This window comes from Miscanthus floridulus, chromosome 4, assembly GCF_019320115.1.
Source record: "Miscanthus floridulus cultivar M001 chromosome 4, ASM1932011v1, whole genome shotgun sequence".
Taxonomy (NCBI): Eukaryota; Viridiplantae; Streptophyta; class Magnoliopsida; order Poales; family Poaceae; genus Miscanthus; species Miscanthus floridulus.
Genome location: NC_089583.1, coordinates 17,030,865 through 17,102,953, shown reverse-complemented (window position 1 = coordinate 17,102,953; position 72,089 = coordinate 17,030,865). Strand labels below are relative to the sequence as shown.

The following is a 72,089-nucleotide window of genomic DNA, read 5'->3' as shown; positions in this document are numbered from 1 at the left end:
AAGTGATCGATCTTAAGTGATCACAACTATTTGTATCATGCATTCAAAATTTATAAAATGAACATAATCATTTGCCGCGCCGTAGCCCGGGTTTAGTTGCCACATAGGATGGTTCTACCGCGCCATAGGCCACGACGGTCTGTGCCGCGCCATAGTACATGGGTGACGCGCCATCGCACATGGCGCGTCGGTGAGGCGGTCAGCCAACGGCCAGCCAGCAACAATTTAGTTGTTGTCGGTGTTGTGCTAAACTACAAGTGCTGTACAAAACGAATATTAAGCTAATAAATGGACGACGAGTTGGCACATAATATTTTCATTTGTTTATGAGTACAAGTTTTCAACGATAATATTCGTTCGACATAAGTTCGACGTAATGAACTAAGTCCCACGAATGTAAGGATCCCTTGAACGCCTCTTGGAAACCTCGTCATCCAGTAGAAGAAGGGGGTCGTCGTACTCCACATCAAGAAGGGGGTACAGCTGGTGCGGCGTGGGAGGGGCCATCCTGTTACAAAATGATAAACAAAGGGTTATAGTATTCAAATTAATATTTTTCAGATAAACATTATGTACCATAGCACAATTTGAACTACTTGTTATGTAATACGAATACAATATAAAATCACATGTTGTCTTCTATGTCGGCTAGCCTTGTGGCTAGATTGCTTGCAAACGGAGCAAAGATTCCTGCCACGGGTCTCGTTGAAATCTCCCCCGCCGTACATGTCTTCGCTGTACCCTCTCATAGCATCCATGTCCCCCTTCAGTCGCTTCTTCTTCCTTCTACCCTTCCCTACCTTCATTAGATCCAGATGCGGCACGTAGTCATAACCATTATAAGGTGGCCACTGTGTTGGGTCTAGGTATGGCTCGAAGCTCATCTCCCAAATACTAACGGTGTTCGAACGGAGATACAAGGTTGACATATATGGTAGATCCTCATAGTTGTACCCGCGAACCCTGTAGGCCGTGATCATATGAGAGCAAGGGGCATGCATGATCTGAGGGACGTTGCAACTGCACTCTACCTTCTCAAGATCAACTCGGTAGTTTCGTCCACCATAACGTTCGCCACCCAAGCTTGTGCCACCCTTGCCCCATACACTAAAGATATGGCGGCGGGGTCCATACGGCTCGGCGGTGTGCTGCTTGGCCAATTCCTCGGCCTCCTTCAAATGTTTAGCTCCGGCCTTTCCAAAACGCCCCTGCTCAGCTATATTCCTCATTGCAAGTTCCCACCTCTTCACAAAATATTCGTTGCACTTATGAAAGGAGAACTCAACAATTCCAGACACAGGCAACGATCGAACTCTGCTGAATACACGGTTGAAGGACTCTGAGGAGTTAGTAGTCATGATGCCATACCTGAAACCCCCTCATCATATGCTAACGCCCACTGAGCCTTTTGTTCCATCTGCGCCTCTAACTAGGCCTTTCCCGCTGCATTTACCATCTTGTCTACTTCTCTCTTTGTCTCCTTGAACTCGTGCTCTGTACATACACAACATAGAGCCTTTACTTTGTCACATACCTCCTTCTTCCGCTGACGCCGCCAGAAATTTGCGGCAAAGTGTCTCATGCACCATCTATGTACTAGAGGCGGGAACCCATCTATTTGCTCACCTGCAGAATTAAGAAGCCCTGCGTGACGGCCGGAGATCAAACATATCGTGCGAGTTGGGCCAAGCACTTGGACACGTAGTAGCCGCATGAACCAAGACCACGATTCATTGTTCTCTCCCTCTGCCAAAGCAAAAGCCACGGGTACTATCTGGTCCTCAGGATCAATAGCAGCAGCCATCATCAAGGTGCCCATGTACTTTCCTATCAGGAAAGTGCCATCAAGTACAACTGGCCGACAAAACTGGAATGCATGTTCTGTTTGCGCGAACGACCAGAACACACGATAGAGGACATGCCTCAATGGGTCCCGAAAAAATATCCCTCTGGTGTCCACAAACCATTTCAAGCTAGGGTTGTAATAATGCATTGCACATAAGATGTGGGGCACCCTGTTGTATGCTTTCTCCCAAGTACCCCATCGAATCGTGAGAGCGATTTGCTTAGCACGCCAAGCCTTTCCGTACGACACATCGTACCTAACGAATCCAGATATGGACTGTTGTAAAGAAGACACCGAAATGTCGTTATTGTCATCAATGAGGCCCAATATACGATGAGCAAGGTAACGTGCAGTGAGCTGCTGATGATTTTCCTTCCTCCTATTGTCTAGGCAAGTGTGGGGTTCAACAACTTTAGTTATCCTCCACTTGCCATCACTCTATCTCCTTCGTGCATTTAACCTCCATAGACAACCGTTTTTGCATATCAAGTGGTACCTCAACTCCTGGTCCGAATGAGTTACGGTGTACAGTCTATGGTGGTACACAGCATAGTCCTGAAGGAAGAGTTTTATCTCTGACATTGTGTTGAATATCATCCCCTTCCTAAGGGGTTCTTTCTCATGGTTATACAATGAATTCCAACACAGCTGGAGACCGGTATCACAAACTACCATATCCGTCATGCTGACATCCCTATAGTTCGGAACACCCCTGAAAGGTACGTTCTTGGACCTTAGTTGCTCAAGCTCAGTCGCTGTGTAAGGTGGTGGTGGAACATACTGTTGCGCTTCGCTAATTCTGATCCATGAATCATAAGGGTTATCATCTGCAGCCAAATCTGTGACTAGTCTACCCTGAACATGGACACCATGTAAAACCTTGGTTCATACTGGTAATGGCATAGTATGAACCGGTACTGGCATGGCATCAGCCGGTGTTGCCACAGCATCTGTACCTCCTTGGTCATCATCAGAATCATCTGAATCACTGCTAACTACATCACCGATCATGTCCTCCTCCTCCTGCTCCTCCTGCTCCTGTTTGAACTCATTCACATCGAAGTCGTTGCTTATACAGCCTACTGCAGTTGAATGAAACTACTCCTGCGTCAATTGACCATCCAAATCCATGTTATCCTGGCTTGCTTCCCCTTCGACACCTAATTCTTGTTCATTGTCTCTAAAACCATCAATGGACGGGCCGTCCTGCAGACCATGCATCCTATACCCATTCTCCACCACCACCTCAGCCATGGGCACATTGGAACCTTAGAGAACCCTTGTGTAGCGGGACCAGTGAGCAGGGTCGCGCAAGGGCATGAGAACATAGTGTGCCATAGTCTTCCCAGTATCAAACCTCCCCTTGAGTGTGAAATCACCCCCAAACTTTGTATTCAAACGGACACAAAGGTCGTTGAAGCTAGGAGGTTCATCAAACCATTTCAATTCTTCTTCCATATCCTCAAACATACCATCTTCTCTCCTATCACTTCATCCGAACAAAACTCTAATACAACAATCCATCTGCAAAAGCATTTCAAGAAACTTCATGAAGTCGTCGAAATCATCGTATGTAATGTCTATACTAACATTATTACATTTTCTAACTATAACTATACTAACTAATCAAATATTAACATCTATACAAGGCTAACTACAACAACTTATTAGACTAAATCCAATGTACAACTAGAGTAAATAATTGTACTAACTAAACTACCTTACTTTACTACATATACTAACTTATTAAATTACGTATACTAACTAACTTTACTAACTATATTAGCTATACTTTGATAATTTTACTAATTTTATTAACTATGCTAACTATATTAGTGGAGTACCTCGCTGCAGCACCTAGGCGGGCAGCCGCCGTGCATGACCGGAGGTTCTAGCCGGAGGGGGAGGAGCGCCTGTGTGCGGGCGCGGTGGCTGCACCGGGCGGCCGGCGGCCTGGCAGGCGCGGCTCGCTTACTGCCTCGGCTGGCTTGCTGGCGCGGGCAGGATAGTTGGCATGGGCGGACATGGCCGCGGCGGACGGCGTCCTCGGCCGCAGGCAGGCGTGGGCGAAGGCGGGCGCGGCGGCACTGCCTTGCTCTGTTTCTCGCGGAACGTCGATTGCTCGGGCAAAAGGCAGCGGCGACGTTTATACCGGGCTCTGCCGCGCCATGGATCAGGGCGCGGCACTGCCGCGCCAAGATCGGTGGTGTGGCAGAGCCTTGCCGCGTCAGCGGTGATGGTCACCGCCACGTAAGGCCACTGCCGCGCCGCCATACATGGCGCGGCACAGGCATTTGGCCGCGCCATGGCAATAGGCGCGGCCAAAAGTGTTAGTTTTAAAAAAAAACTGACAGTGTTAGATTTAAAATTATATTAAAAAAGGGTTAAAATTAAAAAAAATCACCATGCCTAGTTTACAAAAGCCCCAGCGGTAGGCTCTGCCTCTTGCTCGGCACCACCCAGCTGGGCATCGCTCACTCCAGGAGGCTTACCCGCCCCACCAATTCCATGACTCGAGCGTTTGGGAGCAACACGCGAAGGAGTCCCAGGATCTGCGTAAGGGCAGCCTCAACAGTTAAGCTAGCTAACTAGCTCATAGTTTGCCACATCAGATAAGAGACAGCACATAACCTGTTCAATAATCAACTCTTCGTGGGCCCCATGCCTTCTTTTCCCTATGCACTTTCCCTCATGCGGTGTATGCTTTTCAAGAGCCAGAACCAAACGGAGAAGGAGAGAGAGGACGAGTGGTCCACGCATGGCCTCGGGGCTCGGGCTCTGAGTGAGACTAGCGTGAGACAGGCGTTTTGATTTATTGCTTTCTCTCTCTTCCACATGAGCAAAATGATGACGTGGATTTCTATAAGCTAGCTGAGGTGGCACTGTTAGGGACGCCCTAACGCAGCTCTTTGCCATCTCCTTCACGTACGCCTTGATGCGCCCAGGGACTTCCTTCACCAGCTCCAGCAGCGGCCGCTCGTTGTCACCTTCAGTAGCGAACAGCGCGACAACGGGCGTGACGGCCTCCCGGAGCTCCTTCAACTCGCGCATGCTCAGCTCGATCTTGGTGCTCGACAAGTCCTGCACCTAGGCATTGATGGTGCCCATCGCCTGCACAAGGTCACGGTCAGCATCTTCACGGATCCGCCTAGCTTTTTCAAGCTTGCGCCGGGCCCTCTTCATCTGGCTATCAAGAGTGGCCCCGAATTTTGTTACCTCTCCAAGCCGCTGGGGCACGCGATTGTGCTGATTCTTCCGGTCGGTGAGATCCGACTGCAACTTTTGAGCTTCGGCTGTCTTAGCTGCACAAATCAAAGTGGAGCAGCAGAAGACTAAGAAAGCCCGACTACAAACGGCAAGATTAATAAGGAAAAATTGAAGGACGGAGTAGCTCACTCTTCCGCTTCTCATTCAGGGTCTTGGTGCGACCCTTGGCGGCTTCAACCTCCGTCTTGAGGGCTCCTTCTCGCCCCTTGACAGTATTGATTTCACCATTCAACGCCGCCTTTTGTTTCTCCAGCTCCGCAATTTGAGCGCGGAGTTCGGCCGCCCGCCATTGCTTCTCCTTGTCGGCGTACTCCGCCTTGACTTTGTCGACGTTGGCGGGCATCTCTTTGTAGATGTGCTCGGCCTGTCTTGAGGCTTTCAGTGCCAGATCCTGCACACAAGACTATAAAAAAGATCAAGATATCTACTCGGACGGTACTCAGTACGAAAGAAGATTACAGCAGCCAGCACTTACCTTGACAATTCTTTTTCTCGACCGTACCACGAGGTACGTATTTCGTTAATAGTAAGAAGAGTTGTTAAAATACAAAGCTAGCCGAAATCCAAGGAAATCCAAGGATTACCGCACCCAAACAAAGAACCCTAAAAACACGCACACAGGAACTAAGAAAATACAAAGCTTGGCGACAAAGGAAGCAACTGACGTGAGGAGACACCTCCTGCAATTGCGGCTGATAAGCCGCCTGGTAACATGACTGATAAGCTAGACTGATAACTTCAAGCGAACAGGGTATACGCGAAGGCCAGACCTTATCGGCGAACACCTCCACGTTCAGTAGATCAGTGGAGAGAAGAGCCTCCAGCGTGTCATGCTTGGATTGAGAGATAGGCTTGGCGAAAACACGTTCGAAGGCGTCGACAGCCTCCTGGTCAAGCTGCTGCTACGTGATCAACAATCCCCATCGTCTCATCATCACATTATGTGCCTCCACCGTTGGGTTAGCAGCACGGGCCTTAGGGCGCGTTTAGTTCCCAAATTTTTTTTTGGGTTTGGCTACTGTTTGGCTAGTGTAGCATTTCGTTTGTATTTGGTAATTAGTATCTAATTATAGACTAATTAGGTTCAAAAGTTTCGTCTCGCGATTTCTCACCTAACTGTGCAATTAGTTTTGTTTTTTGTCTACATTTAGTACTACATGCATGTGCCGCAAGATTCGATATGACACTTTGGGTTGAAAATTTTTGGAATCTAAACAGGGCCTTACTCTTTTTGGCTAGTCGTGCACTACGGCGTGGCAACCACAAGGCGGGCGTCCTTGACTTGCACAGCCCTGGCGGGGCCTTCAAAACAAGGGAGTCCAATGGAACACAAACGAGCGCCCTGAAGGGGAGGAAGGTTGTTGTGCTTGCCTGGTCAGTTGAACAGGCTCTACCGTTTCGTCCTGGACCACGACGCCATGGTCGGGCAAGGCCGGTGTCTCGTCCTCCACGAACGCTGGCGCCTCCTGAGAAAAGGCTTCCTGCAGGGAGAGCGGCCCAGCGTCACCCGGTCCAACAGGGTCCAACTCGCCTACGACCACGGCGCGTGCTCGCGGAGAATAGCCTCTCGCGGGCGACGCGGCATGGCGAGGGTCGCACCCTCTAGCGCAACCAGCTGCTGATGGGGGGACGCTAGGCCGCGACAGAGGGTCCAACTCGAGGACCATGGGTCCCAACGGGTGTTCACCAACGATGTCTACGATTGCCGGAGTAGACGGACACCCAGACGCTGGTGCGCCCGTAGGCCGGCTCACGATGAGGGAGACAGCGAGCCCGTCCAGCATCAGGTCGACCGAGAAGACCCATACGGGAGGCCTAGCTCTCTCGCACAGCGCCACTGCTAGCGGATCAGGCTCGGGGAAGCAGCGTGCCGCAGTAGAAGTAGCAGCGTTATCGGTGTAGTCGGCAGTCGCGCTGATGCTGATGTCCCCCACCAGCTTACTCAGGCGCCGCCGGTGTCGTCGACGATGCCACAGGTGCCCCCCACGGCACTCTACACGGCCCCATCCAAGGTCATCGGTGGACCGCTTGGGGGCGCGTGCTGGGAGGCCGGTGGGTTGTCGCCACGAGCAGTGGCAGGTGATCGGCATTCGCCGTCATCGCCGTAGCCAACCTAGGCCACTTGCAGTCCCTAGCGAGGTGGTGGGACCCATAACAGCATAGGCAATGCCATGGCATCCAGCAAGTCGCTACTCGGTGCGAGTAGGAAAAGCAGTTGAAACATCTGCTGTGAAGCACTGCGGCGATCTTCTAGGTCTACGGTAGCTGCACAAGTCCGTGGAGAGGCTCCATGGCAGCCGTAGGCCAAGGAAGAATCTCCCTCCACCCATCAACGTTGGGGGCGGAGACCCGTCCACAGCAGACGAGGCATTGGCGAGTAGGGACGCGACCTTCCATTAGCCAAGCAGGCAAGCCATACACAAGTTGTGGGTGCGGCCGGCTACGCTTCCTCCGCCTTCGACCTGGCCTTTGCCGCCCAGCGTCCGCTCCGCCATGACCTAGAGGTACGACAGAATGAATCTGGGCGCGTGGCGGGGGGACGCAACCACTGGCTTCATCGAGCAATGATCGACATCTAGGTAGGTTGTGGGGTGGTCGTCGTCGGACTCCTTGCTGTCATCGTCTGCCTATTGGCGGTGCTTCGTGCGCCCTCCTACGGAGCAATCCGGGGAGAACGGAGCCGCATTTGGTGAGAGGGGGCGATTCGGGGGTCCCCAGCTAAAAGGTCCTAATGGCTAGAGGGGGTTGAATAGCCTATTAAAAATTCTACAACAACACTAAGCCAAGTGGTTAGATAATTATGAGACGAAGCGAATGTTGCGCTAGCCTACTAAAAAATGCAAGCCACCTATCCATAATTCTCTTTGCTATGATCTCTATTTCATACAAGGTCTAAGTCACTACTCTCTAAATTAGTGAGCTCTCAAAGACTAACTAAAGAGCCTCACTAACCAAACTAACAAGACACAACATAGCTCTCAAAACTAGTTACACTAAAGAGATTAGCTACACTAGGAAAGTAAATACAAGAGAGGTAGTGGAGTTTGTACCGCCGTGACAAGAGATAATCAATCAATCACGATGAATACCAAATGAATTCCTCGGAGACAAGATGACACAATAATTTTTCACTAAGGTTCACTTGCTTGTCGACAAGCTACATCCTCATTGTAGCGATTCACCCACTTAGAGGTTCACGCGCTAATAGGCATCACACGCCTAACCCAGAACCGAGTGCCGCATAACCAACACAAGATGGTGATCCACAAGCTACGAGCAATCCACTAGAGTACCTTTTATCTCTCCGCCAGGAAAAGGTCAAGAACCCCTCACAATCACAATGATCGGAGTCTGAGATAAGCACCTTCCTCCGCTCGACGATCCTCGCTGCACCAAGCCATCTAGGTGCCGGCAACCACCAAGAGAAACAAGCGAATCCCGCAGCGAAACACAATCACCAAATACCTCTAGATGCAATCACACAAAGCAATGCACTTGGATGCTCTCAAGTCTCACCAAATGATGAATCAAGCAAGCAAGGTGAGTTAGAGAGGATTGGCTAGGCTGACTAGGGTGTATTCTCAATAGAAATGGCCGAGGGGGGTGTGCCATGGCCGGTTACCACGTTTATATTGGGGGGCAAACGAAATAGAGCCGTTGCCCCTTCACTTCACAGAAATTCAGGGTGACTGGACGCGCCGGTCCACGTGACCGGATGCATGCCACCTGGTGTCTGGTCGCTGATCACCGTCCACGTGTCCCACACTTCAAACTTCTGTCGCACGATCCCAACAGTCAAAACGATCGTGCCAACGCCTTAAGTCGTGACCGAACGCAATAGACGCCAATCGGACGTGCTAGTGCGGAGTCTAGTCACGCGCGCCCACGCAGCTAGTCAACCGAGACCGGACTCACCGCCGATCGAACTGACGCTCAACCTCTCTACGTCTAGTCACTTCTAGTAAGCATCCAGAGAGGATTTTTCGTGACCGGACGCGTCCATTCAAGCATGATCGGACGCGTCCGACCCTCTCTGGCACAACAGCTGAGCCTCGCGCGCCACCACGTCAGTGTACGTCAGCACTGACCGGACGTAGGCCCTATGCATCTAGTCTTTCACCTCCTCAACGTTTGGTTGAAGACCAAGAGCTCGTCCTTCTCTGCACGCCACTGACCGTATCAAGGCAGAGTCCGGTCGCTACCCGAGGCAGAGTCTGGTCACTACACAACTTCACCTTTTCAACTCCAACTTCGCCACCCTTGATCAAATATACTAACCACCAAGTGTATCACATTGTGCACGTGTGTTAGCAACTTTTCACAAACATTTTCAAGGGTGTTAGCACTCACTAGAATCTAAATGCATATGCAACGAGTTAGAACATCTAGTGGTACTTTGATAACCGCATTTCACAATGAGTTTCACCCCTCTTAATAGTACGGCTATCTATTCTAAACACTCACACCCACTATGCGTCTTGAGTGCTAAAACAAAAAGCTCATATCAATTATACCTTTGCCTTGAGCCTTTTTATTTTTCACTTTCTTCTTTTCCAAACTTTGAGCACTTGGTCATCACCATGGCCATCACCACCATCATGATCTCCATTCACTTGCTCCTCCACTTGGTGTGTACCAATCTTATCTCATATTCACTTAGAGCAATGATTAGTACACATAAGGTTTCATCAATTATCAAAACCAAACTAGGGCTTTCACCAACGGCGTCATGACGACCTGGCTTGGTCGACAGGCGCAAGATCCATGCTTGGGCCCAGTAGGCGTGGATAGGTCGGCAGCGGCGGCAAAGGCAGAGCTCTCTACGCTGGCCAATAGAATCAGCGTGTGGCGGGGCGCCCTGGACCCACGTATAGTGGGGGGCAGGGGCGTGCCAAAACTAGCCCCCCGCGAGGACCCACGGAGGGCCCATCATCCGGGCCACCTGTGCCTGCGCGGGGGCCACCCGCTAGCGGTGGGCGAAGTTGAGGGTGGCTGCGGGATCCAGCGGTAGCTCATCAGGGCTGTTAGTGTCGGCGTCGGTGGTGGTGTCCGGCACTGCCGGCGTCGGGGAGGCGATCGCCAATGGTGGCTACGAGGCCTACGCAGGTGGCGACGACGCCAGGGCGTCAGGGCTGCGTGCGTCTGGGGAGGTGGGGGAGGAGAGGTGCGGGTGGTAGATCTAGGGGAGGGAGCGTAGGGTCGAGATGGTGGACTAGAGGGGGTGTGAATAGTCCTTTCTAAAATTAATTACGCCGGCTAATCAAAATAAGTGCGGAATTAAAACTATTGATCTAGCCAAGACTATACCCCTCTATCTAAGATCTCAAACACCTTACAAAGATCCTAATTAGGCAACAAAGGTACCGGTCTAGATAGAGCTCACCTAAACAATTATAATAGCAAGGTCACACAAACCTATGCAACTAGTACTTTGGCAACCGAAGAAGCTCCTACACAAACTAGTAAACAAAAGCACAAAGCTCCTAGGCAAATTAGCAATGCTCAATAACAGGGCTACACAAGCGAAATTAGAGAGCTCAAGTTACCTAGCTACATAAACTAAGCAATGTGACTAACAAGGCTACTCAAGACAATTAGTCACGTAAGGGAGCTACTTGTATGCTATAGAAGCAAGAAGGTAAGTAGCAACCTACATAAGCCAACTAATTACTAGAGCAACTACACAAGCACAATATATGAATAAGTAAACACAAGCTTGTGTAAGAGAAATACAAATCAACGGGATGAACAAGGTTGATATGATGATTATTTATCCTAAGGTTCACTTGGTTGCCACCAAGCTAGTCACCGTTGTGTCGACCGCTCACTTGGTGGTTCAACGGCTAATAGGTGTTTTACAAACCTAGCCCACACGTTGGGCACCGTAAGAACCTGCCCACAAGTGAGGGTAGCTCAATAACACATTCTACTAGTGTTGCTCTTCATGGCTCCCACGGGATGAGCACGGTACCCCTCATAAATTCTTCTCCGGAGCACCGCACAATTTTCTTACGTGCTTCACGATGGAGAACTCGCCACTAAGCCATCTTGGAGGTGACAATCTCCAAGAGTAACAAGAAATCCCCAATGACAAATATTACCTAGTGCCACCAAATGCAAATCCCGAATACACATAGGTCTCTCAATCTCTCATTCAAATTAGCACTAAGCTTGAGAGAGAGAGGAGGTGGATCTTCAATCTCTCATCCACAATCACAAAGGCACTCAACTCTCTCTAGAAATTTCAGCTCAAATCATGGGAGAGAGAAGAGGAGGGGAGGAACCTTAGCTCTTCTCCTTTCTGGTTCTCGGATGCAAGATGGGGAATCGTCTAGAGCCAGGGAAAAGAAGGGGAGGGGCTCTGCCTTATCCCCAGCCGGCCAGACCCAGCACCGCTCGCACAGCCTGGCCCAGCTGCACTCTCCAACGGGTGGAAACAGAGAAGCAACGGCGGCCTCCTCTTTCTCACTGCATGCACACACATGGGCCCCACATGCAATAAATAGGCAACGACGCTTCCAAGTTTTCACATGCGCCGCTCCTAGCAGAAATGGTCGGCTGCATGCGCTCCTTGCCTCTCTGCCTATTCCTGGCACGTGGTCCCAAACTGCATGCAAAAGAATGGAGAAGGGAACTAGCACCCGCATGCACCTTCCACGAAGCTTCCTTCTCCCACAATGCAGAGCACCGCGCTCCTAGCGCACTCTCCCGCTCGGTCAACGCGACACGGCGCTCACAGCCTCGTGAACCCGCGCTGGCCCAGCCAGCCCCTTCAATTGGACAGCAGTGCATCTTCTATTAAATTCCAGCACCTTTTTTCAAGCCTTTTCAAATGCTAATTTTATCAAAATATTCCAAAATAAATTAGACACTTAGGCCTTATTTAGATCACCTCCAAATTCCAAGTTTTTTCACTCTCTCTCCATCACATCAATTTTTAGCCGCTTGCATGGAGTATTAAATGTAGGTAAAAAAAATAACTAATTACATAGTTTAGTTGGAAATCACGAGATGAATCTTTTGAGCCTAGTTGGTCCACGATTGGACAATATTTGCCAAATAAGACAAAAGTGGTACTATTCATCAGGTTCAAAAAAAACTTTCAATCTAAACAAGGCCTTAAGTTACCTTTTCACAAATATTTTTCACAGGCTTTCTCATGCATCTCACCACGTCACTAAGCGCAAAGATATATGCAAATGAAACTCACATTTAATGGCACTAGATAACCGTTGCAATTAAACATTTTTCCTCTTTATAGTATGGCTCTCTATTCTAAACCCGGTCTATTTCTTCTCTACTCAACCTTAGACCAGTGAGATGAAAAATACCCTACAAATATATCTTTGCCTTGTGCATTTCACTCCATCTCCTCCGACGTTGATGCAACACATGCACCAACCATATCACAAATAATATGATCCACTTCATATCATCACGTGACCTTATTGGTTCATCGATCTTGACCACACTTGTTTTTCACCGTTGCCTTCGTCTATTGGCGTCAAGTCTTGCTCAAACTTTAGTGTCACGCGGTCCATTGCTCCAAAGCCTCTAACTTACCCTTCACGCTTGCAACCAGTTCATCAAGACAAGTCTTGTCTTAATCTTCTCCACCTTAGTCTCATGACTCATGCAATGAGCTCCTTTATCACATCTGTGAGCCTTGCAACATATCAAGCAATTTACATCTCCATGGCATGTATTGCTCACACAAGTGTTTCTGTGGACTAATCACCTGTGTATTTCACTTAAACACTTATGAGTCCACCTAGGTTGTCACTCAATTACCAAAAATCAAAAAAGGATCTTTCAATTTCACCATTTTTGGTAATTGATGACAACTCTATAAAGGTATGGAAATTAAGCTCTTTTGGATTCATGTTGCTTGCCCAAACAATTTTACCATATGTAAATGAATTTGGACAAGTACCACAAACCTGAATTGATAGTATTAGCTCCCCCTACATATATGCTAGAGTGTTTGGTTTAAAGCTTGCACATATATAAAGATTGGAGTTGTGGGAGAGTAACTACTACCAATTAATGCTAATGTGTATAGAATAAACCTTTAAAGCGTGATACCAATCGGAGTTGCACCTTTAAGTTCATCCTTAGCACCATGGTTAACTAGATACATCAAAAACACTAGATACCTCATGAGATCAACATTATAAGCAAGGTTCTAGTACTACTTGTAAAACCAAAGATATCTAGCTACCATCCTATACATGCTAGTATTCAAATCATCACTCAAGTTCTATAACTAACATACACCACACAAGCATACGTATCAAATTTAAAACTTACGCAAATGCAAGCAAGCACATGACTATGCACATATCAAATACAAACAATTAAGTTCATGAGCTTGCACCCCCTACTTATGTGCTTCTCTTGTCTAAGAATTTTGATCCCCTTGCATTCTCCAATCTTGCTCCCTCTTTGTCCATGTCCATGTCCAAATCCATTCCTTTGTCATATTCTTCTTTGTACCAACTTCCCAAAGCAAAGGTATTTCATATCTTTGTAACACTTCTTCCCCTTTGTCATCAGTTTTCATAAAAGGTATGTATCTTTTGATACAAAAGGGTTGCTCTAGAGATAGATGGTTGACGCTTGAATCTTGTTTTTTTATGGACACTACTAAATATGTTGGAATAACACCACTTGTAGCTCTTGATATACCTCACGTAGGATCTTTTACCTTGATACTAATTGGTGGGACTCCTCTCCCTATGTCATAGCATGGGTTATTCACTTGACAATCAATTGGTGGGACTCCTCTCCCTATGTCATAGCATGGGTTATTCACCTGATAATCTTGAGCTCTCGTAAATGAGGGATGCAATGTTCACTTGATGATCACTTAAAGTTGAGGATCACTTGTGGAACCACCATTTGATGTGCTAGATACCACTTGTATGAATACCACTTGTAACAAGGTGATAATCTAGATATACCACGTGTAAGAACAATCATGGAACCACTTGTAGCATTGGTCAATTATAACCATTTCTTGAACACTTGTCATCTTTATGAGCTTCTATTATTGACTTGAACTAGATTGATTTGCCTAAGTTTTCAAGTCCGGTTTGAACCCTCTCTAAGGTTCTTCATACACATTAAGCGGTTATCTTATCGAAGTTGTACTTGTCACTTGTTGGTAATCAAAATTAGATTAAGTTCATGGGTTCACTAGCTCATGAACAAACTCATACACTACCACTAGATTCATGTAATCATTCAAGCAATAGTGATAGGCTATGAATTTTTAAAATTTCATTTGTAATGCATGATCCTATAAAGCATGTACTATATGCACTAACCGCATACTAGTAAGGGATAAAAATATTCATGCACATTACAATGATACCTTTACTATCTTGGAGTAGAGGATAGTCATTAGATTCCAATTAATCTCCATAATAGCAATGTGAAGTCCAATTTTATAGCTTGGTGAAGACCAATATTAGCATTTTAATTACATTCTTCATCCATATGAAGTGAGAACCACTTATAATCAAGTGCACTTTTTTGTTGTGGTTGGCTTGCTTCATCATTTACCATTGCTTGCTTGAGAGCATCAAATGTAAGAATGCCACTTGAATTTCAATAATTAGTTCTCTTTTGCGTGTTGCTTGCTTTCTAGATCAACCCTTTTGATTTTCTTCAACTAAGCATCTCAAATATTTCTTAGATCACCACTTCTATTTTAGCCATCCAAGCCCCACGCTCGGTTTACCTACAAAAGGCGGCAAGTCCATACAATAGGGAGAAGTGACCTCCCTTCAAAGAACCATTCTTGACACTCACTTGAAATGAACTTGTTTGATTGATCCATATGATGGACTTAACTTGATGAGTAACCTTGAATCCTTCTTCTTTAAGTCTTTTTCTTTCTACTTGTTTAATTCTTTTTCTTTATACCAAATGATCTCTAGTTGTTACTAGAACTTAAACACCATCTTTATCTTGAGTTTGATCTTGATCTTCAACTTGAGTACCAAATGTGTGCCAAATACACTTCACAATCAAATGGCCTTGTACTCATCATGCTTCTAGATCAATCCAAATTCAAACTTAGGTCCCTCAACCACTTATAAACATGTTTCCCACTTGAAGACCTTTCAGTCAAAGTGACTCTTGATTAATCCAATATTTGTCACTTTTCTGACAGATTCTGTATCCTTCAAAGAAATATTCATATCTTCCAATGTACATATTCAAATACCACGAAATTTTGTGAAGCTGTGCTTTACTAAGTCATCTAGTAACTCTAAAAATTTGAGCTTCATTTGGCTTATAGATTGCTACCGGATTTTATATCTTTTCACACTGTTACATGCTGAAAACTGTTGCACTATAGCTGACAAGATCTACTCTAAAACCGAAGCAATTCTTATCCAATTATCATGAAATTTATACAGCAACTTATACCATAAGTCTAGAGCATTCATACCAAATTTCAAGCCAATCCAATAAGATTTGATCACTTGAATTCGGACTTGATCACAGCTCACTCAGATTTTCAATAAAGAACAGATTTTAATCATTTGAGCTACTCTTCATCAAATGTGAATCAAACTTGAAATCAACTTGTTTGAATACTTTCACAAGATATAAATCCATTCAATCCACTTACTAAAAGTCATCTCATGAATTTATTCAACTCAAATCAATCCAAACTTGATTACTAATCAATTAATCCATTCAATCATTTCATAGCAAGCAACATAGGCATATATATCCAATTCTCATTGCTTCTGTCCTAGTAATAACGGAAACTTCTTTTTCTTTTTAAATTTAAGTTCAAATTCTCATTGCTTGATGAGTTGATTGCTGATTCAAAGTACTGTTCCCATCATGAGATGGAAAAAATGCTTGGATTCCTTAGGCTACTAAGAAATATATCTATGCCGAGGTGCAAGTTGTGGTGGGTATTGTCGTACTTTGCTTCGATTGATGTTTGGCATGCTTAGATACATCCTATTCTGGAGTTTAATGAAATGCATATTCCTTGTCTGCCTTGGTCTGTAGCAAGAGCACTTTGCATTTTAATTTTTTTTTATTTGTCATGTTCATCACATTAATCCATCAGCACTGAATTTGCTGTGTTTGACAGGGAAGTTACCGTTGCAGAAAGCCCCTCCAAAAAAAAACTTGCCACACCTTAAGTTGTACCCCCTCTTCCGCACCTAGCCCTGAATTTGCTGTGTTTGACAAGGAAGTTGCTGTTGTAGAAAGCGCCTCCAAAAAAATCTGCCACGCCTTAAGCTCTACCCCCTCTTCCGCACCTAGCCCTGATGTTTGGGCAGATCTCCTGGACAGCCTGCTTCTCCAAATAATTGTCCTCGTTAGCTCATTCCATGACCTCCTTGCTTTCATTGGTTGGCACCTGCCGCTCTTGGCGCGCTGTGCTCTCTTCTCTCCCACCTGCATTTACCTTCAATATCCCACCTCTCCACCTTCGACCATATGGTTATGATTCTCATCCCCATTGCAGGTACGTCAAGCAAAACCTTTTATCCAATATCAGTTGGCAGCTCGTTGATCCTGCGAAGCAAACCTCCTCCCTTAGCTGTTCAGCATCCCAAAACCTTCAGGTCCACATGCAGTATTTGGGTTGCTCATATAGTTAGCTTATCTTCTCCAAATTGGAGCAATGCCTCCTTGTCGATGTGTACAGTGGTGCTACCGTGAGGCCTCCCTAACTCAAATTCACTGACAACCGTAGTGTCTACTATGGAGCCCTTGTAGCTCCAATCAATTTATCTAATTCTTGTCTCCTCTTTTGCTCAAGATCATCCATGTTTCAGTGGCAAGTTGGATCAAACTTTTGGTCTGAGCACCCCTTGGGTGTCGAATGCCTTGTTCAAATCGTGTCCTTAAAAGGTGAGATACAGTTGGAACCTCAGCTGAGCATGCAGGAAGTAGCAGTTGTATGGGATGTGGACATGTTTCTAGGGCTGTGTCATGCACAATGGTTGGTGGTCTATGGTGACATGCTTCTCCTGGTTCACTTGTCAGTAAGCATCGATACCTTTTCTGGATTACCTGGAACCTTTAATGTCTTCCAGCACGACTTTCAGGTTGAACCAGCTAAGTGGGTAACAGTGGATGATTTGGGAGACCATGCCCTCTTTGTTAGTATTGATAGGAGGAATCCAACATTTTCTTGCCTGAGTCCCGAGAAATGGGGAGGGAAAAGAAACTGTATTTACATTGCCAACCCGTCTGCAGATTCTAACGAACCTTGGAGTGTGGTCGAGGTTGGTCAGGTGGTGCATGACCCAAAGTTGTGTGGTAACAGTGAAAAGAATCGATCCCGTGTCCATTGGAGGCAACTGCAAAGCCTTTAGACTGTCTCCAACAACACAACCTATACACAATACCCATTCTCTTATTTGCGTCATGCACAGTAAAAGAGTCGGCACCCAAAAAATTTTGTGTCTCCAAGGACCAACGCAAATCCCAGGCGACAGCGGAAAGGGCAGAGAGAGATGGCGGCTGCGTCCTTCACCGCCGCCAAGGTCCTGGCGCCGGTGGCCGCGAGATCCGGCGGCGAGAAGGCGCCCCCGCTCCCCGTCGGCGCCTCGTCCTCCTTTGCCAGCTGCGCCGCGGTGGGCCGCACCACCCGGCCTTGTCCCCATTTTCGTGCTTGGCTTCGATCACGATTTCCCGGAGTTTGGGTCAATCCCAGGCGATGATTTTTGGGGAATAGGTTCGTGCTAGGTTGAATTGCATCCGTGCAAAGTTTAGGCTCGATTCCTTTTGATTTGGTTCGGTTTTCATTGTTTTTCTCTCTCACGTTGCTGCTGTCCAGAGCACCAAGTTCTGCTCTATGTTCGTTGGTTCAGGTGTGTGCACCAAGCAGCGATATTGCTCAGGTCTCCTCCGTTCTGTGTCTGCAGCACTGGTGTGCTTCAAGTGAAATCGACTCAGGGATTTTCTTGGTCGTCTCTCGCTCTATTTCTGTTCTTCGCTGGTTGGAGTCATAGGGACATGGGGCTCTTGCAGCAGCGCTACCAGCGTCGGCGTACAGATGCTGTGCGTGCTCCCTAGAGCAGCGCTTGCCTTTTCCCCTGCTGCCCGTTGGTCCTCCTCTCTCTCTGCGTGGTGTCGATCTCTGGACCTGCTCGTGGGGAACAAGGCCGCGCAGGCCGCCGCCACGCATCTGGCTGCTCCTCGCCGCACCAGCGGCTCCCCGCAGCAGCCCTGCCTGGCCGCGCCGGCCGCGTGCGCCGCGGACCCGCCTGCCGCCGCGGGCTCGCCTCGCCGAGCCGGCCGCAGAGATTTGTGTCGTCTCTCTCTCGATACGCTTATTTGCGTTTCGGATCGGCTGCTATGCAAAATGCGTCTTCTGGATGGGTCATCTGTTGGAGCGTGATTTCGGAACCCAAAAACACTGTGAGACATCTATTTTGCGTCTGCGTTACGTCGTTGGAGACAGTCTAAGCTTCCCAGTTTTGTTTATGGTGTTGGCCAGTGACCAATCCATGCTTGCCTTGGAGTTTTGGCTATTCGTGGACATCCCTTTCCTTTGATGCTCTAATATAATGTATTAGCTAGTCCCGTGGCTTTGTTCTTTCTTAACTTGGCATTCAATGCCCTGTACAAATTGCAGTTCAGATGTACTTGATGTTGATCTCATGATATATCTAGTTTCCAAATCAGATTTTCTCACTGTACTTCTGAACAGTTACTGAAATGTTTTTGTAGGAGACTGTTTGCTAGAACAGAGCTTAAAGTTCATTGTAGATGCTGATTACTTGAAGTACGTTATCATTGTTGTGGAAGATTATTGTACTTCAGCCGTCCAAAAAAGAATGCAACTACGTGTTGCGTGGCACATTTGACCAAATTTCTAGTAAATACTATTCACATTTATGGCTCTAAAATAGTTTATTAGAAAAATATATTTCATAATTAATTTAATGATATTTATTTAATATCATAAATATTGATATTTTGTTTATCTATTATTGATCGATCTTAATATACAAAACCTCGACACTGTGCTAGAATTGCATTCTTTCTTGCACGGAGGGAGTATTACGGTTAGCCACAGACAATTACTCTTTGTTACAGCAATCGATGGTTGAGTTGAGCTAGGTGCTTCCACAAACACAATTGTGTTGCATCCAACTGTTGCCTTTAGTCATCTACGAGGAACTTGTTTGCTATTTGTTGTTGTGATTTCTGTTTGAGATATTTACCCCGTTCGTTTGAGTTTATTCAATATTACTTTTCAGAGGAACTTGTTTGCTGTCTGTTGCTGTGGATCCAGCTGTAACTCTGTAAGCAATTCATGTTTTAGATATTCACCCTGTTCGCTTGAGTTTATTTAGAATTACTTTTCAACCATAGAATAGTATTTTTCTCTCATAATATTTCAACATAAGTTAAATTTTAGCATCAGCAAACAAGGTGATTAATATATTCAATGCGAGACTCTTAGTAAGGTTTGTTCAATTATGGTCCAACTTATGAATTGCGACTGTGTTATAACTTGTTTGACGAACATACAATTTGTTCCATAGTTATAATAGTACATAACCTACTGCAAGTAAATTTATGCACCCAAATTGCAAGTTTGATTTCTGAAATCAAAGAACATTTTGCAAGTACCGAACTCTGATCTCTAAAACCTCCTTCAGAGCAAAATGCACAGATCTACTAAACAGATCCAACAACAACGACGACACTATAGCGCAAAGACCGTGCCATCTACAGAGCTCCAGATCTACTAAACATGAACATTCAACATCACAGCGGTAATGGTGGCCTCCCTATGCCTTCTTGCGCTCAGAGCTCCAGATCTACTAAACATGAACATTCAACATCACAGCGGTAATGGTAGCCTCCCTATGCCTTCTTGCGCTCCTTGGCGGCCTTCTTGGGCGACTTGGGCTCCTTGGCGGCCGCCGCCTTCTCGGCGACCTTCTTGGGCAGGAGCACACTGTGGATGTTGGGGAGGACGCCGCCGTGGGCGATGGTAACGCCGGCCAGCAGCTTGCCGAGCTCCTCGTCGTTGCGGATGGCCAGGAGCACGTGGCGCGGGATGATGCGGGTCTTCTTGTTGTCCCTGGCCGCGTTCCCCGCCAGCTCCAGCACCTCGGCGGCCAGGTACTCGAGGACGGCGGCGAGGTAGACGGGGGCGCCCGTGCCCACGCGCTGCGCGTACCGGCCCTTCTTCAGGTACCGCCCGATGCGGCCGACGGGGAACTGAAGCCCGGCCTTGACGGACCGCGACACCGACTTCTTCCTCGGCCCGCCGCCGGCCTTCCGCCCGCCCGCGCCCTTCTTCGCCTTCCCGCCGGCACCGGCTCCGCTCACGTCCATGGCCGGCTGGCTGCTGCTTGTGCTGCCCTTCGAGGTCGAGAGTGAGAGAGCTCGTGAGGCTGTGGGTGTGATGACAATGGGGATGCGTAGAGTGGGATGCTTTTAAAGTTTGAACCCCGCGGAAAGGGTGGGGTGGTGGGCCCGTCGATCCGCGTGCGAACGCGATGGACGGTCCGATCGGCAGGGACATGGACGGTTGGATGGGGGATCCGGAAGGACGATCCGTGGGAGGGGTTGCTGGGCCAATCAGGTGCAAGGAAGCAAAGCAGAGCGGGAATCGGGTTTTCACCTTATTTATTTATTATATATATATATAATGGCTGGACCTAGGAGTACACCTATGTCTTGTTAGACTTTGTTCGGCTATTTTATTAATTATCGGCTCGTTCGTTTGGCTGTGGTTTATCGTAAATGATCGTAAATTTTCAGCTAGAATAGTATTTTTCTCTCACACAAACCAGCCAATAGTATTTCTTCACGAACCAGCAACGATATGAACCAGCCAACCGAACAGGCTGATAATAGCTCATATGTTTGTTACCATAAAATCCTTTCACTATTGGTTTAATCTTAGCGCCCGTAGACACATACTAATTAAGCTAATATGATTGTATGTGGATTATATTTATATATTATTGTTGGGTATACGAGAAAGATACTTATATGTTGCATTTCTATCATAGGGGAGCAAGTTGAAGAGCATGATATAAGTTGCAAATTACAAACATGAAATGATAATCTATAGAATTAATTTCTATCTCTCACCCTATGAATTTGAGATAGGCTTATATATGAACTTTAAAAAGTGATGGGATGTCAAATTCCAAACTAAATAGCCTAATTTATCAAATAGATTTCAATTCCTCCAAATAAAAAGATCCAAACGACCCCTTAGCTTTATTCTATATCAGCTCCTATCAATTACATATATTTATGTATATTTGTATGAATTCAAGCTCTCTCATTTGAATCAATCAAAATCCATCTAAATTTCATTCTTTTCATATCCTATAACATTGGCTCCGTTCAGCTTGCTGAATCTTGGCTGAAACTAGCTAAAAACACTGTTCTGGCTGAATTATTGTGAGAGAAAAACATTGTTCCGATTGAAAAAACAAGCTGAATATGGGGTAAGCTGGACAGGGCCAATTGTTATTCTTATAAACATTGTCCTATAACATAACAGAGTGATAGCATGCTATTCAAAACACTATTTTGTTGTTGATGTATTTTGCACATATACAGACAGCCTGTTCGGGAGGCCGTATCGTATCGTGAATTATTTACTGCTGGCTGGTTTGGTGTGAGAGAAAAACATTGTTCATGGCTGAAAATTTACGATCGTTTACGAGCAAGCGAACAGGCTGAGAATTGTGAGCACATTATACCGTTGTTTACCAACTCCAATTGCATATAAAATCTACCTATATATGAAAAAAAAACCTAGACCTGACACTACAAGCCTCACCTTGAGGTCTAGCATGACCTGGTATATGAGCCGAGATAGCCTGGCTCTTTTTGACTTTGTGCCGTGCGCATCGAGAGTTGGGAGAGCATGCCTCTAAAACCGCTGTTAATGTCTGCGACACCTGCTCGAGTGTGCTGTCGTTTAGGTTTTTGGGGAGCGTGTTCGCGACTGTTCGTTAACTTCCTCGGATCATCTTCATATTCCTTGTGAGCGTTGTCTTCTTCCTCCTCGGATTGTCTTCGTCCTGGTGGACATTCGAGGGACTGCACTGCGAACATCATTCTGCATCGACTATGATCCGCAACATCGAGCAACACACTATATTGACTAGTGCGCGTGGAGCCGCCGGTGCCTTGAGTATGGGTCTCTCCGTTGGGTATACTTCTAATCTTACTGTCTCTATGTTCAGTAAGGTTTTTTTTTTTTGCTCTTAAACATGATCAGTATGTTCATCACTGTTGCCACTAGTAGTTCACACGTGCACATATTTATTGTCACGAATTTACTCCTATGTTTCTAGATTAAATTAAACTTGAAAATGTCTAAATTCCTAACACTTAGTTTGTTTGGTTAATAATTTTTAAAAACAGTGAACATGAATTGTCTAAGGATGTATCAAAAGGAAATGGAAAGGGCAATGCCAAAAGAAACAATATAGGCTCCGTTCACTGATTGGTTTTTGGGCTGATAAGCCTGACTGATGCTAGTTTATTGTGAGAAAAAAATACTGTTGTCCGACTGATAAGCCCTGACTGAAACCAACGAGTGAACAGTCTGTTCTTTATTACTACTTCCTTTATTTGTTTATTTATCCCAAAAGCAACTTTTTGTGACAAGGTGCTAATGCCCTGGTTACTTGGTTGATAAGTCATGGCCGAAAGTACCGTTGACTGATTTATTGTAAGAGAAAAATATTGCTCGTTGGCTGAAAAAGTACGGCTTATAAATCAAACGAACGTGGCGTAAATCGATGTGGGGCTGGTGTGGAATAACAGGGCAGCGTTACCGTGTTGTGGTGTCCACGTCCTCACCGCACCAAGCTAGACGTCCTTCGTCAGTCTTCTTTCTTAGCGCCACTTCTTTTCGGCCGATGATCCATCACGTGGGCTGCTTGAGTCATCATGCACGGCCGGAGCATGCTACTGCTCGGCAATTTCATTTCAATTCGCCGCCAGAAGAAAAGAAAGAAGGCTGAAGCCGCTGCCGGTGTGACCGCACGATCACTCCAATCATATATATTCGTGAATGAGCCTTTCGATCATTTAGCATGTGTTTGGTTCTGGGTCGTAGTGTGCTGGGTTGGACTAACCCTGTTTTTAGGGATGAGGTGAACCTGGTTTCTTGGTTGGCTGTCTGGGTTGGATTCGTCCCGGTTTCGTTTGGTTGGAGACAAATGAGATGTGGGTTGAGACCACTGCCACATGGTCTCCACATGTCAGTCTTGGTGCCCTTCTTCTTCCTCTCGCTCACGCCCCAGCCCTAGCCCCACGCGTCGTGCTTGCTCGGCCCTAGCCCCACGCGCCCGCCTGCTCCACGCGCCACCACCGTGCGCGCTCGGCCCCGCGCCACCACCGCGCACGCTTGACCCCACGCTGTCGCGCTCGCGCGGCCTGCTCGGAGACGTGCCGCTGCTCATGCTCGGCCCCCGGCCGCAACGCTCGGCTCCGCGCGCGCCGCCCCTGCTCAGGCACCGCCGCTTGAGTCCGCTCGGCCTCTGCTTTGCCCCGCGCCACCGCTCCTGCTTGGTCCCGCACCTGAGTCCGGGCCTCAGCTCGCTCCACGCCGCCCCACGCTCGGCTTCGATCTGCTCGCTCGTGCGCGCTCGACGGAGTGGGTTCGACCCCGTCCGCTCGATTCAGACTGACCGGGTTGACCTGCATCTAAGTGGAATATTCCCTTTAGAGGATCAACCGAACCCTCTACTCTTCCAACCAAACACTCCTAAAACTTGGTTCAACCCGTCCCCAACCCACTTCAACCCCCATCCAATTAGAGTGATCGTCGTCAGACAGTTAGTCATGTGGAGATACTCCCTCTAAGGGTGGGCATTCTGGTTTTCTAAAAAACAAAAAAATAGATACATAGTAAAATAATTTATAATTTTAAATGGAGCGAGGGAGTATTGTTTAACCTTTCAACACGAAGCAAGTTGTAAATAATGTGTGTATGTATGCTTCTATTTTTTTGCAAAGGAAATAAGGGATTCTATTCACTACGACGTCGGATCTGATAATCATTGCTGGGTCGAAACCCTCGTCACTGCCAGAATCCACGCCGGCAGAGGCTAATTTTCCTCCAAGATTTGGTCATAGCGGCGTGGCAACAATTGGAGTGCGTGGTCAAGGAATTTTTTATCTGGGCACATAGTCTACGGATTGATAGTCACTAGGGCGTCTGTATTTGAGAAGAAAATAACCTTTTATAGGCCGTGTGCTTTCATGCAGAGGTCAGAAGTGATCTCAAGATGATTGTATCAACTCTATTGAGTTATCTTAGTTAATAAAATGTTTCCTTTTGTTTAAAAAATAAGTTAACTTTTTGAGCAGCTTTATTTTGCTGCTCCGTCCAAAGTACATTGTCATATACTATACTAATAGTAAAGATGACCGGACCTAAGCCAAGTGGAGTATGATGCTCACGACATAGCTGTACCAGTTAGTGCGTTTTGTTGGGTTGGTGGAGCGATAGCCTTTTTTTTTTCAGTTTATATAAATTCCTATACTATGCCCACATAGCACAGCACGCAGTCACCGAAATCTGCCCATCTTCACTTCCGAATTCCGATCCGTAGTCCACACCCCACGCCCCCCTCCACCCCCGCCGGCCGTGAAATGGAGGCTGAGCACGCAGAGACGGAGACGGTGGCCGCCCGGCTCCCCCCCTCACCCACCCACATCCCCGAAGGTGACGAGGACATGACACTAATGCATATGACCATGTTTGGCACATGGTATAGAAGGGTAGGAGGCCAGCAAGGGTGTTCAAGTTAAGAAGGAGGCCCGAGGCTAATTCGGTTCGAGTCATCGAGGTGGAGGCTCAAAACAACTCAAGTTTGAGTCTGTCTCGGTCTCCAAGACCAGTCTGCCTTAAACTGGTCACCCAGGACGCATCCGGACTTCGTTTTCGACGATCCACGTATGGTTGGAAAGCTAATTTGATAAGGAAGTCAATCCAAGTGGTCTCACGTCAAAAGGCCTCCAGAATCAACGGGAATCGTCGAAACAAGTCAGCGTCCAGAATCTGCCAGGGTGCTGCGACACCGTCTTTTGGTCCGATGGACCGTGTATCGTGTTTGGGCCCATTAGGGGGCGTGTCCAGGGTAGGCGACGACCCTAAGACCTTTATAATCATACGCCGCCGTCATTATTAGGTTTTGAGTTTTACTTAGATTATTCTGTCAAGAACAGTTTCGCCGTTCATTGGTTTGTAAGACCCCCAACTTCGTGAGATTAATCATTCGTCTGCAATTTGGCTGTGTTCTTTCTTGTTCTTGCTTGTGTTCTTTGTTGTGCAGACAGGGGTTAGCCTTCTTGGTGAGGTCAACCTGGTCCGTGACTTGGTTGATAACCAGAGGAGCTGTGGTGCTAAGATTGCAGGATTCGATCTTTTGATCTGAAGCCGAATCGGTGTGTCATTCTCTGCCACAACGATAGTTACCTCTACCTGACGGAAGATCGGGATCCCCGTCCCCATTAAGTGGTATGCATATGACCATATTTGGCACATGGTATAGAGGGGTAGGAGGCCAGCAAGGGTGTCCAAGTCAAGAAGGAGGCTCGAGGCTAATTCGGTTCGAGTCCCCGAGGTGGAGGCCCAAAGCAACTCAAGTTCGAGTCTGCCTTGGCCTCTAGGACCAGTCTGCCTTAAACTGGTTACCCAGGATGCATCTGGACTCCGTTTTCGACGATCCACATATGGTTGGAAAACTAATTTAATAAGGAAGCTAATCCAAGTGGTCTCACGTTAAAAGCCCTTCAGAATCAACGGGAATCGTCGAAACACGTCAGCGTCTAGAATCTGCCAGGGTGCTGCGACACCGTCTTTTGGTTCGATGAACCGTGTATCGTGTTTGGGCCCATTAGGGGGCGTGTGCAGGGTAGGCGACGACTCTAAGACCTTTATAATCATACGCCGCCGCCGTTATTAGGTTTTGGGTGTTGCTTAGATTATTCTGTCAAGAATAGTTTCGTCGTTCATCGGTTTGTGAGACCCCAACTTTGTGAGATTAATCATTTATCTGCAATTTTGTTGTGTTCTTGCTTGTTCTTGCTTGTGTTCTTCGTTGCGCAGACAGGGATTAGCCTTCTTGGCGAGGTCAACCTGGTCCGTGACTTGGTTGATAATCAGAGGAGCTGTGGTGCTAAGATTGCAGAAGAAGACAACAGTTTGAACTCATCAGTTTTAGTAGCAATATGAATAACATGTTTATTTTCATCACAAGTGACTGGTTGCAAAACATGTAAAACTGAAGCATCATCAACCAATTCATCTTTATCACAAGGAACTTCAAGCAGATTATCATGGGATAGAGATAAATCAAGAGAGGGTTCCACTAACAATTGCTCTATGATAGCATGGTTTGTGAAAAAAATTAGTATATTAAAACAATTCTCACCTTCCGTGAGTGTAGCACCATGAGCATTACCTATGTTTTCAGCAGGAGTAATAGGTGAATTGTGAAGTGATGGTTCTGAATTTGCATATGAGGTTGTGAGCTCCTCATTTTCTTCCATGTCATCCTCTCGCTTATGTACATTATCCTGCAGAAGGTTAGTCATAGTAAGAGGAATAACAACAGACTCTTCCTCTAAATGGTGCACCTCAGCATATGAAGTCAAAATAGGAGGTGAATTAACAAAGGTTTCTCACATAAGAAGTTTCATATCATTCAAAGTTTGAGGTTTATCAGAAGGATCTAAAGACTCCCACCAAGATAAAGCAGAATGTCGCAAAACACTAGCTGTATTTTTTACCTTCCTCCTTGGACACATAAAGCGAGTAGCAAATATGTTATCTATGGTAATTTCCTGCTCCATGTACTCATCAGCACCTATATCATCATAAGTTGGTGGATACGAACAACCTGTCATTGTTAGAAGACAGTAAAAGACAAACACAAAAGTATTATCCCTATCAAATGACTACGTGGTTGCCGTGGTATCACTTTTCACAGCAAGTGGAAGCGTCTTACCAAGCTCTTACAAAGTTCTTACCAACGCAAGCAGTGGGCGGTACAACCGGTGGCTGGTTCGTGATACCTATGAGACAGTGGTACCAAGATTGCAAGGCCCTTTTTCTGTACTGATCTGAAGAGTTTGTGGAGCTTGGAAGGCACACAAAGAATAATATGTATATCTGGCACACAAGTCAGTAACAAAAAGTAATGCTGAATTATAGTCCAAAGCTTTAGTTTGCTGTTGCAACAAGTAATTTTTTTGTTGCATTAGTATTTTTTTTCTAATGTTGCATCTCGTATTGTAGTAGCTTTGTTGTATTGTTGCAGTCACTCTTGTTCTGATGTTGCAATAGACTTCTTATGTTGTTTTCACCTCGCATTGCGCTTTGTTTGATGTTGCAATCATTTTTCTGATGGGAGTGCATTGGGGGCGGGCAAGGTTGGGGGGGGATGGAAAACTCGTTCTATTCGATCCGTTTCGTGCGGGGGAGGGGGAGGTTGGGGGCCGATGGGTTCTGTACGCGTTAGGGCGGGCGGGTTCCGTTTGTGGGGAGCAGAGGAAGGGCGGTTCCGATCTCTATTTTGATCCGTGCGGGGTGCAGGCGTGATCCCGTGTGGGAGGGCGAGACGTGGTACGAAGGGCCCGGCGTCCGGATGCTAGGAGTTCCGTTCTGAAATCTAGTAAGGAAACGTGTCCGTTCCGGACGCTAGCAGTTCCGTTCTGAAATCTAATAAGGAAATGCAAGCATGTCCGCACCTTCTATAGTTCTATATAACTGATATACACAGACAGGATTTCACGATTTCAATTTTACAATTTGTGATGTTGGCATATTTACAAAACGCACCTTAATCCTTGGTCTATTAGAAAAAATGCGCCTAGTCTTCTTCGTCCCGAGTCCCATGTACCTCTCGTCGATAGTCCCCCACTTCGATTTTTTTTAATTTTAACACTTTTTATAAATTATTTTTAAATCTAACACTGTTTATTTTTTTTTTCAAATCTAACCCTTTTGGTCACGCCTATTTCCCTGGCGCGGCGAAACGTCTGTGCCGCGCCATGTATGATGGCGCGACGAGAGGGATAACGTGGCGACGACCGGAGCACTGACCAATAACATGACAGGGTGTGCCGCGCCATCGATCCGAGGGCAACACTGACGTGCCACGGCGCGGCAAGCCGCTGTTTATTTTCAAAAAGTGGTGGGACAGACAGTGCAAGCGGCCTGTCAGCTATAGTGACATTCTTGGAAGTGGCGCGTCAAGAGCAGGCGTTGAGATGAGATAGACGGAGGCAGGCAGACATCAAAAAGGCGAAGTGTGATTTAAGAAAAAGAGACAGGCAGAGCTCCCCGATCGAGGAACACTGACATGCTTTGCTCGTCAAGTGTGTGTGTGAGAGAGAGAATTGAATAAAGCACTTAGTTCTCAACACTATGCAAAAAGAAGATTCTCCGTCATATCAAACTTGCGGTACATGCATGGAATACTAAAAGTAGACGAAATTAAAAACTAATTGCACAGTTTGGTTGTACTTTGCGAGACGAACATTTTGAGCCTAATTAGTCAACGGTTGGACAATTATTACCAAATACATACGAAATGCTACAGTAGGGAATCTAGCACTATACAAACTTTGCACATCCAAATTCCGGCCAACTAAACGCGCCCAAAAGCACAATACCACTTTCTACATTCTTTGATGGCAATTTTTAGTTGTCATGTATCCACAGCAAGCAAGCATGCATGGCAGTATCTCATTAATTTTGTGCTTTTCTTTTCAATCATGAGCCTCTGTTCGTTTGGGATTGTTTAGCTGATAAGTCATAGTTGAAAGTATTGTTGACTGATTTGGTGTGAGAGAAAAATACTATTTATTGGCTGAAAAAGTACGACTTATAAGCCAAACGAGTCAAAACGAACAGGGCGATAGCCGCCCAAGCATTCTTGCGGGCATTTTCTTTGTCAATTGTCAGCTGAGGGCAATCATCCCTGTTCGTTTTGGCTTATTTGGCTGATAAGTCATGGCTAAAAGTATTGTCGGCTGGTTTGGTGTGAGAGAAAAATAATATTCGTTGGCTGATAAGTCATGGCTTATAAACCAAATACGACCCAACGAACAGGCTGATGCGCGCTGCTGCCTCCGGTACTAGACTAGACATAGTGGTATGTATGTCATATCACTTTGTGTATGGCAGTACTCCTCTCTAAATGTCAGTCTTTACGATTTGCGTGTCGATAATTTTGACTCGATTTATAAAAAATACGTGTAACATTTCTATCTCTAAATAAATTTATTAAAAAAAACTACATTTAAATATCTGTCCAATGATACTAATTATATATCATAAATATTAATATTTTTAATATATATTTAGTCAAAGTTATTTCTCGGAAAGCGAAAACAACCAATATTTAGGGACGGAGAGAGTATACGCTTGCACTGGGTAGTATGTAGTAGTAGTAGCAGGAAAAAAAAACTAACAAAAAAAGAACCAAATCCGCCACAAGAACACTTGGTACTAGTCTTTATTTGGCATCTCCAATCCTGTAAAGATTGACATGGCTTGGGTGAGATGTAGATTCAGGCTTTGTTAGTGTTTGTCTGTACTTGCAGATAACGCATACATAGCTTGTAGTACTTGAGTACACGTACAACATACAGCCTGTTTATTTTGGTCGGATTGGTTTATAAGCCATGACTAAAAATACTATTGGCTAGTTTAGTATGAGACGAAAACACTGTTGGCTAGCTAATAAGCCAAAGCTTATAAGCCAAATACAAGCTACCGAACAGATTGATACATACCTCCTAGTTCAAGTAATCTCCATAATAATAGTATATAAACTAACTGTACACTATAAGATGCCATTAGCCATTGTTTTCGGTCAATACCCAGAACACGGAAGGAAGGCTCAAAGTGATAGCTTCTCCCATGCAAGCAAGCAACTAGCAAGTGTAACAACAAAATGAATGAATGGGCCATGATGGATCTTGAGAGAGGAAGAGGTCAATCGGCATGTTCGTTTGTTGGTTTCAGCTAGAGTTTATTAGTCAGTCAACAGTATTTTTCTCTTATAATAAATCAACATCAGTCAGTCCAAATCAACTCAGAAACCAACCAACGAACGTACTAAACGTGCCAAGCTAAAAGCTCACACTGTCTCTCACTGTGTGTGTGCGCGCGCGCGCCCCTGCTTGCCTTGCCATGGCAATGGCATGATCATAGGGGCTCATGTCACTATTCACAGCAATTGCATGGTAAAAATAACAAAAACAAATAGATCGGAGTGGCGCATGGAGCATGGTGCATCATCGTCATGGGCCCTGGTTTTTGTAGTGCAAGCAAAGCATGTCAGTGTTCCTCGATCGGGGAGCTCTACCTGTCTCCTCTTTTTTATATCACACTTCGCATTTTTGGATGTCTGTTTGTCTGCCTGCCTACCTCCGTCTATCTCATCTCAGCGCCTGCTCTTGACGCGCCACTTCCAAGATTGTCATTGCGGCTGACAGGCCGCTAGCACTGTTTGTCCCGCCACTTCTTTTTGAAAATAAACAACGGCTTGCCGCGCCATGCGCCGTGGCGCGTCAGTGTCGTGTCCAGATCGGTGGCGTGGTAGACCTTGCCACATTATCTCTCTCGTCGCGCCACCATACATGGCGCGGCACAGACGTTTCGCCGCACCAGAAAAATAGGCGCGGCCAAAAGTGTTAGATTTAAAAAAAAAATAAACAATGTTAGATTTAAAAATAGTTTACAAAGTGTTAAAATTAAAAAAAATTCTCCACTTCCGAGTTCCGACTCCTGTCCTAAGGCGAGACACGAGAGGGGCGAGCCGCGATGGTTTAGAAATAAAAAATGCTATACAACACACTTGTATTTTAGAAAAAAAAACACATCTCTCCCTTTCTCTTTTCAACTATCTCTCAGAGTCAACGAGCGAGTGTGCCCGGCTCGGCCACCACCTGGCGTCGACGGGCCAGCCCAGCGAAACAACGGGCGCCAACGCCAAGGGAACTTGCTAGCCCAGCTGCTGCACAGACGCACACCTTCTTTTATTTTTTGTCCTTGCATAATTTTTTTTTTATGATTTATGGATCCGTGATCTTGTGATTGTCTGAAGATAAAAGAAGACCGGGGCTAGAAGGAGGCTAAAGACTGTTGGATCTTAATTCTACGGTGTAAAAAAAATTCTTACATTAAAACTGTATAAAACACCTTATTGTTGCAGACCCTTTGAAATTCCCCCATCTGAGGGCATGTTTGGAATGCGGGATTTTTTCCCCATTCCTGCGTTTTTTCTGTGAAATTGAACTGATTCCTGTAAAATTCCTGTGTGATTCTTGTGAAATTCCTGCGTTCCAAACAAGCCCTGAGCAAATCCCCCGCCGTCTAGCACGGCCGCCGTCGACGCGGACCCTCTCCGGCAGCCGGTACGTTCCCCATTCGCCGCATTTGTCCGTCCCTGTTTCTCTCGTGCGCATCCATCCCCTAACCTCACCTGATTCTCCGCAAAACTCGCAGCTTGCGGCGCGTGCCTTCCCCGCTCCCGGCGGCATGGACTGCGCAAAGGGGACGGCGGTGGCGGGCCTCTACGACGACCTGATGGTGGAGATCCTCTCGCGCGTGCCTGTCAAGGACGTCCGCCGGTCCAAGTGCGTGTCCAAACCCTGGCGCGACCTTATCGCCGACCCCCTCCACCGCAAGAAGCTGCCCCAGACCCTGGAAGGCTTCTTCCACGGCGGCGCCGGCGGGCGTTGCAGCTACGGCTATTTCACCAGCCTGTTGGGAAGCGGAGAATGCGTGCCTCCGGTCGACCCGTCCTTCTCCTTCCTCACGGCGAAGCTGCCTGGGGTCAAGCGCATGGTCCTCTTGGATTCCTGCAACGGGCTCCTACTCTTTGGGTGCACCCGGGAGGAAAAGTTCGGGTACATCGTGTGCAACCCTGCGACCGAGGAATTGGTGACTGTGCCCGCCAGCTCCGGCTCTTGTCCGCCGCCGCCTCCTCTGGAAAAGAGCTATGATGATACTGATAGGGGAAGATATGCACACACCCACACACCTTTCTGATGTTTGACCCCGCTGCCTCCTCGCACTTCAACTTGGTCCAGATCCGGGAGAATAGGTCGATGGAGGAGGTGGAAACAGTGCGCTCTTATTCGTCTGAAACCAGGGCATGGAGTGACAGGTCAAGCAAGTGGAAGCAAGGTGAAAAGGGCGGTGAATGGGGACTTTGGGGTAAAGCCATAATCAAATTCACGTTCGGCAGGGCTTTGGTCAATCGTCTGCTGCATTTTATTGTCTACCACGTTCAGAAAGAGGAGGCTCTGATAGTTGCAGTGGATGGGGAAGGAAAAACATGTAGGATCATCGGCTGGCATGATAAGCATGAGTGCATGGATGCTACTTTTATTGGTCAATCCCAAGGCCAGTTGCACTGCATCAGTGTGATTCTGCAAGCACAAGGCTTCCGTATCTACTGCACTCAGGTGTCAGTTTGGGTTCTTGAGGACTATGTTACACACGAATGTATCCTGAAGCACAATGTGAGCTCTTCGCAGGTCTTTGGATCACTGACATGCCCAATCAATGACTTTGATATTGTGGCCATTCATCCGGATCACAATTCGATAATCCTTGTTCAGCACTGGAACCAGAAACTGGTATCATATGACATGGATAGTAAGAAGCTGCGTGCTCTCTGCACTCTAGGAAAGGGGTATCGGTTTATTACCCCGCACGTTCCCTGTTTCATGGAGTCACTGGTTCTTGCCACCAAGGATTGAGGTTGTTGCTTGTGGGATACTTCTCTGAATGTTCGGCAAGAGCTTGATCTTCCAAGTATGGGTAACTAGCAGTGTGGGTAAATCTACGTAGTAGGTGGTGCAAAGTTGGATAAATAAATCTTATATAATTAGGTGATCTATTCTGCTGGTGCTTTAATGTACCCATTTTGTAATGATGCGAGAAAGCTTTTTACAAGACAGCATGTAGGTTAGCATTGCATATGCTAGTTATTTAGTTAATGCAGAAAGCCATGAACTAGTTTGAGCTGTCCAATACATCCAAGTTATGAATTTGAAATGCTACCCTTTGTGTTTCCAGAATGATGTCTCCATCTTTTATATGTGCTTCTTTTTTTTTTCTCGGCCTTACTAGCAAGCAATTACTGACTAAATTTGTGTTTCCTTGGTACTGTTTATGTTTATTTATTTATGCTGGAAAATGCATTTAGCCATATGTAGTAGGGGAGGCCATGTCTCGGAAATGTTTGAACTGAGAGCTCTGTCACATTAAGCTGTAAGGTTGGTTACTTGCTGTTGGTTACTTGCATTTGCTTTGCCTGTCGTGTAGAAGCTGAATCATGAATGTATTCTATTCAGCTATAGGCATGTTACAAACGTGCAGAAGCTGAATCATGAATGTATTCTATCCAGCTGTAGCCATGCTACAAACGTTGCATGCATCAGAATGTTCTATCAGTTAACATAAGCTAAAAAGCTTGACCTGCTTGTGATAGGAGACTTTAGGCAAAAACGGAGAGCTTGTTTCTGAAAAGGAGAGCAGTTATTAGTGCTTCAGATATGTACATGTAATCTTTGTTTTCTCTTGTCTATTTGGAGAGATAAAGCTGTCCCATTAGTATTCACAAATTTGGCTATGTCCAATATGTGGTGAGGCCTCTGTCAAGTGTGGCGAGTGCTGCCTCCACCGCTCTGCGCGTGTCCCTGATGTGGCAACCCGAGCTCTCATGACTTCCTCTTCCAGATCCGCACCCAGACATACTTCCTCAGCCTCCACGCTTCGTCGTCGCCATGCTGCAGTAGGCCGCGGAAAGCCGGAAACCGACCAACTCGCCGAGGTGCGTGTTTCGATTTGTTCGCACTCGATGTTTTCTTTTCTTAAATAATTTTTCTAGAACTCAAGAAGAACAGTTTAATATTTTACTGATTCGTACTGTCTTTGATTCCGCGATGTTTCCTCCACTGTAGTCTACATGGTGTAATAGCCTAGCTTCTCTTTGATTCAGAAAGATATTAGTTGTTCCCTAATCGCAATGAATATGGATTAGCTGCCAAGATTATTGTCATGTTTGGATCCAGAAATAGACAGATATGTTGATAAGGCGCTGGATGGGCTGGGTCTGTACCTGTTTACATGATTTAATTTAATAATGAATGGACAGATATGTTGGGCTGGGCCTGTATGAATGGGTGGGTGTTAACTGGCAACTGGGAGAACAGATTTCTTCTTGAATAATGAGTGCAAATACTATCTCTGTTTGCAGGCAGTTCAGACAGACAGGGCGTAGAAGCAACTCTGAAACACAATAGGAGCTAGCATGACAAGTATGTGTAAGGTGCTTTCTCGAGCTCGATGGCATGATGAACTGATGTTTTTAGTTCATATTAGTACTGCTTGTTGTTTGTAGGATACCCCAGGACTATCTTTGAAGGGAATCAAAACAAAAGATGGCACGATTCATTTAGAGTTAAGACTTGAGAGCTCCCAGAATAGGTGATATTTTCATGAGTCTGAGTTCTTTTATCAAGATATTTTTTTTTGGTAGCCAACAAGTTCACATGCTCCAGAAAAAGTTTGAATGCATTGCAACTAAGGAGTTTAGTATAAATTCAGATGGGTGGCCATACACATGTATTTTTGCATTGCAACTAAGGAGTTTAATATAAATTGACACATTTATCCATGTGACATGAAGTTATTTCTTCTGAATTTGGTGGAATCTGAATTTTGGTTGAATAAGGATTGGTAATGCTCGCGACCGGGCGTCCGTTCATCCGGACGCCGCGTTTCCTGGGCCTGTCCCCACTCGCTTCGGCCGTCGTGGCTTCACGGTTGTGTTTGCCTGCCCGACTCCACCGCGCCGCCGTCGCCGCCGCCATCCCTCGCGGCGCCTTCATCCCGTGCCGCGCCCCACTCCGGCGCGCCGCCGCCGCCATCCACCGCCGCGCCGTGCCGTGCCCCTTCGTCCGCCGCGCCCAGGCAAGGGGGCTAGAGATAAGGCTGTCGATGGCCGGTCCCAGGCTTGGCGCAAGCGTAGCTGGCCGCTGCCAGGCTGGCTGGACCTGACCGTTCCCTGCTCTGCTCTGGAAGAAGGACGAAAAAACACATGTTGCCAACATATGTTTCAAAGGTATGTTGCAAGTGTATCGTATCGGTATTGCAAAAGTAGATCAGGATGTTGTAGAAGTATATCGGGATGTTGCACATGTTGCAATGGCTAAACATGTATGTTTCAAGTGTATGTTCTAAATGTTTTATCTCGTATCAGACGTATGTTGGAAGTATTTTCATCTGGATGTTGTAAAAATAAATCCGGATGTTGCATATACATGCATGTTGTAAGTGTATTTTTCAAGTGGTTTCAGGTGTTTCATACATCTGCTGTAAGTATTTCATATGAATGTTTGCAATGATTTTTAAGTGTTTCAGGCGTTTTTGCAAGTGTTTTAGACGCATGTTTCAAGTGTTTCATGTATTCTTTGCATGTTACAACTGTTACATCCGGATGTTTTAAAAGTTGATCGGAGGTTGCACATGGGATGCGCGTGGGAAACGACTAGCAGCGTCGGCCCGCTGCTGGGGCGTGTGCTCGCGGACCCGACGCGTTAGGGTGCTCGCTCGCTAACTAAGCGGGTAGCGCCCCGGATCGGATGTCCGAGCGCTAACAAGTCACAATCAGGATTGCTGCATGAATCAATGAAAATGCTAGGCCTATATGAGTTACCTATCAGGAATCGGGATAGGGATTCTGAATAAATGCAATAGGATTGTTTGTATGGAATGTGTGGTTGAATCGAATAGTACAAATGAATAAAATACACCTTCACTTTTGCGCTGAAAGATGCATGCATGGTGTGATTTGGTTTGTTTTCAGTTAAAATTAAAAAGCAGGTTACACTACACTAGAAACTGAAACGAGATGGCAAGACTTCTTAATTTGTTATCAATTTAAATCTCCTACTCAATTTATAATTTCATACAAAGCGGGAAAAAACATATGAATTTGTTTCCTACTCAATTTGAAAGAAGCAATCGTCAAAATAATAATCAGGATTTGCATCCCTCCCTCTCTCTCTCTCACAAGTCATCCACGTGTGAATGACAGGCAAACAATTCAAATGGAAGAAGCAAACACTGAAAATAATAAAGATTTGCACGTCCGTGAGGACCGTGACCCGTCTGCTCTGTGGCGCCACATCGAGGGATCCGACAGGACGTGATATATCCGTGCGTTGTAATGGAACGGAAAGTAATACCATGACAATTGTTCATGCATCGTGAAACCGAATCTAACTGGTCTCCTTTGCTATGATCTATATGTCAATTTTCTTTTCCAGAGCTCAGAGCTGTTTTCTTTTGCCAAACATAAGTTGGTCACGGTTCAGCAAGCGAAAAGCTACCCTGTGTTGGCAGAGCTCTTTCACTTACCACTCTCTACAGTGCTTATGATCAATTACTTCCAGTGGCGGATGCACGATGCGGGATAAGGGGGGCTAAAACAATGGAGATGTTGATTTGCATGAAGATTTAATGGTGAAATCAAGCTTTTGCTACAGTGATTAGCTTGAAATCAAGAAATTAGGGGGGGCTGGAGCCCCCCCCAGCCCCCCTTTGGATCCGTCGCTGATTACTCCTGCTTACTGATGCTGACCTACTGAATCTGGTTCCTATATCTGCTGATTTGGACAAATGGATTTATATTTGGGGATCTTTGTTCTCCTCAACAAAAGCATACAAACACCTTATGGGTCACGCCGTGATGATGTTCTGCAGCCTGCTGGAATTCTTGCTCCCAAAATAAGCATAAGGTCTTTTTCATTCAACATACGGATAAGTCTTCATGACGGCAGGACCCCTCTGGTAACGAGGTTCGTATACTTATACCCACGTGTATTTTATGTGTAACACTCGATCTACTTTTAAAATATATAGATGCAACACTTGCAACATAAAAAAAAGACAGATGAAACATTCGAAATATGCATATGAAACACTTGCAAAAACAATTGAAAACCATTGCAAACACACGCAATATAAAACACTTGCAATATGTGTGAACATATGTAACTGAAAAAACAAATAAAACATTGAGGACAAACGCTTCCAACATACATGTACAACCATTGCAATATCCTGATCTACTTTTGCAATATCCATGTGAAACACTTGGAACATACCTCTAAAACATCTAAAATATTTCAAATATGGAAAAAGTCTACTTAACCCCCCACCTATCATACTTGGTCTACTTCACCCCCTCAACTATGAAACTGTCTGTTTTACCCCCTGAACTATCTAAAACCGTCTGTTTTACTCCCTGGGCGGTTTTTCAGCGGCGGGTTTGATACAGTAACAGTGGGTTTGCTACAGTAACGATGGGTTTGCTACAACACCTGTGGTTTTGAATTTTCTATTTTTTTAATTTATTTTCCGTGAATTTTTGAAAAATCATAGTAAATCATAGAAAAATCATAAAATGAAAAATCTAATTTTATTGGACTCCACATGAGTAGATCTACATAGTGAATATATAATACGGTATACTTTAGTACAATATTTTTACTGTAGCCTTAGATTAATTGGAAAATCTAATTTTGTCTGTAATTAATTGGAATAATTCATAGCTGCAGCTTCTATGGTCCAATTGCGGTGAAATTTTTATGGTACGCTAATTATTGTATGCTTGAACTATAGTAAAAATTTCGTACTCATTGGACTATGTATAACTTAATTATAGATAAATTCTAATTAATTACAGATAAAATTGGATTTTCCAATTAATCTAAAGCTACAAAAAAAATTTTGTACTAAAGCATACCGTATTATATATTCACTCTGTAGATCTACTCATGTGGAGTCCAATAAAATTAGATTTTTCATTTAATGATTTTTCTATGATTTTTCAAAAATTCACCGAAAATAAATAAAAAAGGAAATTCAAACCACGGGCACTGTAGCAACCCGCCGTTACTGTAGCAAACCCGCTGTTACTGTATCAACCCGCCGCTGAAAAACCGCCCAGGGGGTAAAACAGACGGTTTTAGATAGTTCAGGGGGTAAAACAGACGGTTTCATAGTTGACGGGGTGAAGTAGACCAAGTATGATAAGTGGGGGGTTAAGTAGACTTTTTTCTTTCAAATATACACTTGCAACATGCATCATATCCTGGTGCGACCTTCTCCGCCTTCTGCATCAGGGGCTGCAGCCGTAGCAGGAGGCGAGGCCAGAGGGCTTCCATGCCAAGGCCCAGCGCTTCTCCTTGCGCTGTCGGCGTCGTCAGGCGGAGCCGGCGGCAGAGCAGGAGCAGCGGGTGTGGGTACACGGAGCAGCGGGGCGGGCGCGCGGAGCAGCGACAGGAGCAGCGGGCGCGAGAGCAGCTGCGGCAGGAGGAGCGAGACGGGCGGTGGAATGGGAGATGGATGAATTGATTGGATATTGCGAGGTGGACTATGGATGAATTGACTGAATATATTAAACTAAGGTTGTGTCACGTGCCCTCATATCTGCGTCCGTCTCGATACTCGATTAAAGTGTCGGACGCTCGAATCCAACAACTACCGTTTGGTCGAGAATCAAAAGAGCAATCATAATTGTTGGTTCGTTTCATTTTTCTTTTATTTTGAAATGCAACAAGGAAATGCGATCATACCTGCATCCTCTATTTGTCTTTTTAGCCAAAACAAACAAACAAACAAACGAGGCACTGGCCGTGACACAGGGTTTCACGGTTTCAATTTGACAATTTGTGATGCCGGCACATTAGCAAAACGCACCTTAAACCTTGGGCTATTAGGATGCACCCAGCCATCTTCCTCCCAAGCCCTTCTTCCTCATTCCCCCACCTCCGACTCCTGAGCGAGACGCAAGAGGGGCGAGGGTTTAGAAATTCCCCCATCTGAGCGAGTCCCCCCGTCGGCTGGCGCCGCCGCCGTCGCCGCGGACCCTCTCCGGCAGCCGGTACGTTCCCCATTCGCCGCATTTCTCAGTCTCTGTCTCTCTCGTGCGCATCCATCCCCTAACCTCACCTCATTCTCCGCAAAACTCGCAGCTTGGGGCGCGTCCCTTCCCCGCTCCCGGCGGCATGGACTGCGCAAAGGGGAGGGCGGTGGCGGGCCTCAGCTAACTCAGTCCGAGACGCAACTCCTCAGTCCCCTCAGGCCTCAGCTGACTCCTGCCTGTCCTGAGGCGAGACGCTACAGGGGTGGGCCGCGAGGGTTTACTCCATCTGGGCAAATCCCCCGCCGGCTAGCACGGCCGCCGTTGACGCGGACCCTCTCCGGCAGCCGGTACGTTCCCCGTTCGCCACATTTCTCAGTCCCTGTGTCTCTCGTGCGCATACATCCCCTAACGGCCTAACCCCACCTGATTCTCCGCAAAACTCGCAGCTTCCGGCGCATCTCTTCCCCACACCCGGCGGCATGGACTGCGCAAAGGGGACGGCAGTGGCGGGCCTCTACGACGACCTGATGGTGGACATCCTCTCGCGCGTGCCCGTCAAGGACCTCCACCGGTCTAAGTGCGTGTCCAGACCCTGGCGCGACCTCATCGCCGACCCCCTCCACCGCAAGAAGCTGCCCCAGACCCTGGAATGCTTCTTCCACGGTGGCGCTGAGCATGACAGCTATGGACACTTCACCAGCCTGTCGGGGAGGGGAGAATCTGCTCCTCCAGTTGACCCTTCCTTCTCCTTCCTCACGGCGAAACTGCCTGGGGACGAGTGCATGGTCCTCTTGGATTCCTGCAACGGTCTCCTGCTCCTTGGGTGCACCCGGGAGGACAAGTTCGGGTACATCGTGTGCAACCCTGCGACCGAGGAATTGGTGACTGTGCCCACCAGCTCCGGCTCTTGTCCGCCTCCGCTTCCTCTACTGGAAGACAGCTATAAGAAAAGATGTGCACACACTGTTTGACCCGGCTGTCTCCTCGCGCTTCCACTTGGTCCAGATATGGGAGAATAGGTCGAAGGCGGAGGTGGAAACGGTGCACTCTTACTCATCTGAAACCAGGGCATGGAGTGACAGGTCAAGCAAGTGGGAATGAGGTGAAGAGGGCGGTGAATGGGGACTGTGGGGTGCAGCCATAATCGAATTCACGTGTGGCAGGGCTTTGGTCAATGGTCTGTTGCATTTTGTTGTCTACCATGTTGAGAAAGATGAGAATCTGATAGTTGCGGTGGATGGGGAAGGGAAAATTTGTACGACCATCTGCTGGCCTGGTAAGCTTGTGTCAGCACCTGCTTTTTTTGGTCAATCCCAAGGTCATCTGCACTGCATAAGTAGTAATGTGAAATTCCAAGACTGCATTTTCCATTTCACGCAACTGTCAGTTTGGGTTCTTGAGGACTATGATACACAAGAATGGATTCTGAAGCACAATGTGAGCTGTTCACAGCTCTTTGGATCAATGAGTTGCCAAATAAACTTCGATATTGTGGCCATTCATCCAGATCACAATTCAATAATCCTTGCTCAGCACAGGAACCATAAACTGGTATCATATTACATGGATAGTAAGGAACTGCATGCTCAACGCAGTCTAGGAGGGGACTATCTGTTTATTACCCCGTATATTCCCTGTTTCATGGAGTTGCCGGTTCTTGCCACCAAGGACTGAGGTTGTTGCTTGTGGGATACTTCTCTGAATGTTCAGCAAGAGCTTGATCTTCCAAGTATGGGCAACTAGCAGTGTGGGTAAATCTACGTATTAGGTGGTGCAAATTTGGATAAATCTGTTATCATTAGGTTATCTATTCTGCTGGTGTTTTAATGTGACCCTTTTGTAATGATGTGGATGCATTTAGTTGGTGCATCGTGCATGGTTGTTTTCGATCTCATGCTTTTGGACTAGTTACCACATACAGTTGGGAGATTTGCATCTAATGTAAGGTAGCTTTACATGTTCCTGTCATATTTAATGAATGCAGTTGACCAGCTTGTGATGATTTTCTTTAACTTCAAATTACATATTTCAAATGCTGCCTTTTGTGTTTCTAGGATTATAAGCAGTGTAAATACTTGTTTTTTTTTTGCTTGACCTTGCAAGTAATGAGTTACTACTAGATGTTATTTTTCGTTTCATCCATTTGTATGTGCTCATTTAAGCTGAGGGATTAAATCTTCCATGTGATGCAAACAATGTGTGTATTACAAATGTTTAGGCTGATTCTTTTTTTTTGTATCATATTAAGATCAAAAGCTGCCCAGTTGATGTTGATTACTTGATACGACTGGTTTGGAGACCATATATTCTGTATGCTGCTAATCAATAGCTGAAGCTGATAATAACAGATTCTGTAGTTTGGACAGAGGGAAATAGAAGATCTGGCGTGCCCATGCTGGTTGCTTGCGTCTATTTTAGCCGCCCTGCATAAGACATGCATTATATTGAGCTATTTTCAAATCGTTGTTATAACAGTCAATAGTTGGGCTAGTACTCTTACAATAGTTTAGCCTACAGATGTAAGTGGATTTTTTTTTCTTTCTCTTCTGTGCATGTGAAGGATAAAAATAATGGCATATAATGTTTATATTTGTCTTTACATGTATTCTATGTGCATGCAAGGTGGCTTTACATAAGTTATCTTAATGAATGCTGTTGACCACCATTTGATGATTTTCTCTGAAGGCTTCAAGTTATATATTTGAACTGCTACCTTTTGTGACTCTAAGATTATAAGCAGTGTATTGTGAGATCAAAATCTGCCCAATTGATATGATTACATGATACATCTAGTTTCCAGAACAAATATTCTATATGCTGCTAAACAGTATCTGAAGCTGATAATAAAAGATTTTGGAGTTCGGAAAGACAGAGCAGCTTGCTTGTTCATGCTGATTGCTTCCATCTGTTTTGGCCACCCTGCATAAGATAAGTTACTGTCAAATCATTGTTATAGCAGTCAGTAGTTGAGCTAGTTCTTTTGCAATAACTTATGGAGTTATGTTATACAAATGTAAGTGAACGGGGCGCTTTTTCTTTCTTCTATCTTACCAAATGTATGGCATATTGACATCAAATGTTTATTTTACTGCCTTGCATTGACAATTTACAATAATTTTAGCCAATCATACTTATGTTAATAAACAAAAATTGTATAAGCATGTTGCAAGCAACGATTTGTATGAGAATTTAAAACTGAAACCTCTGCCACATTAACCTTGAAAGCTTCAGAGTTCCTTACATGGTATAAATGGTTTCCGGGTCAAATTTTCTGATGTATATGGTGATGATTGCTGAAGAATAACTGGCACCATGTCCTACGAGGACTTGGAGACAGCAGAGCTTTCTTGTGGACGCTAATCAGTACTCTGCGTACTACAATATTGAGAGTATTACAAGTGGTGAGCAGTGAAGAATCGTTTTTTCTATTTATTACATCAATCTGGCAAGTGACTCAGGATTAAGGAACTAACAAAAGAAAAACCAAATGACTCACGAAAGTATTGATAGTATGGATTTGTATTATCCAGTAGCCACCAAATTCAGATGCATTCCCCAGCAGCTCTCCCTCCCAAAATAGTAATCTTGATTTCAGACCTCCGCATGCTGTTTATATGAATTAGCGTGACTGAATATTTAGGTGTGTTCAATTTGTTTCCATCAGGCTTCTAAATGTACCTATTATGTACCTTTTTCTCCTGTATTTTTTTTGCTAATTTGGATTGAAAAATTGTTATTGAGAATTGTTCTTGACCTGCAACAGCTAAGATACAAAATGTTCTTGTTTCTTACAGTTATGACTACCTGGACAAGTAGAAGATCAATATGAGAAAGCACATAATAAGCAACCTGTTGCTGTTAGACATGGCAATGCTCTGGAAAATAGAAATGGTGTGGAGTTTAGGGTATTGAAAGTTTTGCTGACCCAGAATGCTAGTGCGGTGGTGCTAGCCTGCTAGGGATGTGCAACTAATGTAGTGCTACTCTTGTACTGATTTTGCCACTGTTTACATAGTTGTTTTTTTTTAGAAATTTTTGCCTTTGATAGAGTGAAGACCTTGTATGATATGTTATTTATGCATGATCCATTTTCTATCAAATAGCAGTATAATGGTATACAAAATGGTATTCATGATCTTGGCTACATGCAAAGCATCAAATACTGTAGACAATGAAACATAGCCTGTTGTAATACTTGTCTTTTTAGTTGTCAATATGTCAATTTTGAAACTCTTGCACACTACCCTGTTTGTGGGTTGAACATGCCCTCAAGCCGTCGCCACGTGAGACTCGACTCTGATGGATTTGCATCGGGATGTATGAAATTCGATGCTCTCCTTTTAATTTTAGAATATGTGTTTAATGTTTGGTTTGACATGAACTTTTAGGTGTACGAATTTATTTCTTGTTACGATTTGTAAAATGTTTGTTCGATTTCTCTTCCTCAATACTCCCTCTGTTCATAAAAGTATGCAATTCTCGCTTCCCGAAGAGTCGATCAGTTTGAACTTTGCTCAAAATTATATAGAAAATATGAATATTCACAATGCAAAATTAGTATCATTAGATTAGTCATAGAATATATTTTCATAATACATTTATTTGGAGACATAAATATTAATACTATTTGCTATAAACTTGGTTAAACTTGAGTTACTTTGATCGACACGGATCCCATAATTGTATTTTTTTTCTAGACGGAGGAAATACTGCATAAAGAGGATGAAGAAAAAAAAGGGTGAAAACCGATGCTCTCTAGATCTACTAAGCATTTTGCAAGTCGGGCATTCAAAATGAAAAAGTCATCGGGACAATTTTTTTTAGGAAAAAGTCCACGTTAGCTGCCTTAACTTTCGCGAAAGTTTGCTTTTCCTCCCTGAACTTCAAAACAGGGCAAAACACCTCCCTCAACTTTTAAAACCGTTCATCTTACCTTTCTGGGTTCTGTTATAAGCAGTTTTGAAGGCGGTTTTGTCCTTTTCTTTTTTATTTATTTCGGTTGAATCTTTGAAAAATCATATTAAATCACAGAAAAATCATAAAATAGAAAATTCAATTTTGTTGGACTCCACATGAATAGATCTACACAGTGAACATATAATATGGTATACTTTAATACAAAGTTTTTGCTGTAACTTTAGATCAATGCTTTTCTATAATTAAATAGAATAATTCATAGCTGTAGTTTCGGGCTAATTATTGTATGCTTAAACTGTAGTAAAAAAATTCATACTCGTTGGATCATGTATAACTTAGTTATAGATTTTATTTAGGTTTATGTTTGTTAAATATAAATAAATCTATAACAAAGCAATACATGATCCAATGAGTATGAAATTTTTATTATAGTTCAATCATACAATAATTAGCCCACCATAAAAATTTCCATCATAATTGGATCATAGAAACTGCAGCTATGAATTATTTTAATTAATTATAGAAAAGCATAGATCTAAAAACACAGCAAATACTTTGTGCTAAAGCATACCATATTATATGTTCACTGTATAGATCTACTCGTGTGGACTCCAACAAAGTTGAATTTTTCTATTTTATAATTTTTCTGTGATTTACTATGATTTTTTAAAGATTTAGCTGAAATAAATAAAAAAGAGAAAGACAAAACTGCTTTCAAAACTACTTATAACAGGGTCAGGAAGGTAAGATGAACGGTTTTAAAAGTTGAGAGAGATGTTTTTTTTTTAGTAAGGTGGACTTTTTCCATTTTTTTAACGTGTGGGCTGAGTGCAGGTTGGGCCCAGTATTTTGGGCTCGTAATAAAAACTTCGGGCCTTTCAGAGTTATGCTGGGCCTCACATCTATCGAGTCTGCAAATAAAATGGCCCTCGTCTGTCTTAAGTCTTGGCATTTGGGTTACCCGAAATTTTTGGGTAAGGTATTTCGGGTTTTGAGGAATTCGGGTTTCAGAAATGGTTACCCAATATTTATCTAAAAAAAATTACCTAACATATAAAAAGGGCGTATCCAGTGCAGAGAGCTCCCGCTCTGTGCGGGGTCTGGGGAAGGGTGTTAGTGGCGAACCTTACCCTCGCCTGTGCAATGCGAGGAGACCACGACTCGAACCCGGGACCTTCAAATCACATACCGCTCGCACCAGGCCCGCCCTTCATTGCCCAACATATCGGGTATCAAAAATTCAGATTCGGATTGGTTATTCCCGAATTACCCGAACAAAAAATGAGCAGAAGAGGAACTACGTGAGGACGACTCTATCAGGAAGACTACTATCCAGCTGGAGCATCCCCGGAGCAGCCATGTCCAGTCTCCTCGAGCGCGGAGCACCACACCGCCGGACTCGCCTCAAGGACTGATGAACTCACCTGCTGCAGCGACGACGTCGCCTTCCGCACTGACATCGATGTCTCACGCGTACCTGCCTTTGGTCTAGCGAGCCTCACCTGCTAGATGTGGCCATGCGCCCATGCCCCAAGTCCCGTGCATCAAGCGGTGGATAAAAAATGAGAAGCAAGAACAGATCTGCATTGGAGATGAGGATTAAGGAGAGAGAAATAGAGAGATTGGGGGCTGCGGGAGGCATCTGGTGCCTGGCGGCTGAGATTCTGTGCGGGTGTGCGGTCCTATGTGGTGTGCGCGCGAGGGCTAGAAAGGATGGCAGTGGGAGTTAGTTGATGGTCTTTATTTAAATCGGATTATTTGGGTAATTCGAGCACCGGAGGTGTATACCCGAATTTTCTAATACAGTTCGGGTATTCAGACTTGCTACCGAAGTAGGACCCGAAATCTTATGGGGTATTCAGTCTGTCTCCGTCGTCTGCCCATATGCCCATACCAACTCACCGAGTCCCCGGCGGCGCCGTGCTTCTTGGCGATCTCGAAAGTCTCCGGCGGCTGGTACGCTCCGCCCCGCCCCGCCCCGCACGCACCTACCCTCGCCGATTCGCTCTACTTCTCTTTCGCTCCCGTGTGCGCCCATACATCGGATTGCCTCGACGCCAATAGGGGTGCCGCGGCTACGGCGGCGGCCAGGCTCCCAGACGAACTCATTCTGGAGATCCTCTCTCGCGTGCCCGCGAGGTCCATCCACCGCTTCAAGTGCGTCTCGAAGCGTTGGCGCGATCTAATAGCCGATCCCCGCCACCAGACCCTAGAAGGCTTCCTGTGCAGCGACGGAGCCAGATCCCACGGGCGCTTCATCAGCCTGCCGGGGAGACCGGCGCCTCTCATCGACCCTTCCTTCGCCTTCCTGACGAAGCAGCCCGAGATGGAGAACATAAGGCTCTTGGGTTCCTGCAATGGTCTCGTCCTCTTGGAGCACCGCTCGGATCCGGCCAGCACACCATCCTACGCAATGGGTGGCCGTGCCCACCTCCGGCGTCACCTCTCATGTTGGCGGTGAAATTTACTTGATTTTTTATCCGCGGCATCGCCGCACTTCCACTTGGTCCGTATCTGGCTGAAATATTGCCCGGGTGTTGGAATTGAGGTGCGTGCCTACTCTTCTGAGACCAGGGGGTGGAGTGACTGCGTGAGTGATCGATTGGTCAATGTTGGAATGGGAACAGCCAGGTCAGGCCGCATAGCCTTTGTTAATGGCATGCTGTATTATATCATCAGGGACATGTGGAAAGGTGTTGATCAGATAGTTGCCATGGGTAGGGAAGGTAAACCAAGGATCGTCCCATTGCCAGATGGGAATGTTCCTTTTACCCTTTTCGTTGCTCAGTCCCAAGGGCGCTTGCATTGCATGAGCAGACATCTCGGGAATGCTTGCCCAATGATTTTTGTCTATGATGCAGGACATTGGGTCCTAAAACACATTGTCAGCTTTTCAAAGTTGCTTGGAAAAATGTGTGACCCATTCAGCTTCAGTGTGGTCAGTATTCATCCAGAATGTGATCGGGTTTTCTTTATTCGGCACCATGACCGGAAAGGGGACCGGCAATGGAAACTGCTATCTTATGACATGCATAGTAAGGAAGTGCATGCACTCCACAACTTTGGGCATGCCTATTGCTCTCTTACACCATATGTGCCATATTTCTCAGAGTCATCGGTGCTTGCAAACAAGCATTGAAGATGTAGCTTATGAGGTTTTTGTCAGGATGTTAACCAAGAATATGATATTGGAAGTATCAAGCATCTATCAACTTTACTAAATTTACTAGAATCAGGCAATGAATTTCTTTGGTGCATGGTTGTTTTCAGTCTCATGCTTTTGGACTAGTTACCACATGCAGTTGGGAGATTTGCATGTAATGTAAGGTGGCTTTACATGTGCCTGTCATATTTAATGAATGCAGTTGACCAGCTTGTGATGATTTTCTTGACTTAAAATTACATATTTCAAATGCTGCCTTTTCTGTTTCTAGGATTATAAGCAGCGTAAATACTCGGGTTTTTTTTTTTGCTTGACCTTGCAAGTAATGAGTTATTGCTAGATGTTAATTTTTGTTTCAGCCAAATGTATGTGCTCATTTAAGCTGAGGGATTAAATCTTCCAAGGTAAGCTTGTGTCAGCACCTGCTTTTTTTGGTCAATCCCAAGGTCATCTGCACTGCATAAGTAGTAATGTGAAATTCCAAGACTGCATTTTCCATTTCACGCAACTGTCAGTTTGGGTTCTTGAGGACTATGATACACAAGAATGGATTCTGAAGCACAATGTGAGCTGTTCACAGCTCTTTGGATCAATGAGTTGCCAAATAAACTTTGATATTGTGGCCATTCATCCAGATCACAATTCAATAATCCTTGCTCAGCACAGGAACCATAAACTGGTATCATATTACATGGATAGTAAGGAACTGCATGCTCAACGCAGTCTAGGAGGGGACTATCTGTTTATTACCCCGTATATTCCCTGTTTCATGGAGTTGCCGGTTCTTGCCACCAAGGACTGAGGTTGTTGCTTGTGGGATACTTCTCTGAATGTTCAGCAAGAGCTTGATCTTCCAAGTATGGGCAACTAGCAGTGTGGGTAAATCTACGTATTAGGTGGTGCAAATTTGGATAAATCTGTTACCATTAGGTTATCTATTCTGCTGGTGTTTTAATGTGACCCTTTTGTAATGCTGTAGACGCATTTCTTTGGTGCATCGTGCATGGTTGTTTTCGGTCTCATGCTTTTGGACTAGTTACCGCATGCAGTTGGGAGATTTGCATGTAATGTAAGGTAGCTTTACATGTTCCTGTCATATTTAATGAATGCAGTTGACCAGCTTTTGATGATTTTCTTTAACTTCAAATTACATATTTCAAATGCTGCCTTTTGTGTTTCTAGGATTATAAGCAGTGTAAATACTTGTTTTTTTTTTTGCTTGACCTTGCAAGTAATGAGTTACTACTAGATGTTATTTTTCGTTTCATCCATTTGTATGTGCTCATTTAAGCTGAGGGATTAAATCTTCCATGTGATGCAAACAATGTGTGTATTACAAATGTTTAGGCTGATTCTTTTTTTTTGTATCATATTAAGATCAAAAGCTGCCCAGTTGATGTTGATTACTTGATGCGACTGGTTTGGAGACCATATATTCTGTATGGTGCTAATCAATAGCTGAAGCTGATAATAACAGATTCTGTAGTTCGGACAGAGGGAAATAGAAGATCTTGCGTGCCGATGCTGGTTGCTTGTGTCTATTTTAGCTGCCCTGCATACGACAAATGCATTTTATTGAGCTATTTTCGAATCGTTGTTATAACAGTCAATAGTTGCGCTAGTACTTTTACATTTGTTTAGCCTACAGATTTAAAGTGGATTTTTTCTTCCTGTTCTGTGCATATAATGTTTATATTTGTCTTTATTCTATATGCATGCAAGGTGGCTTTACATATGCTAGTTATTATCTTAATGAATGCTGTTGAGTACCATTTGATGATTTTCTCCGAAGACTTGAAGTTATATATTTCGAATGCTACCTTTTAGCCCCGTTCGCTGGTCTGAAACTTGGCTGAAACTGGCTGGAAAACACTGTTCTGGCTGAATTGTTGTGAGAGAAAAATATTGTTTCGGCTAAAAAAACAAGCCGAACAAGCCGAATATGGAGTAAGTCGAACAAGACCTTTGTGTCACTAAGATTATAAGCAGTATAGATACTTGTTGTGACCTTACAAGTGGTGAGTGATTACTAAGTGTTATTTTTCATTCTATCTGTTAGTACTCCCTATAGTAAAAAAAACTATGATGTTTCAGACATGCTAGTCAGTTTGTTTTGTGAATCATTTTCATGTCTGAACTCTGAACGTCTTGTTATTCTGACTGGCCAAAGTCTCGTGGCCGTCTTGCTCTTGTGAGCCAAGCCCAAGGGCGGCACCTGTGTTGCATGAGTGAGCATAGGGACACTGCCGCGAAAGAATTCCTGTGTCTTTTTGGGTTCTTGAGAACTATGACACTGAAGAATGGGTTCCAAAGCATGATGTGATAAGCCTTTCGCAACTGTTTAGATGAACGAGCAGTCCAGATGATGGCTTCGTCATCTCTCGCTGTGATATGCGCAAGGAAACCATGTTTTCATTCTATTATGTGGTAGCCATTCATCCGGATCGCAGTTTGGTCGTCTTCTTTCAGCGCTGGAACCGGAAGCTGATAGCGTATAACATGGATAGCAAGGAAGTGTGTGCTCTCCACAAGCTAGGAGATGGCTACCCCTCTATTAATCCATACACTCCTTGCCTCGTGGTGTCATACACTCCTTGCCTCGTGTGAATAAGCATGGTCTTTTATACAGTAGTAGAAAAGAAGGATGCTACAGGTGGTTGGAAAATGGGATATCGGAGATTTCTTCTAGAGTGAAAATGGCGATCCGAAATTGTTTCACTCCATGGAAGGATTAAGATGTTCTTTTCAGTGTTGTTACTCCTTTGCCTCAGAGTAGCTGGGTGGGGATTATATTAGTGCAACCCAGCTGAAAAGATCAAGATGTCCAAGAGGGGAGGTAAATTTGGCTAATTCTAAATTTCTTTGCAATAATTAAATCATACACTTAGCCCACTTCACTCCTTGTGCCTAGAATGCAATTCTAATGATCTACCGCATAAAAGTTTAGCACCCTAAGTTTCAATCCTACGCTAACATGGCAATTCTAAGAATATAAAGACAAGAATTGAATTGCTCAAAAGTAAATGCTCAAAGTAAAGAGAGGAGATGGAATGCGGTGATGTTTTGTCGAGGTATCGGAGAGTCGTCACTCCCCACTAGTCCTCGTTGGAGCACCCGCGCAAGGGTGTAGCTCGCCCTTGATCCGCGCAAGGATCAAGTGCTCTCTACGGGTTGATTCTTCGACACTCCGTCGCGGTGAATCACCCACAACCGCTCATAATTTAAGTTGGGTCATCTGAAAGCTCCGCCGGATGATCACCAAACTCCTAATCACCACCAAGCTGTCTAGGTGATGGCGATCACTAAGAGTAACAAGCACGAACTCTCACTTGACCACAACAAGCCTAATGAGAAAGGTGGATGCACACTTGCTACTCTCTTTGCACTAACGAGGCCTTAATCTTGGATTCTCAAATCTCAATCACCTCACTAGGCTCTTGCTCTCCAAAGCACTCTCAAGGGTGTTTCTCAGCTGATTAAATAGGCAAGAGACCTCCCTTGAATGAATAGAGGAAGTATTTATACCTCCTCATTCAAAACGAATCGTTAGGAGGTTGTTTCAGCGTTCTGCGGGGTGACCGGACGCTCCGATCGGTTCTCCCCGCCACAGAGCCACTAAGTTGTGACCGGGCTCTGACCTGCGTCCGGTCATGAAAACTGCTCTCTGGACCCTTACTGATATTGATCGGACGCTGGAGCCTAGAGTCCGGTCGCTTCGCTGTTCAGCGTCCGGTTAGTAACCGGAACCTGACCAGCGTTCGGTCAGCACTGACCGGACGCGTCCGATCAGGATTCTCCCTCTCTGGAACCCTATTGGAGTTGACCAGACTCTGCCCCCCAGCGTCTGGTCACCTTTCACTCAGCGTCCGGTCGCAACCAGACGACTTCTGCTTGATTAAATGAACTGACCAGACTCTACTGCTAGGGTCCGGTCACAACCGAACCAGCGTCCGATCAACATTTGACCCTACATTCACTTCCAACTCAAAATCATATGTGAATGAAGTTTGCTCCAATTGATCTTAGGGCTACTTCGGAGCTACCTTAGTGCTAGATTTGATAAGTGTGCACCACACCTAACCCACTAGACCCACCTAGGTAAAGCTACTAGTCCATACCCCCCTTAATAGTACGGCCAAAGGAAAAATAAAGTCCTAAACTACTCTAAGTGTCTCTTCAACACCAAATGATACTTAGAACTAGTCCATCCTTAACCTTGTTGTCCATCCTTTGAAAACCAAAACGATTTCCATCATAGGGGTATGACAACCATGATTGCCCAATCAATTGCCATTACCATGACCTAACTTAATTGCCTCTGCAAAACACACATTAGTCATAGTAATCACGTATTGTCATTAATCACCGAAACCCAATTAGGGGCCTAGATGCTTTCAATCTCTCCCTTTTTGGTGATTGATGACAATACAACCTCGAGTATGTAAAAGAGATGAGGTTTTCAACATGCTTGGTTCATATAAGCTTTTGACAATAAGAACAAAAGAGTTAGGCATGCTTATATGACCCAAGCCAACATGATGTACTCAATAGATATGAAATAAGCAAGAGTACAAGAAATAAAGCTAATTTGAATGAAAGTAAACATGAATGCATAATAATGTATCACACACATAAAAATCCAAACGTAATAAATAAGCTCCCCCTAGATCTAATCATACTTGATCCCTCTCCTTCTTTGGCGTCAAGCACCAAAACCTAAGGGTCTGTCGGCGGTGCTGGAGCAGACGAGTCGGGCACTGAGGTGCGGTGAACGATCTAAAACTGGGTAGCATCATCCTCTGATCCCGAACTCTAAGTAGTCTGACCCTCTATCGCTGGAAGTGATGCTGAAGCGGTCTGGGTCTACTGTGGGACTGGTACAGCTTGAGACTCTGTAGGTATCACTGAAGCAGGCGGCTCTGATGATGCAATAGATGAAGGGAGCATCTCTATAGTCCTAGTAACTAGAGTGACTGTGGAAGGTCTAGGGACACATAGCTCTGGCGGTGTAGGCTACCCTGTCAACTCGCTGAATGTAGCACCAAGGCTCCTAGAAACTAGGGTGTCAGTCACAAGCACTGAGGAGCTCTGAGCCGGTGTAAAGCCCGTAATGATAGGTGTGAAGGAAGGACCCTAGGCTAGCACTAGAGAAGCAAACCACTGGGACACCTGCTCTATCGGTGAAGCAAACTGTGTTGCTGGCTGTCCCTGACTCTAAAGCCCACTAGGCTGTAAAGCTGGAGTCACTGTGGTGGTGACAGGCTGGCCGAGCTAAGGTGTAAGCTGTGGCGGTGCAGACCCAATAGCAATAACGACATGCTGCATGAACTCGAGTAACTGTTGCTGGATAAGGAGCTGCTGCTGCTGCATGGCCTGCTACTGCTGCTGCTGTATAGCCTGCTGCTGTCGCTGGAACTCATCTTGCCTAGCCTGAACCTGTGCTAGGGCAGCTGCGGTCTCCTAGGCCTAGCGAGCCTAATCCTGCCTCATCCGCTCAGAATAGCAAGGAGAGCGGGGTCTATCTGTGGTGGCTATGGTGGAGCTGAGCTGGAGCCACCGGCCTCACAGTCATGTCATCAAGGAGGCATCTGAGGGATAGCCTGGTAGTCATCATCTGAACTATCACTGGGGTCGCTCTCGACCATACCCTCCTACTGAGCATCTAGCTGCTCCTCCTCTATCGCTGCTACGTCCCTGATGATCTCATCCTGCTGGCTAGGCGTCTTCACGCTGCTGTGACGGAGCATCTGGGTCATATTGTATGGAGGGAACTCTGTAGTAGCACCAGTATACTCTGCCATAGTCTCTGGGGACTTCACTATAACTGCCTTGCAAATCAAAAATGTAATCCAGTGAGCATAAGGCAACTGATGATGGCCTCTAAACCCCTCTGCAAGAGTGTCCTCCATCTCTTATAGAATAACATCCTAGATATCAAATACTATCTGCTGAATTAGGGAGTTCACTAACCATAGCTGAATGCAAGTCAATCCCTCATGATAGAACATCCTCGAGAATAGGGTCCTCCTCATGATAGCATCAAGCAGCCTCGTTGTAGGAGTAAGATCTCTCGGTGTGCTGCTTGACCCATCGCCAAAAGGCTCTATGAAGCAGGGTCTGACCAAGTCTGTGGGTGGCACAAGATCGCCGTGAGGGCATCTGGGAGGCTCTGTCTGACCATAGCAAACCTCATGCAGGCGAATGGGTGCCTCTAGAATCCTAAGAATCTCTCTAACCCTGTAGCTCATTAGCCTATAGTCACGATCTCTGAATGCAAAGTGAATGAATCTGTGGCCCAAGTCAATCCAAAGTGAAGCATAGAACTCACGGACCCATGATGGAACATATCTCCTAGTCCATCCAAGTAAGTCCGTTAGCCCTAGTAGATAAGATAGGTGAGGGTGGATCTGCTCTCCTACTGCTGTAATAACTGACTCAATGGAGCAAACCCTCTGAGATCTAAATACAACCCCACTGTTAAGATATGCATTGTAGAAGTCTTCCTGTAGTGGTGTATAGAATCCCTCTAAAGCACGCTCATTCCTCCTCGGCGGAAACCAGTCCTTGAACTACACAAACCTGAGCTGCTGCACCTGCTTAGCTGTGGCTGCCCTTAAGTCCAGGTGAGTCATGGGGGGCGGACCCTATGGTCTAGGAGGCAGACGAGAAACCCCTCCACTGTGTCTCTGGCCTCGGTGTCACTTGAGCACGAGTACGACTAGAGCGTCATAACTATGGCTGAGGTGACTGCTCTGTCTTCTCGGCCTGCTCTGCCTCCTGAGTCTACTCTGTCTCCTAGGTGCCCTCTATCTGCTCTGCTGGCTATGTCTAATGCTATGGCTCCCCCTGAGGCTGACTCTCCTCTAAAGCGACCTACCGTCCTTCAAGCATGATAGTTCCAGCTGAACTACCATGACGATGCTCAACCTGCTCGACGGTGGCCCTCTGAGCTGGTAAAAGCTGGTCTGCAATGCGAACACCACTCTGAGCTCCTTCTCCCTCTGCACGCTCTACAGCGGCTGCAACTGCTGCTGCTCTCTCAGTATCAGCATCTGCAAACTTGCACTTCTTCATCGTAAGCTTCTTCGCCTTTCCTTTCGCTTTAGCAGACAAGCGAGGTAGAGGCCTCGGATCCTCATCACCTAGACCACCTCTAGTGTTCTTCACATGTGCTATTGCTGGAGCTGAAGTGAATTGCTATCACGGACAAGAAACAACTACCAACTGATACTTTCGAGGCTTGGTCTCGATCCGTACTCATGAGCTTGGCCCCAAGTTGACTGACAACTATCAAAGTGACCTCAACAACACCGACTCACTGCACGATGGAATAGATCGGATATATGAATAAATACAAAATACATCTAGAGATACGAAACCCTGAGAAGCAAGCAAGAGATACGAAATTAGAATCGAGGGCTTGCTACCTGACGAACCGGTGATCCAAAGAGCAAAGGAACGGAAACATGAGGGCACCACCGGGTCGGCAAGGGCTAGGGTTCCAGCGATGTGTGGACGGCGACAGAGCAAGGAAGTGATGGACTAGCCACCAGCGTGGAGCAATGTGGCGCAGGCGCGTGGCTGTGGTTGCTGGCATGACGGCACTAGGGCACGGGCATGCTGTTGTTGGCGTGGAGGTGGTGCTGGTGCAGGGCATGATGGCGTGGGGCGTGGAAGACTGATGTGGGCGTGGGGGCGTGCGTCGGCGCAGGAGTAGCGCGGGCAGTCGGCGCAGTGGCTGTAGTGGTGGCTCAGCGCGACTGTGTGGCGGTGGAGGCACGTGGGTGCGGATGCGGTGGCTAGGGCACAGGCGTGAGGCAAGCTCGAGCGGTGGAGGCGTGGCAGCGATGTCGGTGCAGATTGATGCGGGATTAGGTCAAAGTCACGATGCGGTTATATGGTGGCCTCCCCATGTTGGATTAGGAAAGGAAACGAGAAGAGACGGATCCACACGACTTCTACTGACCGGACGCTCCAATGGCAATGACCGGACGATGCCACCCAGAGTCAGGTCAACAACAGAGAGGTCCAAAACCTCCCAAGTAGTGATCGGACGCGTCCGGCTAAGCCTGACCGGACACAGCTAGAGTCTGGTCCACCCTGTGATCATTTTCTTCGCTTGATCGGACGCAGGATCAGCAACTGACCGGACATAGGAAAGGTGCTGTTTCAGTGTCCGGTCACTCTTGTGCAGCAACGATTCACCTCCTGTGAACTGACTGGATGCAGGGAGCATAGTCCGGTCCAGCGTCCGGTCGCCCTTTTTTAGCAAATCTTCAAAGTTCCTTCGCGCTGCCTGTTCTCAATCAAGTCCCAACTTCAATAAGACCAAAATAAACACTAATTGAGACTGATGTGAGTGACCTCTCTCAAACCCTCAAAATTTTGAAAGTATTTTGCCTTAGGCTATAATTCTTTTTAAGAAAATTGGCAATAAAAGGATGATTGAAGAGAGATGACAAAACAAGATACATGCATATGCAATGCAAAACTTAAGAGTAATTCTAGTTGCTTGTCAAGTTTGATCCAAGGTTAAGCTTCTTCACACGCTTTTCGGCGGTTATCTTAACCATGTTAGACAAGCCCTAAATGTATTACCAAAAATTAAACATGTTGTATATTATATTGCAATGCATGGGACAACACAAGCTTATTTTCTAGTGAAGTTACTAAAATCAAGCACATTGAACTCATTTCTCAACCGACAAAAAGTAGCCGCATCTAGCGGTTTAGTGAAGATATCCGCCAATTGATCCTTGGTCCTTACACATTCTAGTGAAATATCATTTTTAGCAACATGATCTCTAAGAAAGTGATGGCGGATATCTATGTGCTTGGTGCGAGAGTGTTGAACCGGATTATTTGCAAGCTTTATCGCACTCTCATTGTCACACAAAAGAGGTATCTTTTCTAGAACTACACCATAGTCTAGCAAAGTTTGCTTCATGTAAAGTATTTGTGCACAACAAGCACCCGCGGCAATGTATTCCGCTTTGGTGGTGGATAAAGCCACACTATTTTGCTTCTTAGAGGACCAAGACACAAGTGATCTACTAAGCAAATGGCACCCTTCGGATGTGCTTTTCCTATCAACTTTGCAACCGGCATAATCCAAATCAGAATAGTCAACTAATTCAAATCTAGCTCATTTGGGATACCAAAGGCCAATGCTTGGTGTGTGCTTAAGGTACCTAAGGATTCTTTTAACGGCTACCAAATGAGATTCCTTAGGATTAGCTTAAAATCTAGCACACATACACATACTAAATATGATGTCGGGCCTAGATGCGGTTAAATATAACAAGCTACCAATCATAGAGCAGTAGAGAGTTTGATCAACTATTTTACCTCCCTCATCTAGGTCGAGATGTCCATTAGATGGCATTGGTGTTTGATTGGCTTACATTCATCCATATTGAACCTCTTGAGAAGATCCTTGGTATACTTTTCTTGAGAGATGAAAATTCCCTCTCTCATTTGCTTGACTTGAAAACCAAGAAAGAATGTAAGCTCTCCAATCATTGACATCTCGAACTCCTTCAACATCAATTCACCAAACTCTTTGCAATAATCTTCATTGGATGATCCAAAGATGATATCGTCAACATATACTTGACAAATGAAGATTTCTCCATCAAGCTTCTTGGTGAATAGTATGGTGTCGACCTTCCCAATGGTGAAACCCTTCTCAATGAGAAAATCTCGAAGGCGCTAATACCAAGCTCTTGGGGCTTGCTTAAGCCCATATAGCGCCTTGGACAACCTATAAACATGATTAGAATATCTAGGGTCTTCAAACCTAGGAGGTTGATCAACATGGACTAGTTCATTTATGAAACCATTTAAAAATACACTTTTAACATCCATTTGATATAATTTCATTTCATTATGCGATGCATATGCAAGGAGGATATGAATGGCTTCTAGTCTTGCAACTGGTGCAAAGGTCTCTCCAAAATCCAATCCTTCAACTTGAGAGAACCCCTTTGCAACTAGTCTTGCCTTATTCCTCACTACAACACCTTGATCATCTTGCTTGTTGCGGAACACCCACTTTGTTCTAATGACTCTTGCACCTTGTGGTCGCTCTTCAAGAGTCCAAACTTCATTGCGAGTGAAGTTGTTCAACTCTTCATGTATGGCATTGATCCAATCCGAATCTTGAAGAGCTTCTTCTACATTCTTAGGTTCAACACAAGAGACAAAAGAGTGATGTTTAATAAATAAAGCAAGTTTTTGAGATCGAGTCATTACACCCTTTGAAAAGACTCCCTATGATGAGATCTTGCGGATGAGCTTGTAGTAGGGGTGAATTTCTTCTATCAACCACTTGAGGAGGGGTTGTGGAGCATCAACATCTTGAGCTTGTGTCACCATTTGATCATGAGAGACATGAGTGTCTTCATTTTATACTCTCCCATCTTTATCACCATCTTGTGTCACATTTGATGAAGAAGGTGGATCAATCGCTTGTACATCATCTTCATCATCTTTGGGCTTGATGTCTCCAACCAAAATATTCTTCATAGCCTCCCTCAATGGTTCATCACCTATGTCATCAAGATTCTCATGTGCTCCTTGGGAGCCATTAGATTCATCAAATTCCACATCACATGTTTCTTCAACCAAGCCGATGGCATGATTAAATACTCTATATACTTTGGGCTTTGATGAGTAACCAACAAGAAAGACAGTATCACAACATCTTTGAAACTTCCCTAGGCGTTGCCATTTCTTGTTGATATAGCATTTGCAACCAAACACCCGGAAGAATGAGACGTCTGGCTTCTTCCCATTTAGCAACTCATAAGGTGTCTTGCCAAGAAACTTTTGAAGGAATAGACGGTTGGATGCATAACATGCGGTATTGATAGCTTCCGCCCATAGAGCTTCGGGTGTGTTGTACTCATCAAGCATTGTTCTTGCAAGTGTAATGAGTGTCCAGTTCTTTCTCTCTACTACACCATTTTGTTGAGGAGTGTATGTTGTGGAGACCTCATGCTTGATTCCAACTTCATCACAATAGGCTTCAATGTTTGTGTTGTCAAATTCTTTTCCATTATCACTTCTAATCTTCTTGAGCTTCACTTCAAACTCATTTTGTGCTCTCTTAGCAAACTTCCTGAAGCATGATGTAACTTCGGTCTTGTCATGAGGGAAGAACACCCATGTATATCTAGAGCAGTCATCAACAATCACAAGACAATAAAGATTTCCTCCCAAACTCTTGTAAGTTATTGGTCCAAATAAGTCCATGTGAAGGAGCTCTAGCACTCTTGTTGTTGACATGAAAGCTTTTGTAGGATGAGTGTTTGCAACTTGTTTGCTGGCTTGACATGCACTACAAAGCTTGTCCTTCTCAAATTTCACATCCTTCAACCCTCTCACCAATTCATTCTTCATAAGCTTCTTGAGTGAACTCATTCCAACATGAGCAAGTCTTTTATTCCATAGCCACCCAAGTGATGTTTTGGTGAATATGCATGTCTTCAAGTTAGCATCTTCGGAGGTGAAATCCACTAGATATAGGTTGTTGTATCTAAATCCCTTGAATATAACTTGATCATCATCTTTCTTAGATACAACCACTTCCTTCTCGGTAAACAAGCATTGGAAGCCAAGATCATACAATTGTCCAACAAAGTTGAAACTCAAAGAAGCAACATATAGCACATTTGAGATTGAATGATCATTTGATATTGCCACTTTGCCCAATCCTTTGACTTTGCCCTTTGAGTTATCACCAAATGTTATCTTTTCTTGGCCATCAACTTCTTCATCTAGTGAAGTGAACATACGAGGATCACCAGTCATATGTTGAGTGCAACCACTATCAATTACCAAGAAGGAAGTGACTTGTAGTTCACCTACACACAAGAGATCAAGCTTGTTTAGGGACCCAAACTTGTTGACGGCCCTTGACTTTCTCAACAAGTGACTTTGCAACCTAAATTTTCTTAGGCCTATTCTTGTTGGGAGGTCCTAAGAACATGACTTTCATTTTACCACTAGAGTCCTTTCTAAGCATATATGAGCATTGAAAGCAAATGGTCTAGCATGCTTGGGTAAGGGTTGTGGTGGTGGAGTTTAACACTCATGGGCAAAGTGACCTTCTTGTCCACACTGAAAACACCTCTTTGGCTTTGGCTTTGACTTGTGTTGTTGTTGGTGTTGAGCTTTAGCTTTAGCTTTCTTCTCTTGATGTGCCAAGTATCCAATTCCACTTCTATCCATCTTCATAATGGTGTTCATGAGTAGCTCACTTTGAAGATGTTGACCTCTTGTGAATTTGCTCAACCTGGTCTTGAGATGTTCTTTTTCTAGCTTGAGTTTCTTGTTCTTTTCTTTTAGCTCATCATGATTTTTCTCCTTCTTGAGTCTCTTGTTCTCTTCTTTGAGCTTCTCATTCTTAAGAATTAGATCACTATCATGGTCAAGGTTCTCTATCACAATAGTGTTGGTGGTTGATAGCTCTTCAAGATCTTTCTTAAGCTTCTCATTCTCATTCTTGATCTTGACATACTCATCATAGTTGTCAGACTCAACCACTTGCTTGCCTTTGCTACTAGAACCTTGCTCAATGCTTTCAATGATCAAATCATCACATGATGTAGCTATATCAATCTTAACAACATGGTTAGTAGCATCATGCGGCTCATTGGAAATAGCTCATTAGAGACAACAAGATTATCATGATTGACTTTGAGATTTGTATATTCTTCTTTTAGCATATTGTAGCTAGTGATGAGCTCATTATGTATCCCCTCAAGTTTATCATATTTATCTTTAAGCTCTTTCTTAGAAGATTTGAGCTCCTTGAGTTTGGATGACATAGAATCATTTGCTTCTCTAAGCTCAACACTAGCCTTTTTCACTATGTCACATTTAGCTAAAAGAGAATCATTCTTAAGTTCTAGCTTTTCATTCTTAGCTCTTGACTTTCTAATGATCTTAGTGTATCGATTTAGCAATTTAACAAGATCATCATATGAAGGTGATTCAAATTCATCATCATCACTATCACTATCATCATCGCAAGCATGTTCATCACCACTACTTTCATCATCATTTGATACCTTTCATTCACCCTTGGCCATAAGGCATAGTTGTGTAGACGATGATAGAGGTGGTGTTGGTGAAGATGATGAAGAGTCAATCACAATAGCGGCCACCTTTTCATTCTCACTATCATCATCGGATGAGCAACTTGATGAATCAATATCCGTGAGTCAATCATTGATGATGTATGCCTTGCCATTTTTCTTCTTCTTGTGGAAGTCCTTCTTGCCATCCTTCTTCTTGTATGGCTTGTTTTTCTTCTTCTCATCATTATCTTCATCACTTGAGTCATCTTTCTTGCCCTTGTACTTCTTCTTGTGCTTGTCTTTCTTGGGCTTGGGGCATTGATGAGCTAGATGACCAAGTTCTCCACAATTGTAGCAATCCATCTCCAAGATTGGCTTCTTTCTATTGCTAGTGAAGAACTTCTTTTTCTTGCCATCAAACTTGACACCGTTCTTGTTGAGCTTCTTTAGCATCTTGGCAGTTCTTCTCACCATGAGAGCATGACTTGCATCATCAATTTCATCATCACTTGAGCTCTCATACTCAACTCTTGCTTTGCCCTTCTCTTGGCTAGCCTTGAATGCCAAGTCTTTGTCTTTCTTCTTGGTAGAAGAAGAGTCATCTTGTGGTGTGATGTGCATGTACATCTCATGAGCGTTGATCTTTCCCAAGATTTGAGTTGGTGTAGCAGTGGAAAGATCACCTTGATGAAGCACGGTCACAATGTGTCCATATTTGTCAATGGGGAGGACACTCAAGATCTTTCTTACAACATCAGATGGTTGCATTTGTGTTAGTCCAAGCCCATTGACTTTCTCTACAAGAACATTCAAGCGTGAGTATATTTCATTAGCACTTTCTTTTGGAAGCATCTCAAAGGAATTAAGTTTTTTCATGATAAGATGATAGCGTTCCTCATGCTTGCTCTTTGTTCCCTCATGGAGCGCACAAATGTCCAACCATAGTGCATGGGCGTCCTTGTGGTTCCTCACACGGTTAAACACATCTTTGCAAAGGCCTCTAAAGATGGTGTTTCTAGCCTTTGCATTCCATTTCTCATAATTGATCTCATCGCCTTGAAGATGTGTGGGATCCCTAGGTTTTGGGAAGCCTTGAGAGGCGGCTCTAAGAATTCCAACATCTAGAGCTTCTAAGTATGCCTCCATGTGGATTTTCCAATAAAAAAAATCATCTCTCTCAAAGATAGGAGGACCATCCCCATGGGACATCTTTTTCTAGGCGGTTAAGCCTAAATACGTGAGCACGAGGCTCTAATACTAATTGAAAGGATCAAGATGCCCAAGGGGGGGGGGGGGTGAATTGGGCTAATTCTAAAATTCTTTGCAATAATTAAACCCTACACTTAGCCCACTTCACCCCTTGTGCCTAGAATGTGATTCTAATGATCTACCGCACAAAATTTTAGCACCCTAAGTTCCAATCCTACTCTAGCATGGCAATTCTAAGAATGTAAAGACAAGAATTGAATTGCTCAAAAGTAAATGCTCAAAGTAAAGAGAGAAAGAACACAACGATATTTTACCAAGGTATCGGAGAGTCGTCACTCCCCACTAGTCCTTGTTGGAGCACCCGCGCCAGGGTATAGCTCCCCCTTGATCCACGCAAGGATCAAGTGCTCTCTACGGGTTGTGTCGGGTTCATAAACCAAAGGTCCCTCATGGACCGACTTCCCAACAAAGGCTCGGCCTAGCAGGCAACGTTGCAAACAACATGCAACTCATGGGCTGGCCCAAGTACCTAAACGATAGGCTAGAAGGACGATCCAATCACCGACCGAAAGGCCTGGCCGAGGAGGAACGACGCCCGCTTCTAACTTTGGCCTGCCTCTCCGTCCAGAGCACTCGCTTCGGTCTCCAGCTCGCCTCCGGATGGCCTCTCCGACCAGAAGGCTTGGCCTAACCTCACTTCCGACTCTGACCCACGTCTCTAACCGGGGGTACACCGAACCCCTGCTCACTGCTCTTCTCTGACTGGCGCGATCAGAGCCGACTGGGACCCATCAACCGGGGACACTCGCTCGGTACAGACCAGGAAATAGATGGAGAAAGTAAAGCAGGGCACGCAAGTCAAACCGCCATACGGGGGACCATACCTTGTACACCTATAGAAACAGTACTCTGCAACCTCCCTAGCACAATAGAGCCCAAACAGTGTTGTAGGCGCTGACATTTTCCTCTATAGTATTGTAGGCGCTATTAACTCCCTTATGGTAAGGCTCCCCCACATGCCTCTGGGCATCGACAGTGTTGTGGGCGCCAGCATTTACCGTACTAGGCGAACATGGTAAAAACCCTTTGCATGCCTCCAGGTCTCAACAGTGTGGTAGGCGCCGATGTCTGCCATACCCGAAGAAGACAACACAACCTCCCATGTGCATCTGACATCCAACAGTGTTGTAGGCGCCTACCATCATCCTGTACCCGCCAACATGGGCAACAAGGCTTAGTAGCAAACGTACTCCTACCCTCTCACTTGTAAGGCCATCCCCTTCATCTATAAAAGGGGATGCGCTCTCTTCCAACAGATAGATTAATTCAAGTCGATTTAGATTCATTAGATCTATCAAGTTCACTAGCACACAACCATAGAACCGCTAGGTTCAAACCACGAGCACACACTTGAACACTTAGTTCATAGCAAAGCTCCTGTCGCCCCTGGCCCTTCTGACCGGACTTTGACCAGACCTCTTATACCCCCATCTTTCTCCTTCTCGTTTGTAACCCCACTGCAAACTTTGAGCACCTAGGCTCAGGAATAAAGTCACCGACCGACTCAAACTGGACATAGGGCACGTTGCCTGAACCAGTATAAACCATGTGTCATTGAGTGCTAGGCCACCTCTGATCACAACATATGGCAAAACTATAAATATTTACGTGTTGGTCACTTCCTGCACCGACAGTTGGCGCCGTCTGTGGGGAGGACGCTATACGTTCAACACTTTTTGTCATCGGATGGCCCACTTTTCTACCACCTTCGCCATGGCGGGCTCAGGCGATACTACTCGCTTTGGCTCGCTGGAGTTTCCCGCACTCCCACCTATTGAGATGTGGGTTCCACCCGTCTTCGAGCCATCCTAGACCTTCCTCTTCGGAAGCCACCCATCTTTGAGCCATCCTAGGCCTTCCGCTATACGTTCAACACTTTTTGTCATCGGCTCGGCGTACTACACCTCCGCAAGGAGACACTCGTTCTAGCACTCGTTGGAGGGGCGCCCTCCATCGGCTCTGGGATGCACGATGACTTCCACGATGTGGCATCTACGCTTCATTTCGAGCAAACTCTCTACTCAAACCCCACTGTGAGTAATGTACATACTATTATTTACTCGCTATTTACTATCTTCCATCAATTATTAGGAGGGACCGCGTTGTCTGTACCACAACCACCGCATGATCGGTTCCCCCATGGCCTCGCGTCCTTCATGGACGCATATGCCTAGGGGCTCCGAAAAATACTGACGCCGCCCCCTTTCACATCTAAATTCGTAGGGATGGCGAGCTATGCTCCCACCTATTTCTACAAACTCTTGGATGACGAGGCTGAGAGCGACGGCTCCAACATCGGCGACGTGGCACCTAGCCACCAACCATCCTAGGAGTGTGCTATGGTGTACGCTCTGGGGCAGCCACCAGTAGTTGCGAAGTCTGTGCAGACTCACCCCTATGGACCTGCGTGCGGGGGCCCTCGCGCTGGCCCAAGTGCAGGTTGAGGAGCTACGACAACAGCGGTAGAACCATCCGCCGCCTACGCCAGCACACTCGGTATGCGCATGACCCGGTCGGTGACGCTTAGGGTCACACCCGCTAGGTCTAGCATGACATTATAAACAAGGGGAATGACCCCTCACAATTTGCTCAGGCTAGCCAGAACATCACCGCTATGGCAATGCTTCTGCGCGGTGTTCCCGAGCCTGTCGACCCCTAGGAGCGGGCGGTCTACCGGAACCTCCGGGCACTAGTAGAAGCTGTTGCTATTCAACAAGCGGAAAGCTCCTCATCATGACTCCAACACATGCCTTCTCTCCCCACTGGGGGAGTGGGGACACGGCAGACAGATCGCTCCATCCACTCACCGCTACAGCCGCCAAGCGTGGCTCGGGAGGTAGCGGTTGCGCCACAGTCTGACTTGGTGCCTGCTCCACACCGACCGCTGGTACACGAGTGGCCCGGTTCGCATCAAGACGCTCACAACATCATCAACAACCGGCATCACACCCGACATGATGATGACGTCTGCCGAGCGGTGGTGAGGGTAGACGACACAAGCCCCGGCTGAACCATCGAGGGGAGCACTAAAATGCGCCCTAGGCATGGTCACTGGCTATACGACCGGAGTCCTAGCCCTAAGGGCCTAGGACCATGGGCCTTTGATCGGCGTATCCAGAGAGCGCCCTTCCCACAGTGCTTCTGACCGCCCACCAACATCACTAAGTACACCGGGGAGACAAACCATAGTATTTGGCTCGAAGATTTTCGGCTCGCCTGCTGAGCCGGAGGGGTGGATGATGACTATTTCATCATTCAGTATCTCCCCATCTGCATGGGGGAACATGTTCATGCGTGGCTTGAATTCCTCCCATACGACAGCATTCGCGACTAGGCAGACCTCAAGAGGGTCTTCGTCAGAAATTTCTAGGGGACGTATGTTTGCCCTAGAAACTCCTGGGACCTCAAGAGCTACCAGTAGGAGCCTAGTGAATCCCTGCGGGATTACATCCGTAGGTTCTCCCAACGATGCAACTTCCTTCCTAATGTTGTCAATGCAGACATCATCAGCGCATTCCTCTCTGGGATGACCTACGAGTCCCTGATCCACAAGCTTGGCTGCCTAAAGCCCCATACCACCTGTGACCTGCTCAACATCGCCACTAACCACGCCTTCGGTGAGGAGGCGGCCGGAGTGGTCTTCAATGGAGGCTGGGACAAAGGCAAGGCCAAGCACACGGACCAACATGAGGGTCCCTCCACATAGAGGGACAAGAAGAACAAAAAGAATCAGCACCGATCGGACAATACCACATTGGTCGCCGGACTGATTGCACGGGCAAGCAGCCCCAGCAGGGGCTGCCTGACCACTTCAACAAGCTCATGGATAGCCCATGCACCAACCACGCCTACCCCGTCAAACACCTCTATAAGGACTACGAGCTCCTCAAATGTTTCCTCCAGTAGACCGGCGGGCCAAAAGAAGGAGATGGCAAAGAGGCAGCAACCAAGAAAGGAGGCGTGGCGAGCAAGGACAAAGATGATTTCCCTGACCTTGAGGAATGCATCATGATCTTTGATGGATCCAACGCCATCTGGACCAAACGCCAGCACAAGGTGTGCTATAGGGAGGCATGCGCCACCAGGACGGCCGTCCCCTCCTTCCTTAGCTGGTTAGAATCTCCGATCACTTTCGATCATAGGGACCATCCCTCCCATGTCACAAGACCGAGATGTTACCCGCTCGGCATCGACCCCATCGTCCGCAAGAAGCACCTCACCAAGGTGCTGATGGATAGAGGCAGCGGCCTCAACATCCTCTACGTTGACACCCTCGACGCCATGTGCATCACCCAGTCAAAACTCTACCTGGTGGGCTCTCCCTTCTATGGGGTGATCCCAGGAGCGTAGGCATACCCACACGGACAGATCGACCTACCCGTCACATTTGGCAACCGAGCCAACTTCCGCTCAGAGGTCCTCACCTTCGGAGTGGTGGACTTTCCAGGGTCCTACCATGCCATCTTGGGGCGGCCATGCTATGCCAAATTCATGGCAATCCCCAACTACACCTACCTCAAGCTAAAGATGCTGGGACCAAACGACATCATCACCATGAGCAGCGCCTTCTCGCTTGCCTTCATGTGCGACCACAAGCATTTTGAGCTCACCACCGCGGTCATCAACTCATCCGAGCTCTCATGGCTTGGGGAGTCATCGACCCTGGCAGTCCTAGGCTGCAACAAACCAACCTCCTCGACGGCCTTCCGCCCGCTCGAGGAAACTAAGGCGGTGGGAATCGACCCCACCGACCCAACCAAGATGGTGTGGATTGGGACCCAGCTCCTGGCCAAATAGGAATGCGAGCTTGTCGACTTCCTACACGCCAATCATGATGTCATCGCATGGTAGCCTTCTGACATGCCAGGCATACCACGGGAGGTGGCCGAGCATGCACTATGCATCATCCTGGGCTCAAAGTCTGCCAAGCAGCGCCTCCATCGCTTCGACGACGAGAGGCGTAGGGCCATGGGCGAAGAGATCGCCAAACTCCTGGCAGTCGAGTTCATCAGAGAGGTATTCCACACCGACTGGCTTGCCAATCCCGTTCTTGTTAAAAAGAAGACCAGGAAGTGGAGAATGTGCGTTGATTATACCGGCCTTATCAAAGCGTGTCTAAAGGATCACTTCCCTTTGCCGCGCATAGACTAGATAGTCGACTCCCTCGGGTTGCGAGATCCTCTCCTTTCTGGATGCCTACTCGGGCTATCACTAGATCGCGATGAAAGAATCCGACCAGCTCACAATCTCATTCATCACCCCGTATGGTTCGTACTGCTACGTAACCATGCCTTTCGGCTTGAAGAACGCTGGCACCACCTACCAAAGGTGCATGCAACAATGTTTCACCGACCAAATCAACCTGCTCGATCAGCATGATCAAGCCGAGCGACCGAGACCAACAATCGCTGTCTATGTTGATGACATAGTGTTCAAAACTGTTCAAGCTTGTGACCTGATCGCAAACTTGGCCGCAACGTTCGTGAACCTCTGAAGGTTCAACATCAGGCTAAATCCTGAAAAATGTGTTTTTAGGGTTTTGAAGGGGAAGCTGCTAGGATACATTATGTCCAAGCGCGGCATCGAGGCCAACCCCAAAAAAATCACGGCCATCTCCAACATGAGCCCCATACGCAACGTCAAGGGCGTGCAAAGGCTCACCGGCTGTCTGGCTGTCCTAAGCCGATTCATCTTCCAGCTCGATGAACGGGGGATGCCACTCTACAAGCTCCTCAAAAAGACAGACTCTTTTGTCTGGACCGAGGAAGCTCAGCAGGCTCTAGAGAGCCTCAAAGCATCCCTGACGTCAGCCCTAATCCTCGTCGCTCCCGAACAGGGAGAACCCCTTCTCCTCTACATCGTGGCCAGCAACCATGTGGTAAGCGTCGCGCTGGTCGTCGAAAGGGAGGAGCTGGGACACCACCTTAAGGTCTAGTGGCTGAAAGGTCCTAATGGCTAGAGGGGGGTGAATAGCCTATTTAAAAATTTCTACAACAACACTTAACAAACCGGTTAGACAATTATGAGGCAAAGCGAGTGTTGCGCTAGCCTACTAAAAATGCAAGCCACCTACCACAATTCTAGTTTATGTAGTTTCTATCCACATAATAACTATATCACTACACTAAGTTAACATGCTCTCAAAAGCTAACTAAAGAGCCACACTAACCAAACTAACAAGCTCTCACAACTAGCTACACTAAAGAGCTTGACAACTAGTTTGCGGTAAAGTAAAGAGAGTGAGCAATTTGTTTATACCGCCTTGTCGAAGAAGGAGCCAATCAATCACAGGAATAAATATCAATGAAGACCAATCACCTCAGAATCAAATGATGAACACAATGATTTTTTACCGAGGTTCACTTGCTAGCCAGCAAGCTACTCCTCGTTGTGGCGATTCACTCACTTGGAGGTTCACGCGCTAATTGGCATCATGTAAGGTCGAGATGGCGGTGTAGAGGGGGGGGGGGTGAATAGTCCTTTCTAAAATTAATCGCGTCGGCTAACCGAAACAAGTGCGGAATTAGAACTATCGGTCTAGCCAAGACTACACCCCTCTATCTATGTTCTCTAGCACCTTCCAAAGATACTAATTAAGCAACAAAGGTGCCACGCTAGCTAGAGCTCACCTAACCAATTCTAGAAGCAAGGTCACACAAACCTGTGCCACTAGTACTTTAAGCAACAAGGGAGCTCCTACATATGCTAGTAAGCAAAAGCACAAAGCCAACTAAGCGCACTAGCAATGCTCAATAACAAGGCAACCAATGCCAAATTAGAGAGCGCAAATACTTAGCTACACAAACTAAGCAAAGTGACTAACAAGGTTACACAAACCTAATTAGCCACGCAAGGGAGCTACTTCTATGCTACACAAGCAAGAAGGTAACTAGTAAGCTACTCAAGCTAACTAGTTACAAGAGCAACTACACAAGCACAATGTATATGAAAGTAATTACAAGCTTGTGTAATGAGGATGCAAACCAACGGGAAGAACAAGGTTGACACGATGATTTTTCTCCCGAGGTTCATGTGCTTGCCAACATGTTACATCCCCGTTGTGTCGACCGCTCACTTGGTGGTTCGGCGGCTAATTGGCATCACCCGCCAAGCCCGCATGTCGGGCACCGCAAGAACCTACCCCGAAAGTGAGGGTAGCTCAATGACACGCTCAACTAGAGTTGCTCTTCGCGGCTCCCGCGGGGCGAGCACAATGCCCCTCACAAAGCTCTTCTCCGGAGCACCGCACAAGCTTCTTGTGGGCTTCAACAGAGACCACCACCAAGCCATCTAGGAGGTGGCAACCTCCAAGAGTAACAAGCACCACCGGCTTGCAACTCGATCACCTAGTGCCACTCGATGCAACCTCATGATGCAATCGCACTAGAATCGCTCTCTCACACAATCGAATGATCACTATCAAGTATATGTGAGATGGAGGGCTCCCAAGCACTACTACACAAGCCACCAAGGCTCTAGTGTGCTCAGCTGCTGGCCCAAGGCCGACCATGGCTTCTATTTATAACCCCACGAACAAATAGAGCCATTACCCCTTCACTGGGCAAAAGTCGAGACGACCGGACGCTCCGGTCCGATCGACCGGACACTAGACCTCAGCGTCTGGTCGTGCAATGCACGCCATGTGTCCCCTTCTTCAAACGTTGTTCATCCGATCTCAATGGTCATCTGATGACCGGACACTCTAGCTTGAACTGATCGGACGCAGCAACCCCAGCGTCCGATCATTTCTAGTAAGGTACTAGACATGACCGGACGCGTCCGGTCGGTTGCGATCGGACGCAGCACCAGTGTCCAGTCACTTCCAGCAACACTGCTCTGCCTGCATCATCACACATCACCTTGACCGGACATACCCTGTCAGCATTCGGTCACTTCCAGCACCAGCGTCTGGTCGAAGACCGATGCCTGCCTACTGACTGCCACTTCTGACTGGACGCTGGAACCCAACGTCTGGTCACTACGTGACCAGTGTCCGGTCCACTCTGTGAGACCCTATCTTTTCAGAACAGGGCGCCGGTGGCACCATCGGACTATCCGCACTCAACGAGCGGACACTCCGCCGGTGGAGTTACGAACCGTTCTCACCTCTGTTCCATCGCCGAGTTGATCCACATCAACTCTAACTTCATCTCCTTTGTAAATGTGCCAACACCACCAAGTGTACACCACCATGTGTATGTGTGTTAGAATTTTCACAAATATTTTTCAAAGGATTAGCCACTCAACTTGCCACGCCACTCAATCCTAGCGACAATGCAAAGTTAGATCACTCGAGTGGCACTAGATGACCGATATGCAAACAAGTTTGCCCCTCTTCATAGTACAGCCATCTATCCTAAACCCGGTCACAAACTTCTCTACACACCTATGACCGGTGAAATGAAATGCCCTAGGTTATACCTTTGCTTTGCGCATTCCATTCCATCTCCTCCAATGTCGATGCAACACATGCACCAACACGATCGACAATGACATGATCCACTTCATATCATCACGTGATCATATTAGTTCATCGATCTTGACTTTACTTGCTTTTCACCGTTGCCTTCGTCCATTGGCACCAAGTCTTGCTCAAGCTTCACCGCCATGCGGTCCATCGCTCCAAAGCCTCTGACTTGCCCTTCACGCTTGCAACCGGTCCATCAAGCCAAGTTTTGTCTTGATCTTCTCCACCTTGATCACATGACTCAATGTCATGTCTCATGTGCAATGAGCTTCTTCATCATCATATGTGTGAGCTTTGCAACATCTCCAAGCCATTTTCACCTTCATGGCATATGTTGCTCACACATATGTACCTGTGGACTAATCACCTGTGTATCTCACATAAACACAATTAGTCCACCTAGGTTGTCACTCAATTACCAAAACCACATAAGGACCTTTCACATCACACGCCAAACCCTCAATAGGGTGCCACAAAATCAACACAAGATGAGGATCACACAAGCCACGAGCAATCCACTAGAGTACCTTTTGGCTCTCCGCCGGGGAAAGGTCAAGAACCCCTCACAATCACCATGATCGAAGCCGTAGACAATTTCCACCCTCCGCTCAACGATCCTCGCTGCTCCAAGCCATCTACGTGGCGGCAACCACCAAGAGTAACAAGCGAATCCCGCAGTGAAACACGAACACCAAGTGCCTTTAGATGCAAACACTCAAGCAATGCACTTGGATTCTCTCCCAATCTCACAAAGATGATGAATCAATGATGGAGATGAGTGAGAGGGCTTTGGCTAAGCTCACAAGGTTGCTATGTCAATGCAAATGGCCAAGTGAGTGAGCTTGAACCAGCCATGGGGCTTAAATAGAAGCCCCCACAAAATAGAGTCGTTGTACCCCTTCACTGGGCACAGCGCGGGATGACCGGACACTCCGGTCCGATCGACTGGACGCTAGCCCTCAGCGTCCGGTCACGTGATACACACCACATGTCCCCTCTCTTTGAATGATGTTCACCCGATCTCAACGGTCATTAGTTGACCAAACGCAGCGCACAAACTGACCGGATGCTCAGCCTCCAGCGTCTGGTCGTTTCTAGTAAGGTTCTAGAAACGAATTTCTTCGACCGGACGCGTCCGGTCATGCTTGACTGGACCTTGCCAGCGTCCGGTCTCATAGTGACTTTCTTCTGCACTGCCCAACAACAGGACCGAACGCTGGACCTCAGCGTCCGGTCAGTCCAAGACCCAATGTCTGGTCGATGACCGACACTGGCGTCTACGCTACCACACTTGACCGGACGCGCCGGTCCCTCTAAGACCAGCTTCCGGTCACTCAGTGACCAGCGAGACTAACTCCTTTTCACCTCTAACTTCTTCACCCTTGCTCAAATGTGCCAACCACCAAGTGTATCACCTTGTGTACATGTGTTAGCATATTTTCACAAATATTTTCAAGGGTGTTAGCACTCCACTAGATCCTAAATGCATATGCAATGAGTTTGAGCATCTAGTGGCACTTTGATAACCGCATTTCGATACGAGTTTCACCCCTCTTAATAGTACGGCTATCAAACCTAAATATGATCACACTCTCTAAGTGTCTTAATCACCAAAACGAAATAGCTCCTACCATTTATACCTTTGCCTTGAGCCTTTTGTTTTTCTCTTTCTTCTTTTCTATTCCAAGCACTTGATCATCACCATGGCATCACCATCTTCATGTCATGATCTTCATTTGCTTCATCACTTGGAATGCGCTACCTATCTCATGATCACTTGATAAACTAGGTTAGCACTTAGGGTTTCATCAATTCACCAAAACCAAACTAGAGCTTTCAATCTCCCCCTTTTTGGTAATTGATGACAACCCTTTCACAAAGATATGAATTGAAATTCAATTGAATCCATGTTGCTTGCCCAAGCATTTTTACCATTTGTAAAAGGATATGGACAAGTTTCATGAACACCATATGTAGCAATTGCTCCCCCTACATATGTGCTAAGAGTTTGGATTGTAGCTTGCACATATGCTTAGATAGGAAATATAGGAGACAATGTCTACCAAATGATGCTAAGGTATAAAAGATGGACCTTTGAAGCGTGATACCAATTGGAGTG

At 45.9% G+C, this 72,089-nt stretch overlaps 1 protein-coding gene and 4 pseudogenes across 1 annotated transcript; 4 read left to right on the top strand and 1 right to left on the bottom strand.

Annotated features, from left to right (window-relative positions):
• Positions 1-13,915: 13,915 nt before the first annotated feature.
• LOC136548130 (uncharacterized) lies at positions 13,916-17,475 on the top strand (annotated as a pseudogene).
• Positions 17,476-19,665: 2,190 nt separating this feature from the next.
• Positions 19,666-20,524, bottom strand: LOC136551046 (probable histone H2A.5). The gene has a single exon (XM_066542642.1). The coding sequence runs from the start codon at positions 20,456-20,458 to the stop codon at positions 19,982-19,984; it is 477 nt and encodes a 158-aa protein (XP_066398739.1). The 5' UTR covers positions 20,459-20,524; the 3' UTR covers positions 19,666-19,981.
• A 10,958-nt stretch (positions 20,525-31,482) lies between these two features.
• Positions 31,483-33,187, top strand: LOC136551045 (putative F-box protein At1g47790; annotated as a pseudogene).
• Positions 33,188-38,950: 5,763 nt separating this feature from the next.
• Positions 38,951-43,118, top strand: LOC136551044 (F-box protein At1g52495-like; annotated as a pseudogene).
• Positions 43,119-45,835: 2,717 nt separating this feature from the next.
• Positions 45,836-47,640, top strand: LOC136548129 (uncharacterized; annotated as a pseudogene).
• Positions 47,641-72,089: the final 24,449 nt, after the last annotated feature.

Bases quoted from the DNA above. Each gene is read 5' to 3' on its own strand.
- LOC136551046 (XM_066542642.1), bottom strand. From the start codon at position 20,458: ATGGACGTGAGCGGAGCCGGTGCCGGCGGGAAGGCGAAGAAGGGCGCG.